The sequence below is a fragment of the Habropoda laboriosa genome, unplaced genomic scaffold (assembly GCF_001263275.1).
Source record: "Habropoda laboriosa isolate 0110345459 unplaced genomic scaffold, ASM126327v1 scaffold295, whole genome shotgun sequence".
Lineage (NCBI taxonomy): Eukaryota > Metazoa > Arthropoda > Insecta > Hymenoptera > Apidae > Habropoda > Habropoda laboriosa.
The window spans coordinates 389,683-461,771 of NW_017100429.1; the positions used below are offsets into that span (position 1 = coordinate 389,683).

A 72,089-nucleotide genomic window follows, 5' to 3' on the forward strand; every position below is an offset into this window, starting at 1 on the left:
ACTCTGAACAACTTTTTCCTTTTCCAAAATACAATTTGAAGCTTCGTTTTTGATTTATTAACGAAAAACACTGGCCAATAACAGCGCGCGTAGAGCCCGCGCTCAGGGGCGGAGAACAGAGGCTCATCCGCGCGCGATCGAGCAAATGCGTACGCGTGACTTCTCGGTTATCAGTCGCTGTCAAAAAAATTTGACTTTGCACCGCTCTTTTTATAAGGCTTAAAGAAATGGTTTTCTGCCGTCACACAGTGATTCGTGTATATGGGCGTTCGGGACAAAACTCATAACTTCTAAGCTAATCAATTTTCGATCTAAGTCCTCTAATACTTTTTTTTTTTTTTTTTTTAATTGAATAAAAAGTTTTTTGTAAATTTTCACTAACGCAATTTATTATCAACTGATTATAATTTTAATTTTGATTTATCACGACTTGTCACGTCGTGTCACGTCATGTCACGACTTGTCACACCATGTCACACCATGTCACGTCGTGTCACGTCATGTCACACCATGTCACGTTATGTCACGTCATATAACACCATGTCACGTCATGTCACGTCATGTAACACCATGTAACACCATGTCACGTCATGTCACGTCATGTCACGTCATGTCACGTCATGTCACGTCATGTCACGTCATGTCACGTCATGTCACGTCATGTCACGTCATGTAACACCATGTAACACCATGTCACGTCATGTCACGTCATGTCACGTCATGTCACACCATGTCACGTCATGTCACGTCATGTCACGTCATGTAACACCATGTAACACCATGTCACGTCATGTCACGTCATGTCACGTCATGTCACACCATGTCACGTCATGTCACGTCATGTAACACCATGTAACACCATGTCACGTCATGTCACGTCATGTAACACCATGTAACACCATGTCACGTCATGTCACATCATGTCACACCATGTCACGTCATGTCACGTTATGTCATACCATGTCACGTCATGTCACACCATGTCACGTCATGTCACGTCATGTCACAATCTTTGTCAAAGATCTTTGCTCGAACAATTTCCAAACGTTTCTCTATGGTGAAAGAAACATTGTTGGAAACCACACGATCACGGCTAACCGAAAACAAACTTCCAGGCACAGAGTGAATTGTTGAAAAGCTGGGTGCACGTGTCAGGGGAGAGCTCGCATGCTCATTGGAACGTTTACATTGTGCTCGACAATCAGCGGAGGTGTTCGCAAGTTTCACGAAAGAGAAGGAAAAACAAGCGCCAGGCGCGAAGATGTTACGTGACACGGTGGGGTTCTGGATTCGATGATTCTGCCGGGACTAAGCCGAGTAGTTGGATGCAAAGACACGTGGAATGCGTGATGTTATTAGCGAGAAGACCAACGTGAACGCGTGCTGCATACTTAACGACGCATCCGCGATTGCAATCGCGATCTCCCCTCGATGGATGGGTTTCTAGCTCTCCCTTGCGAACCAGACAATATCTCCTGCACCTTCTTGCGAACATCTTCAAGGAACTTCTATAAATCGTCAAATCGAACGTTTGGTCGCGTTACAAACACTTTCGTCACGTTAATTACCCCGTTGTTCAATTTACTCGGTTCGTATTAATTCACCGTTCGATCCACAGTTGCGTTAATTATTTAACCGTTAAACTCCGATTGTGTAGCTTAAACGAGACGTAATATTTGACCGTACGGTAAAAATGAATTATTACTTGTTCACCCGAATTATTCAATTCTTATGCGATTCGATTATCGTTCGAATGTGAAATACACAACGAAATCTCTATGGCGTTGATTTTCAACCGGTGTGTCCAAGAAAAAAGTAACATTTTTTTTTTGTAAATCAGACAAAAATGTGTACTTTTTTGGTGTGTCGTAGAATTTTGGTGATTAGATTATGCGTGTCGTGGGTTGAAAAGGGTTAAAAATCGCTGCTCTACGGCAGTCACTCGTCTGAAGAAAAAGTGGACCCAGCAATTGCTCCTTATGCCGAAGTCTACAGTTGCCCTGTAGAAAAACTCGGCAAATCTTCCGAGAACAGGAAGAAATCCATCAGGAGACAAGTGAGTCCACAAGATGGACAATCCTCGTTAGAGTGACACCGAAACCTGTTCAAAGAAACGCTCTAATGAACCATCCCAATTACACCGTCGTTATCCGTTTTCGAGTCGTCCATTTTCCAACGGGGAACTCTTTTGTTCTAATCGCTTTGTGTCCACCGCTAAAAGGCTTCTTTGGAGGCCTCTGCTCGAGTTAATCCCTTCGTCCCGGCTAGACAATATCCCTGTACGTATTTCTGGACCCGGGAATCGAGATCTGTTGTTTATTATACCGTCCTCTCGCCGCCTACTCCCTTGACCATAGCTCTCCGGCTCTCTCTCGGTTCGTGCCACGGACTGTAACACCGCAATTCGAGCTCGGTCAGCTCGCGGATAATAATGGCGACGTCACTCTATAGGTTTTGCCAGAGGGAACTACGTTTCACGCACACAAAGCAGGCTTTTCAATTTCTAGCTATTTCGAGGCAACTGTACAGCCACTTTTTCCGCCTGTACAAATTTATCCGATCGGCGAATTAGAGAATTTTCACCCCTTCAAGGCTCTTTCGTAGTGTCTATTCTGGATCCGAGTCGCGAATAGACGAAAATCACACGAAATATTGCGTAGCTAGACGGTTCGTGACGTTCGTTTTACGTAGAACAGAAATTGTTGGATATGATAACGGGACAGCGGTAAACTGAGGTCTATTCTTAACACGTTGGTCACCTGTGACCGGAGGGCCTGAAGTAATTCAAATAAAACGAATATCGTTTCGAGCGTCGTAGCTAACCACACTTCGTTCAAAATAAGAACGACCTCGTTTCGCACACGGGACGTGCCTAAGGCAGGGCTAGAACGTCCAAACCGCCTACGTTTTTCTCCGTCTTACCCTCTGCTACGCTCTCTGTCTATGCGCAGAACGGACGAAAATCGGTCCGAGAGCGAGGTTATTCTTACTTTGAACGAACAGTAGACGTTAATTTAAATTTTTGAAAAATAAATAAATAATAAAGCATAATAAGCATCGTGTAATACTACGCTTGGAATAATGAAAATTTTCTCATGGCCCCCTGAGCGAAACATGTTAACAGATTCACTCACCTTCCTCCCTCTCGTCAAATTTCTTACGAGATCTAAGGTTAGTTAGCCCGAAGTTGCACGGCTGATTGAAAATTGGAAAAGTAACGAAGTTGGCTAGCGTTGATGAAGTTTCGTTGAAGTTTGAATTTTTAAAATCATCTTTCCGAAGTCGCTCGGGAAGATTCAGCCTCGCCGATCCACCTATACGGTCGAGAAAAGACAGTTTTATGGTGCAATTCGTTAAATTCCACTGATTACTCGGTCCAGCGGGTGTTTCTTCAGGGATTAATCGACCGGTCGATCTCTCGACGCCGTGGATTCGAAGCGAGGCATTTTATTAGCCGGGTCCTCCTACTCCTCCTCCTTCTTCCCTATTTCGCCGCGCTCGTTTTTCCTCTTTAGCCCTGGCTTGGCCGGCGGATGGGTCACTCTTCTCCCCTTGGCTTTCGTCGAACGGTTTTGCCACCGTGAAAAATTACCACCGCCGCCGATGGAATGAAGATTTACGTCGCCTGTGACGCTGTGAATACTCCAGAGCCGTCGATACGCGATAACAAGCCCGAGGTTCCCTGGTAAAGTAGAAATTGTACACGGAATTCTACGCCTTTGAGTCTTTCACCGTGGATCAGAAGGAAGCGAGAGTTTTCCTCTTCGCCCGTGTATTCCTCCTCTTTCGATCCTCCCCCATAATTACCCCCGATTCCCTATCCGAGAAGGAAAATTCTTCTTCCATCATCCGAATCACATCGTGCTTCTTGATTTACTATTTAGGCTGGAGCTGAGGCTCCTACGTTCGTCTGGATCGATGTTTTCGGATATCTGGGAGGTTAGGTTTGAAAAATCTGATCCATCGTGCGGTTTAAGTGTGCGAATCTCTATGTAGATCAATCGACAGTTCAAAAGGAAGAGTGTGAAAGAAAACTTTAGCTTCTCTCCAAGCAGAGAGCCTCCATAATCGATGGAAGCTTCTCAGCGTAGCTCAGAGTGCAATCTCAATTGAGACACCTGTAACTTGGACTTCTGTTCCTCGATTCCTTGATAAACCTCCAATTTAGGAGTGAAGAAAGGTGAGCAGATTAGAGTTTCATAATTTTTCTTTTGTTTTAGATACTTTTAAGGATTGAAGCATTTTTTCTTCATATTTGACCTCTTCTTTCTGTCTTTCCGAGTGTTCAAATTATTTCTTTTTATTTTAGAATTTTTTTTTTAATGCAGAAAGTAGTTTCATATTTCAAGATTTCTATAAAACAATCGAAAGGAGAAATATCACCGAAGCCAAAATTCCAGGTTATTTCAAAGAACGGAAGCGGAAATTTTGAATTTTCGAGAACAGAGGTAATTGGAATAATCGACGCGGAGGTAGAAAATTTCGAAGAAGCTATACTACGAGGGCGGATTGAAAAATTCGCGGCCTAAGTGGGAAGAAATCTGTGATCGTTTGTGTACCGACCTACGAAGTTTCGTGGCTGTCAGTTTTTTGTTCTCTTTTACAGCTGGTGAAGTAGAGGTGTTTACAGCGACGGAGAAGAGACGAACAGAGGCGAGGAATGATCCAGTACCTGGTGTACAAAGGACATCACCGCAAGGACCTTGAATGATCTTTGATGTTCTAATTTTGTCCATCTCTACTCCATCTACTGCAAACACCTCTACTTCACTAGCTCTAAAAGGGAGAAAAATTACAAGCACTTAGCTGCAATCCTTCATACTTAGGCCGTGAACTCTTCAATCCACCCCAGTACTACTAGAAAACGTTTGGAAAGGTCCACTCGACATTTCCAGAAACTATCCACAGATTTCTCGTTTAAAAAAGGAGAAGAAACATTTGAACCGCTTTGTTAAACCCAAGAAATAGTTTAATTTTAAAAATAGCGAAGAAAGAGGAATTCTCCATCTTCTAGAATTGTAAGAGTGAACGCGGTAAAAGAGAGGACGCGCGTGGAATATTTTGGTCTAGAAAGAAAAAGCTGAATCAAAATCGACGATTTACAGTTGAGACGGTAATGTCTCCTCGGAGTGTTTCGGAGCCGCGTCAGGGGCGGCTCCAATTTGTCAGCGAGGGTGCAATCGAGTGACGGCGGTCCTGATCAGTTCCGGAAAGAAGCGGAGGCACAACCTGCACACGCTAGGCTGGTCGGAGGTTGCCAGCAGGTGGCAGGTTCGCCGCGTATCGATTTCTTACGAATCCAGCCGGGCTTGGAATCGCGCTATACGACTGCTCTCGAGTAAAACGGCCCTGAAGCAAGCCTCTCGACCTATCTCGAAGTTCGTGCGACAAAAAAACATTACAATAAGGAGAGGTGAAAGAGGACTGGGCTCGGAGACGTAGACGTAATCTTGACGAACCTATCTACCCTCGGAATAATCGAAATATTCAACGAGAGGATTTTCGCCAGCTAACACAGCAATTATTTCAATTTTTCTACCTTTTAACCAGTGCCAGAAAATGTACTTCCGACTCGGAGTAGGGTGGGCGTAAAATTAATCGAACGTTTCTACGTTTCCATATCCAGGTTATTCAGGCGTCGTTCGCAAAAGTATACACTACCGGGCAAAAGTTTCGAATCACCTCTCACTTTTCATCAATATTAATTTTTTATAGATTTGAAGTTTATCTCAAATCTACTTTAATGAATTTATCTCATACCAATTGATTCGAATGACAAAAAATTCTCAAAGTCGCTGAATTTTTTCTGCAAATTTTTGTGTAAATTGCAGTACTTAGCGATTCCAAACTTTTGGCCGGTAGTGTACGTTAAGGGTCTCGGGAAGAGTGAGTATGCGTTGTCCTGCCGATCCCTGTCCACCACTACGCGAACAGGCCCAGAGAAAGGCCCAAAGGGGCGGAGTCACCCCCACCAAGCGCGCTGGGCCTAGCTTCACCGTCTCCGGGACGGATTTTCTCACACCAGTTAGCTGTTTTTGACGAGTATACTCGTCACGAAGAAATGGCAATATTCCGGGATGGATTTTCTCACACCAGTTAGCTGTTTTTGACGAGTATACTCGTCACGAAGAAATGGCAATATTTTGTGTTACGACTATACTCGTCGTGCGTAAACAGTAGTTACAATTTGCTGTTTAAATTGGAATTTTAGTGAAAAGTAAAATATATTCGTAAATTTTAAGATGTTTAGAATATTTGGAGGCTAAGACGAAATAAAACGAGCAAATAAAAAAGTATAAATAATTATGAAAAAACTGTACATAGTGTGAACAAAGAGTAGCTGTCCTTTCCTTTGTAAATGTATTTCTGTTCTTTCTTTTATATTTTTGTTTCTAAAAATTCAAGAAGAAAATTATCATTTAAGAAATTCTAATTTTTGGGACAGTTGCCAAAAAGCCCTGTCAGTAATGAAAGTAAAAAATAAAACAGTCGTTTCGATACAACTTAATTCTATTTTATAACAGCCATACATACTCTGTGTTTGACGAGTATACTCGTCATCGCTTACCTTTTGCGACACGTTTTAGGTACACACTTTTCAAAGAGTTCGCAACAGCTAACTGGTTAAAAAGCGAGATGCTGTCGTCGTTCGACTCTTTAACTAAGATAAGAAATCAGAGTCGTGGCACAGATTCTGGTCGAAGTATCGCAAAAACGGTTGGATTGATTTTCATATGTAAGATCGAATAGGGAACTTCTCCAAGTGATAATCGTCGATTAGGACGAAATGGTAGTGGTAGAAAAAAATATTCGACAAGTGTTTGTTTATATAGACAATTGTGTAGAGCAGTGGTTTTAAAACTGGGTGCCGAGAAATTTTGAATTGTTTATATTATAAGAAATTTCTGTGCACCATCAAGATCATTAGGATTCACTTCGTTGTTTCATCCAACCCTTTGTAAGACTACAATCGGTAATCCAGACCCCATAAATCGTGCCTGCATCGAAGCCGAATAACTAAGCACGCATTTGAACTTTTTTTTTCGAGCAACGCTTACAGCTGCAAAAATTTGTTGCACAAATGAATGTAACTAATGGTAACACGTCCCCGCGAATTATGAATTATGTATAATAAATGTTTATAATAAAATAATAATAATAAAGAGCCAAATACTTAACTGCTGCAAATATCTAAATATCTAAATCTAAAACAAAGAATTGTAACAACCATCAACGAAGACGTCGACAAAAATTGCCATTCCGCGAGAGGAAGTGCGAGGGACGACTCTCTATCCTCGTCGTCAATCAAATAATCGCGAAGCGATAGAAGCTTCTAGAAGAAACTAGCTTGCGATCCGCGATAGACTCGCGGTTTTACGCGATAGACTCGCGGTTTTACGCGCAAGTCTCGCGGTTTCGCGCGGGAAACCACTTAGCGACGCGTCTTATTGATAAGCCGCGCTTCATTAGCAATGCTCAACTATAAATACCACGGCCGCGGACGCGGCCAAGCAGTCTTGCTGTACTCTGCTGGGAGAGAACGAGGTATTACCATCGGTCGCCCTTCAGAGTGGGAGAGTACGAAGCCTAGCTTTCGGACGCCCTTACTGCACAGGAGAATACGGGGACTGGGTCACTTTCTGGAAGAGAGAACAGCGGGACTATCCGCCGGTCACCTCTGAGAGAGAAGAGTACAGGGAGGTTACCCGGACTCCTGAGGAAGCTCGGAGAGGGATTGCTTAGTACTTCTGGTGGTATGGAGAGAACGGCTGGTCTATCCGCTGGTCGCCTACCAGGAGAAGTGCGGGTGGACTCTCCGATCACACGCGTGTCACTTAAATATTGTGATAGGAGAGTGGATGGACTATCCGCTGGTCGCCTATCAGGAGAAGTGCGGTTAGACTCTCCGATCACACGCGTGTCACTTAAATATTGTGATAGGAGAGTACAAGAGCTATACCTGGGTCGCTCCTGGAATGGAAAGAACGGCTGGACTATCCGCCGGACGCCTTCCAGAGAGTAGAGTACAGGAGGCTCACCGGACGCCTTCCCACAGTAATTGTTATAAATCGTTTTATCCGTTTCGTTAATATTGTAACGGGAGAGTACGGCTGCTTAAAGCCGGACGCCCGGAAGCAAAAGCAACAGCTCGAACACTGCATTGATTTGTTCGAAATTATTTTGTAACAAACATTTAACATGTATGGACGAAAGATAGATAAACCTTTTGTGTGTTTTTCCCAGATGACAAAGAATATCCTTACATCCCATAAAATCCTACTACAATTTTAATTTTTTTCAAATACGTCTCATCCTTCATATCTTTACTAACTGTAAAAAGCAAAAAATGAAAATAATAATAATAGGGGTGGCGTGAATTTTGTTTTACGATTTCAGTGTGCCGCCAGACAAAAAAGTTCGAGTGCCACTGGGGCAGAGTGAAGGGGTGAAAATCGCCGTTGGTGACAAATTTATCTGGTCCAATGTCTCGAAAATTCTGAAAGACGTAAAAGTAGTGCAAATTGATGAATTTTGTATTTTTCAACGAAAAAATTTCGAGAATAAAATATAACGAATAATTTTGTATTCTTGAAATTTTGCCGTTGAAAAATACAAGTTTCGTCAATTTACACCATTCTTTATCTCTGATCATTTTCTCGATAGTAGACGAAATACGTTTATTACCCCGATCTTGGGGAACGATTTTCACCATTTCGACGTGGACGACAGCCAATAGAAGGAAATACGTGTCGAATATTTTTTCGAGTACTGCAAAATTTCTTAGTATAGTATAGGGGAGAGTCGTGCAGTACCGGCCAAAGCTAGATCTCGCTTGTACTGTTAGTTGTCTGCACTATTGATGGAAAAACAAATGAATACTATAGCCCTGAGCAACGTATTCCGGCGACGTTCTTTTTTCTTCAGTATTAACAGAGTTCTAAGACGTTTAACGTTTACGCTGGTGTTCCGTACGACAAAAGCTATTTTTCATAGCTGCAATGGTTGGGCTCACGTGGAGTGTACGGATCAAGAAAATAATGATCACTTTACCTGTGATACTTGTAGACGTGCCTAAATCAAAGTTCTATCCTATTTTTAAATGATTTTTACTAACATTATTTATTACTTAGACCTTCAAATCTACCAACTAAGTAGCTGGCCGGTACTGTACGACAATTTTTCGTTCGCTGCAAATTACAACTTTTTTATTTCTACCAATTATTTATCTTTATGAGAAAATTTAAGAAAAACCATTTGTCCCCTTTTATTAAGCACCCTTTGTACTACAAATTACTTTTTTCAAATTTTATTTTTACCAACATTAGTCCAGGTTATAGTACAAAATCTTAGAGTGGTCGGTACTGCACGACTCTCCCCCATGAGAAGAAAATATCATTCTTTGCGAATAATACGATAGAAAGTGACGGATCTACACAGTCCATTGTCGATGTTTCAACGATGTTCCTTCGGAGAAAGGAGTTATTCGGACTTCGTTATTTCTCCATAATTTAACCTCACTCTACGAAGAAAGCGTTCGTAATCCGAAGTTACCGCGAATATTTTCAATAGGAACATCTGCGTTCAGTTTAGAGTAACGTTATAATTTGAGAAAATACGGTTTCATAGTAGCTTCGTTTCTTCGTTTGCTTTTGGTTTAAGCACGGCATGGTGTTCCTGATGGCCCCCTTTTACCTGTTGGCGCAACCAATTCGCGTCAGGGAGCGTGCTCGAGGTGGAAACACGCCGCGCGGTAATTTCACCATGGCCACAAGCTTATTTCCATTCGGGCAGGGCGTTCGTGTACGCTTACTTGGAAACTTCTTATTGCCCGCTCAAACACCGCGTATTTGCCCCGACTTCTGAATATTCCGGAGCAGCAGCGCGCCGGAATCGACCCGTACACAATACCCGATACACCGATATACCGATACGCTACGGTTAATTAGCTCGCTTTGCATAGGTCTCTGTCGGTGTGCTTAATCCAAAATTACAATCCAGCAAATTTCAGGATTAATTTTTCACACTAAACGGGAAAAACGAGAAATTGTGATCGAGAAAATTAGGATATTCAGATCTCTGGTAGGTCTAGGTTAGATATAGGTTAGGTCTAGATTTCAAATTTCAAGATTAACCCTTTGCACTCGAAGGCCCTTTTTTCTCTAAGGAAGTAGCAAGAATTAATGTAAGTTTTAAAACTAATATTTTTATCAGAAGTTGGTTCTTTCAAACTATTTCACTGTCGAGATCTCTAATTCACGGAGGTCCATAGACCTGCTTTCTTCGAAAATATCATCCTTAGAGTTGCCTCTAATGGTAAATACGTATAACGTCGCTTCTTAGTCGCCTCAAAGAGTGCAAAGAATTAAGTTCGACCTGCGTTAGATCTTGAATACCGGTTCAATTTTTCACACTAAACGGAAAAAGCAAGAAATTGTGATCGAGAAAATTAGGATATTTAGATCTCTGGTAGGTCTAAGTTAGATATAGGTTAGATCTAGATTAGGTATAAGTTAGGTTTACATTACTTTTGATATTTGCTTTGGTAATGATGTTTAACTTAGGTCCAGATTGATACTAAGACTTTTAAAAGATAATAGGACTTTTATGAGCCACTGTTTTGAAAAATATCACACGCAAAAAGAATGTAAGACGTAACACTACAAAAATGCAATACTCAATTTTCTATGAAATAACGAAATAAATTCATTTAAGTAAATTTATCGACTGGTCAGACGATAAATGATCAGGTATGCCCTATCACTGCACAAAGTGAGCGCTACGAGCGCTGACTACACCTGCCTCGAAGCGCTACGACCGGAAAAGGTTAATAAGTTGTTCTAATTCTGAAAATTTTGCGAAAATACAAGGACATTGTTTTATTTAGATTTATGGATCTATCTCTGGATTAGCTCTATTTTACTAATTACCAGTTGATAGAAGAAACAATCGGAACCGTCGAAATCGTACTAGAAATATGCCAAGTTTTTAGGTTAAGTTGCTGCGCTAGATAAATAATTAACCCGACGAAGTGATGAGAAACGAGTGCAAGGAGTGAACAATCATTGCTTACGAGCCACACAAAGATCGAACCCAAGATAAAACCAACAGTATACATGACTGTTGATCGAGGCTGACCGCCTGGAAATAAACCCGGTACGATTTGCAGGTCATTTCTTACGTCACCAGACGACGCCAGTCGACTTTATTCGTCGTTCCCTCTATTCCCTCCGTTCGCACCTTCATTGACTCTGCTCATTAACGAGCCAACCTATATATGTATACCAGTGCCTCGTCTACAATTATACAATCCCTCTATACGAACGAAAAAATAAAGGAAAAATCATTTCTCCCTCTTTGTCCCTCTCAATTATACGTAATAGTCTTCGTACCTTTGAGCATCGAACGATTGCTCAGCGTGAGGCTAGTCGATGCGTTTGTCGTTTTTGCGTTTCATCCGACCCCGTGTTGGCGCATAAGTGGCCGGGATTAAATTTCATTTAGCCGCACTTCACAATGGCCACTTTAATCCGTCGACTGACGTCGTAAATCGTGCCGTTCACACCTGACCGCAATTTTTCCACGTTAACCGTCCCCAGTGTCGATCGAGATTATCGATCCCCCCCACGATTCTGCATACCTAAAGCCATCATTTGAATCCCATTAAACGCGTGCACCTTCGTAAATTCATCGTTTTCCAATTGTCTGGACATTGGGAAGAAAGCTTTTTTTTTTTCTTATTTCTTTTCTCTCGATCAATCGTCAGATGGGCTGGTTAATTTTACCGTGAGATCATTTTGTGGTTCAGTCGAGGAGATAAATATCTTACGGTCGAGAATTGCACTATCTTCCAATTTGAAGAGATAACACGATCTTCGAACGAAAGGAAGAATTTTTGGAGAGAGAAAAAATTGCCACATTGTCGTCCAACGAGGACGCCATTTTTTTTAGACCAACCTTCGAGTTGTCGTAAGTGTTACTTGGAGGATCCATGACCCGACAAAAATAATGAAAAAATTCTCTCCAGCTGGAATGACTGGTTTCCTTTTTTTTTCTTTTTTTTTTCGTAAAAGCAAAGGATATTGGATTTTCGACGTCCACACACGTACACACAGAGAGATCGGGAGGCTTTTGTTTGCCATTCCACGGGGACGCTCTTTGCGTTATTGCGTACCGTGTACCAAAAAAAAAAAAAGGAAAAAACGAGAGAAAAAAACCGTAGACACAGTAGTAGATACTGGGCAGGCGGTGTGGGCAGTGAATGAAAATTGAAAACGTACACAAAAGCTAGATTCGAGTAAAGACGCGGCATGAATTTGTCAAGGGGAGGACAGATTATCGATACGATCGGGAATCGAGCCACGTTCGACCTAACGGGGATCGTTACCGGCCTGAAACCCGGCTACGTAACGTGTCCATCTAGCCTATATGGGACCGTACACGTGGAATTCTAACGACCAGAGAAGTTCCAGCCAGTTATTTCCCCTTTGGACGTGATTTTAATAACGCGATACCCCCTCAAAAGTATATCCAGCGATCCTGTTCCCTTGTCCGCTGCATTTTCTAACCTAACCTCAAATTCAACGAGGATTCCATAGACAGTTGAGCTGTATAAAGTTTCCTGGCTTTTAAAAAAGTTTCCGAAGATCGTCTAGCCTGAAATTGGCAAAGGAGAAAATTTAAAAAATTCTCTATCGTCTCTAAAAAGAAAAAATTATGGTCCCATTTTTCTCAGTTTGCCGCAGCTTCGATCGTAATTCAGTCGAAAAAACGTCGCAGAGTCGACGATTGTTTAATAAAAACTTCGGGCGACCTCCAAAGAAAAAAAACAAGAAAAGAGAAATTGGGATTGTCTCGAGGAATAATCGAAATTCCAGATAAAAAAGAAAAAGAAGAAGAAACATGAATCCACGTAGAGTATCGAGGCCTCGAACGAGGCTCCTCAAAGGATCGACCAGAAGGAAGAAACGTCGAGCTGGTGCTCCACGGATCTCCTTAACTGCACTCTTCTAATACATGATGCTTTTGAAAAGTTTGCTTCTTTTAGAAGAGTTTTTTTTAAGCGCGCACTTGACACCGTTCCCTCTTATAAGCCTTATCCAGTCGCTCCTTCTCGCTCCCTCCTTATTATCCGTCCCTCTCTGCCGCGCCAGGTATCTGAGGCTGCTCCTAACATCGCATTAAAGGAGGATATATCGTTCCCCCGCGCGAATTCCGCCCCGGAGAAAGTCCCCTTTTCGTTCGTTCCTTCGTGGTCGAAACCGGCCTAACCTAACCTCAATTCCGGATCCCCAAAGAAATAAACATTTCACGTAACGAGGAATAAATACAATTGTATATAGTCGATGGTATATACGTGTGTATTGCTTTCCTCGTAATAGAAATGCAAATGGTTAGCCTGACCTAACCTCAATTCCGAATTCTTCGAAAGTTCGTTTAATTCTCTATCAACCGTCTCATCGATGCTTGCTTCTTTTACAAGAAACGTTTAAAAGACACGTCGAAGAATGACAGTTTATTCACGTTGCTGTGAAAGCTCGTTTATTTTTAACGATCTCTCGATGGAATATCCGGAGAAGTCGTTTTAACACGTTGAATCCCGTGGGTGCGATCGGTGCCAAGATTAATGAAAGCGTTTAATTAGAATAAATGGTAATATTTGTACAATTTTCATCTAACTAGTCCAATTTCTAACTGTTCACATATTGTTGGATAACCAACCGCCTATTGACACCGAGTCACCAAGTCACTCTTAAGATCGAAAAACAAGTTACTCATCGACCGCTGACTGTCCCTTCAAACTCCTGTCCAACGAATCGTCACCAGAACCAAGTACACCCTTCCTTATATGTACACCCGAAAAATCCCTTAGACGATCGTTATAGAAACCAAGCGAGTATAGCAAAGAGCGGTCGATCTAGTACACAGCAGCAAACACACAACGTCTCTTCTCTTCGCGAAGTTCGCGCCTTATAAATTCGGAAAGTACACCCGAAAAATCCCTTAGACGATCGTTATAGAAACCAAGCGAGTATAGCAAAGAGCGGTACACAGCAGCAAACACACAACGTCTCTTCTCTTCGCGAAGTTCGCGCCTTATAAATTCGGAATCCGCGAGTACAAGTGTCATCGTTAAAATAAAAGTTATACTGGTAAAATATAACCGGTGTCAACTCTCCTCCCCGGATTCCAACAATATTATTTACGCATATTGAGATGTGTCGTATGTAAACGAAAAATTCATTTCGGCGCCGTAGTCGAGTTACGTAGAAAATTGGTCCAGTGTTGAGCGCGTTGAATATGGTACGTTTAATGAAAAATACTTTTTGCAAATCGATTTTCTACACGCCTGCCTAAATATGTGTGTATGTAACCCCTTAGGCGAAGACCTGAGCGACAAGTGGGCGCGCGCGCTTGATCGACGGGTCACGTTGACCACAATGATCGTGGACCAAGAGGATAACGATTGGTCGGTTCGACCGGGAGGACAACAAGTCACTTCCGCTGGCAATTGCGTGACAGTCCATTTGTAAAGTAACTCCGATGATTACCAACAGAAACGGCCCGCATCTTGTTACAGGATGCAATTCCAGAGAGACAGAGGCAGACAGTGAAATAGAGAAAGAGGAAGAAAGGGGTGGGGCCTCTATGTTGATTCGTTTCGATCGTACGAATCGACAGTCGGACGACTTAGGGAACATATTTTCTCGGGAAACCTGCGCCACGTGGTGTTACTTCGTCAGCAGCCTGGTCTACCGTCGCACCCGCTGCTACTTGGACGAGAATTAAAGTTCAAGGACGAACGCTAGCCTCGGCCCCAGCCGGCATTCCCATGTTGTCGCCGTTCCTGTGACGCCTGTCAACGGTGTAATTGAAACCAGCAGTGAAACAGCCTTCTCTGGCCACGTAGAAAGCTCCCCTGACCATTCTCATCTTGGATCGTTCGCTATTGATTCGTATGTCAGGTGACAGTGCAGTTCTTACCCCTTATACGGCGATAGACGAGAGTATTCTGGGGTATCGCGGTGGTTTTCTGGAGATATCCTGAGCTGAGACGAATTTCGACAGGTTTGGTAGGGTTTGGACAGGTTTGAGTTGGCTTCAAGTCAGACGAACAGCTCTACTCGATGTTTCCCACACTTGTTAGACTATTTTCTGGAATACAGAGGTACCATGGATGGTTTTTTTGAAGGTATTCGAAGGTGGGATCAATTTGAACAGGTTTGAACAGATCCTAAACCAAACTTATCTAAATTGGTTTTAACACTAACCGTACCACGCTCCGGTCGGGAACCGGAATCAGGAACCAAGAGTAATTAACAAAATTTAATTAAGTTGACTGAAGTTTCAGTCAAGTAGAGTAAATTTTGCTAGAATCCTATTATACATCGTGATTTTAATATAGTTGCAACTATATTAGTATGTAATTTAAAGTCAATTATTTAGGGGTTCCCGGTTAAAATTTCAATTTAAAACCATGCACCTGTTTTTCCCCTGTATTTTCTTAAAAATAAAAGCGTGTAATTTTTCTTTTTTTATTATTATTTAAAGGCTGTTTCCTATATTAAATTGACAATCACCTGCATTCCTTTCGGAAGAAATATGATTATTTCGTAACCGGTCGTTTGCCCGGATAAGTGTCGGTGCGGTTAGCGTTAATGTACTGTTAAACTTAAGAAATTGTACGGAAAATTGAAAATAAAAATTGTAATAAAATCCGTTAACCGGTCATTTGCCCGGATAAGTGTCGGTACGGTTAGTGTTAACTGTATTTTTTATAACTATACTAGAGTTTCGATTATCCGAGGTGATGTGGATCGAGCCTACCTCGAATAATCGAAAATTCGGATAATAGGGAAGGATGGGTGTTCATAAGTCGCGCAAGAAAATCGTAAAAAACATTTTGATAATGTAAAATTGTACATGTATTTAAGTTTAATTAGCTACTTATTAAATAGTTAATATGAGAATGTTTTTTATGATTTTATTGCACAATTTATGAACACCCGTCGACCCTAAAAAATAATGCAATTTTTTCATTTTATTTAAGTTCAAAGCACGTCGGATAATACGGAATCTCGGTTAAACGGAACTCGTATGCTCCACTGTACATAAGCTAAGTTTAACTGTTTCGTGTATCTTTAGTGAACGATCGTCGATTAAAAATTATCTAGCGTGAAAACCTTGATATTGTGACTTTATACGCAAAAACCATATTTGTCGTATTGTGCCTCTAATAATTTCGTCGCTCACTGTACACGAAGACAATGTCTAGGTCGAAAGGGATGCGATATCCAGTGTCTGAACGATTCCGAAAAAATTCCATATGTGGGAAATAAGAAGAAATACGTATAGTTGGGGCCACGATATAGCGAGGTCGTAAATTTAACTCTCAAGAATCGGCATCGATTGATGTTGCGGCACTCAAGGCCGTGTGTTGCAGTCTGTTTGAGGGTTCCAACAATAAACAAATGGTAGCATATGATTTGGTACTTCAAGTAGAAAATGGTATTTCATTTACAAATGGAAAATATGTTAATATTAAAGCTACACAATCCTTTTGCATTTTCTATCTGTATATAACACGAGCAGGTAAATGAAGATGTTAAAGACCTCAATAAGACCTTTACTTGTAACCGTACTTCCAAAAGCGGCTTCCCCCAGAGGGAGAAACCCTAATTTGTCCTAGCTGCATGCAGTTTTCAGTAAGTATATTAGAATCAGTTGACTTTCGCTGGATACAAGAATTCTTCGTACGGTCCTGACAATGGTTTCAAGTACTTATCTGCTCGTATCTCTGTCAATTTTCGGGTACCGGCAGCTAAAACATGTTTACTTTGACGTCTGACCGATTTTACGACCTCGCTATATCGTGGCCCCGACTATATGTATGCCTATCTGGCATCTGAGCTATCTCTGTGACGCAACCGGTGACGCACTCGATCCAAGGGGGAGGGCTCATTTCCCGTTTCTTTAGCGCACTGCGGCCGAGCTCCCTTTGTGCCTTCGTCTATTTACCCTGTCCTAGTTTCCGCTGCAGGCTGCGTAGGCCTGTGGTCCTAATTGCACCGCGACGACCAATGTTGATGACACCGCGACGACGCTTCCGCGGTCTCATAAATTGCCAACGCGTTTCCATCCGCTTAACCTTCGAGACACGCCCTCTGCAATCCTGTTTCCAGCTCTAGAAGAAATAAAACATTCCCCGGGTCAGTCAGCATCGCTGGATGGACTGAATTCCCGAGGAATAATTAATTCCTGGTTCTTCTTTCACCTCTGAGAATTCCCTCGATTTATTTCCGGAAGTATCCCTCCCCCTCCCTTGTAATCTCAAGAGCTTCCTCTCAATCTTCTCTCGCTCCTCCCAAGCGCTTTATTACTTTTACGCTAGCGTATTGTTTACAGTGTCACGATCCAAAAATACAAGGAAAAATGATAAAAAGCTACCGGAGAGGACAATGCTATTTATTACCGTGAAATTTATAGTCAGCTATGGACGAGAGAGAGAGAGCGCGCTGCATCTCTCCTGGGCCAGATATGAAACTTTCCCCCACTGAACTTTGAAACGGCTTTTTCTTCCATTGAGTTTAATTAAAAATCCTTTTTCTAAGGCTTCTGGATCTTCTCTGATACTATGGTTAATTATGATTGGAAACCTCTTATCTGTACCATAATTCTGTTACAGTGAACTACTTATAAGTCGTCCCTCCTTTTAGTCGCCTTCAACAAACAGGGCCATCCCCTCTTTATTACTGTGGGTCTATTATTTTCAACCCCCCTATCACACACGGGGAACTTTTTGTAAGTTTTCTTGCACTGGAGGCATCCATACTACAAGTAAATTATCATACAATAATAATCAAACTATGAAAAAATTTCTGAACCCACCAGGATTTGAACCTGTGACCTCGTTAAGTAAAATCTGACACTCTACGCGCTTGGCTATCGCATTACACACAAACTCACATTCTTACATCTAGTATTTACCCACAATTTTATTTAACTATGCAATTTTTCATTTTCAAGGTATGACAGTACCCTACACTACCGGCCAAATGTTTGGATTGCAAGTTGCACAAAAATTCCCCAAAAATGTTAGCATTTATAATAATTTTCCAACGAAATGAGATATAGTGCTATTGATCTCTACATCATCAATTTCAAATCAATAAAGAATTAGTAGCAGATTCAATATTAATATAAATGTGATTCCAAACTTTCGGCCGGTAGTGTATATAAGTATTCGTTGACCCTTTTGTATGTTTCTCAGTGACCATGGCTAAAATGCAAGCTGAATCTCGTCGACAGGACAGGAGGCGATCGATTGCACTGTTCTCGTGTGATGCAGGGAATCAGTATTGTAGAAAAGGGTCCAGGATCAGCAGAGTTGTATCGAGAGAAATCCTGGCTAATAAATGCCAGTGCCGCGGGCTCCTCAGCGGAGCCGTGTTATCGGGATCCTCCAATTATTGGAATTGACGTGGCCTCAGATAACGGCCAGGCCATGTTCCGCCGCTGAAAAAGAATGGTTGACGTTAACGGCGGCCTCCACATCCGGATATCGACGTTCAATGATATTACAGGCCAATGGAATATTCCGTAACCTCGATCGGTGACCTTGAAGAGATCTGGAATTCGAAAAGTATCGCTCGAAAATTTCTTTTACCAATTCAATTCAATTTCCAGTAAATTCTGAAGACACTGGAGGAAACCGGAGGTAAGAAAGGTTGTGTGCGTGTCTGACCACTGCTGGCCTATACAAATATACGAATCTAACGACGTGGAAAGAAGAGTCGAAAGAATTATTGGAAATATTCTTTTTTTTTTTGCGGGCAAATTGGAATTCCAATGAATTGTAGAAGAATTGTACGAATTTGTGCGAGGGAAAAGGAGACAGGTTCTGTGCCGTGTTTCCAGGGCTCTCCTCGTGTTTTCTATTTTTCCAGAGGAAATAGAGGCAGATCTCCGATTTAATCTTTGGATATCTGGAAAATTCAAACGATTCCAAACCAGGTCGACGTCGTTAGCGCGTTGCGAGGCGATATCGAGGTACACGCGATGGAGAGGTGCCGCAAAAATGGAAGCTCAGGGAGCGTCCAATCGATTCCAAGGGGAGGGAAACACGTGAACCATCCTGGAGAAAGCGCTTCGATGGTGTAGAACGAGCTGTGAATACCGACCTGGTCAATTTTCAACGGCTACCGTCCACCTAACACTTCTCTTTCATCAATGTTCCAAATTAAAACGAACGTGTAGCCTGTCGGAATTAATTTACCATTAAAAAAAAAAAAATCCATTTTTCAAATCCGTATCAGGATTAAATTACGTCTGCATTTCAAGCAAACCTAGTTAAATCTAATTTTCAGCCCAGCTGATTAATTTTTCAATGTGAATACGAAAGGAGAGATAAATCCAAGTTAAACTAGAGTGAGTAAAGGAGAAAATGGAGTCCGGCAGATCCAAAAGAGATCGTTGCGTTCGAAATAATGAATTTCCAAATCTACGTTAGATGCAATGTATTGTTATCGCGGCGAGCGTGCTGTACACAGATCTCCAAGTTCGCCAAGAGTGTCTGAGGCGAGAAGGGGACGCGGTCGCCGCGGCGCCAGGAAGGCGTCGTTTACCTGGGAAGAGAGGGCGGCCGCTCGCCAAGACGCAACTCGACCCACGAAAATCCCACGAATTTAAACACGAACCTCCGGTTTCCGGGCGGTGCTTCGACCTGGAATTTAACTGGCTACTTGTTGAGATGAACCTCTACCCCCAAGACCAAGTTGATTTCGCTCGATGGAGATTAAAGAATTAAAGATTTATTTACTTCACCCACTGATAGAAATGCAAAAACAAAAAAAAAGACGAAAATGTCCGAAAAATGTGTGGAAAATTTGAGAAACAGGCAAAGTGATAGCAACCAAAAGAGAAAAAGAAATAATAGGAACAACTTCAGCCGAGTTTAGCTTATGAACTCAGACCTGACATCATAGACTCAACGTGGACTTGGAAAATTAATTAGGTAGAAAGTAATAGCCTCGCTTTTTCCTTATTTTCCACGGGACAAGTTTTCTACTGGTAAACGAGCACACTTTCCAACGGTGGATATTGTAATGTTTTTGCAAGAAGGGAATGGAAATTCCTGACGGAACTTATGCACGAGTTTTGACGTCAACGTGGAAAAACCGGGTCAAGCTCTTTAACCGCGTAATTATTTTCCAGATAGAGAAACCCAAGAACGATATTCTCGGTGTAATAAATAATTCTCCGTTTCTAATAAAACAGACGGAAGAACAACTGTGATTTTCGCAAAGACGCGTTGTCATAGTTGTGCACACAGCATGAACTAGTACAAGTGACATGCTCGAGCATGCTCCCGATAATTATGGCAAATTGCCTGTCAGAAGAGTTCCATTCAGCCACACGATGGGAATAACGCAATTAAGATCGCTACACGATAATTGAAACGCCGTTACATCCACTCCACTGGATTAATTTGTGTAGCGCGAAACTTGATGTGACACGTAACCACTATAGACATCACAGATACACCATTAATTCCCTCCTCAGGACGAGAGAAAATATTCAGAATATCATTAATTCCGGGACAAATATTTCTAGAGACTGGATAAATAATTATCTCCAATCTGAAGAGAACAACGTCTACGTCAAATTAATCTCACCGTACTCCATGTAGGTACTACTTAGTCCTTATTTTACAAAAAAAAAAAAAAAGAAAAGGGGCATGAGTGTACCTTGAGGATAAAAAATACGGTTCTGAGAGGACCTGGTTAAACCTCGTGACACTTCACCTCTGAAGCTTCGTTGGGTAAAAGCATTTTATATTTCTACCACGTTTTTGTCGCAAATACAAATTAAATATTTGAACGTGAGAACTTCGCCGCATTCTCTCTCGTAGCTAGTGTCTTCAAACTGTTAAATAAACAAATGAACACGGTATAAAGTAACCAGTGTAGATCCGACACACAAGTATCTGAAGAAAATGAGTTCCGACTCCCTTCAATCCCCTTAGAGACACTTCCCTCCATCGAGTCATGGATAAAACAAGGTAAGAAAAAAAGGAAAGAAAAAAGAAAGGGAATAGGGTGAGCAAGTCTATGGTGGGATTGAGCGGGACGCGTTCGTTCGAGAAGATAGGAAGAGTGGTTGGGGGTGTTGCGCCTGTACAGATATTGATCGGGCAGGTCACGCAACAGGCTGCTTGTCAGGATACTCGTCAGGTACCTCCCCGGCCAGGAACTCGCCTAAGGATCCCCGACAATAACTCACAGGCCGGGAGGAGCACGCCAGACTCGTTGCATAACCCGTCGTCACGCACGCCATTAATAATTTCCCCGGCTGAGATGTACACTTTCGACCAGCGTCGAATAATTCCGTTCTCAGGATGACTGAACCCGGGTATCGAACCCTTTGAGCACCGTAGATTCATAGGAGACTATTCTCTGATCGAGTTACCCTGGTGCAGAATTAGAGGAACTCCGGCTTTGTCTTCTTCCAGATGGGCGAAATTCGCGTTAGCCCCTCCTCAATATGCTGATTTATTCAATATTCCATCGTGGCGCTTGTGAAGGAAGGAACAAGCAAGGAAACTTCTTTTCTCTTATCTTTTTTGGTAAGTTTTGTGAATATTTTCTTAGGTGGCGTTTGCCTAGGGAAGCAGAATGTGAGATACTGGTTTGGTCGGAGTCATTTTTTACAAATGAAAGAGGAAAAAAGATAAAAAGATTTCTTGCTTTTTGATGTTCAGAGAATACCTTGTGAAAATTTCGAGTTGCCATCTTGAAAATTCGAGGAGTTACACAGGACCTGAGATGAGAGCCATTGAGGAACGAACATTACCTCATGTTGACAGCGGTATCTTTTATAATTTTCGATATTTTTTGACGAAAATTTCCAAGTGTATAGTGAATAAGTGTATCTCGTGGTAGAAAAAAGTTCGAATCATATTTCGACTACAGTTTCTTCAAGAAAAATTTTTGAATTTGGATCCTGTTTTAAAGGTCTTCCTAACTGGACAATGTGTACAGTCTTCGGCATAAATTGGAATTAGGAGAACACTGGTGCACCTGACTGACGAAAAATGGTAAATTTTAGATGTAGAATTTGGAAAAAAAAAGACAGGCAGATAGGAGAGAACCTGGTGGTACAGTGCACTGTGGTAGGAAGTTGCGGACGCTGCTCCATGAATACAAGTTTGATTGGACGTCCCATGTCCAATAACGTTGTTGACGTTTGCGTGCTGTTGTCGCGGCCCGGTGCTGCGCTGCAGAATGGTGTTCTCGTTCAATGATATCAGGAGATAGCTCGAATAGGAATGGATTACGGTGATGTTCGTCCTCCAGGTGGAAGCAAATCAATTTGTCCGATCAATGGCTCGAGGTACACGAAATTAGATGCAGATACTTGACCTGACTGTAATTATAGTTCGTGTCGTCCAGAGATATCACATATTGATTGATTAAAAAATTGACAAATTAATAGTACCGAAATAACAGAATTTTTGTCAAATATATCGCTGTAAGGAAATCTTAAAATTTTTCAAATACTCATCTCGGAAAATTTTTCTAATTAAATAAAGAAAAAAATTTTTCACCAAAACCTTAATAAATCACGGAAATGTCTGGATTGTGGAATTAATAATAGAACAATGTCGTCCAGAAGCTCCAGTTAAGAGGATTTCCCGCGGCTTAAGCTTCCTTTTCACTGGCTGACAATATGTTAACGCAGACGGGGGCGAAGAAATAACGTCAGCCACTTCAGCCGGCTTTTTCCATCACTGTTTCTGTTTTCTCTGATAGCAAATTGCTCCATCGGAACCGGGTACGTTCGATGTGTTGAGCAGCTATCACGGTTTAGAGCGTGTCCATGTCGAGACAGCAAAGGAATTCAATTTCTTTCACTTGCAGGCTCAAATTGAATTGAGAAAGAAAAAAGGTTAATAATTTAAAAATGATTTTCGAATTATTTAAAAACCTAACTTTCTTAATTCCTCGATATTCTATTCAGCACAATTTCCAAATTATTATTTCAAAATTGAGAAGGGCGAGATAAATTCTTTTATATCAAAGATTATGACAGTTCCAAGAGCGGCTGGAGTATGAAAAAAATTTCCTAACCTCCAAGAGTGCTCGTAAACGTCACTATTCCCTGGAATAGCGATACACAATGTCTGGATGGTGTTCCTCCACGCGTGCAAGAATTCCAAGGTAATCTCTGTCTCGATGGAACCCTTTGAAAATCGTCTACTATCCAGAACAGAAGATGCAATATCTCAAAAGGGGCAACTCAACTTTAAACTCCGTGTTTCATGCATGACTAGACACGTGAGAGGATATAAAAGGGCTTCAACGATTTCTTTTTCTGCATATTTCTCCTTTCTTCTTAAAAGGAATCAATGTTGTACAATTAAATTTAAATAAAATAATACTTGAACATTATTTTCTGGAATCATTTCTGAGTCACACGATAATCACAATTCTAATTAGACTCTTTCAAGTTATCATTTGCGAACTGTATTTTTTTGTATGCCAGTGAAAGACTATTTGTGGCTGCCGATACCTATTTTAAGTCCTCTGTAAAGTCGATAAATAGAGGTTGGAACACCGAATGTTATCCAGTGATTCGTGGGAATAGGTCTGCTGATATGGTAACATAACCTAAACCGACCACTGGCAAGTTGCCTTGGTAAATGGTTGTCTTCTGTACTCTTGCTAGAGAATTATTCATTCTACATAGAGGTTCTGTTTTACATGAAGATTTTGTCCAACTGTAATTTATTTCGAGTGAAAATAATTTTAAGAAATTTTGTTTATGGAGAGAATCAGTTGATACCTGTTTTAACTGGTTAGATATGACACGTTACCTTTGTGAATTTGCATAAAAATAACGCGATGGTTACAATTCTGGGATATAGTCGTGAGGGAATAATTACCAGAATATATTTCGCTTACAAGAACATTTCCAATGGCAGCAGCCAGTCTGTGACGGTGCATATTATTCGTTGCACTCTCTCACTCACCAACACGCATACTATTTATTAGTGCTATACAGAAATAGTTGTGCTGAACACGCTGGATGTGTTTGCTTCAGCCACTTGGAAGCTGTAGCGAAGAATATTTATAAAAAATGTATTCAGGCTAAAAAAAAAGGGTTCCAGAAAATTCCGAAAATCGAATATTTCAAAATGGAGGAAGCAAACATGTCCGCTGCGTGTTCCCCCGAGAAACATGTAAAAATTGACTCCCTATCACGTGTCACATTCTGACGCAAGGTCATGACAAAATGTCAGGAAAAGAAATTTTCTTCCTTCAGTTCTGGTCGTGGACCCATTTTTGTATATTTTTAATTTTTTTTTTTTCTTTTTTCAAACAAGAACACACTTCTTCATAAGGCACGAATATTAAAGTTGCCCAATTTCTTTTCTTTTCTTTTCTCGTTTACTTTAAATTGGACCTCCCTGCTGTTACGTTTTGGTTTTGATTTCCATTTGAGCAGATTTCGTGGATCGCGGAGAACCATCCTCCACTATTATTTTCCACGATCCCTGTTTGACTCGCGCACGGTAACTGCCGTTGCCTGCTGGTTACAGATAAAACTTAACCTATACATCTCGAAATTCGACGCTGAAACTAAATAAAGAAGAAGTTCGTCATCATGCATACGGCTCAAAGTATAAACGTATCAAATTCACTGTACTGATCACCCATGTCTGAACTTTTCAAGCTCCCTCAACGAGTCGAAATTTTTCATAATAATTGGCCTTGGGAGCTCTAAAAAGCGTAGACCAGAGTGGTCACATTGGGAAGGAGCTAGCTCGCTATATGGTACAGTGTTCCTCACACTTGAAAAAACGAGTCACTTGAGTTCTCTATTCACCAAAAATCCTGTTCAACGAAGGAACCCCACGGATCCAACTGATCAATCATCCACCAATCAATATTTACAGCATTGGAGGGATCGTCGGCAGTCAAGGAAGCCTGTCAGTTTTCAATAAAATACAAATGATACTGTCGATGACCGTCTCCTGGACAGGATGATGAGGGTCAGAGGTAAAGGTTCCCATACACAATAGGCTACCATCATTCTACTTAAGGATAACGTGGCTCAGTCAGGTACCTCGACGAATGCTGAAGATTATGGTACGACCCACTCCTCCTGTGATCCCTGTGCAACTGATTGGCAGACCTGTAGGCTGGACAAGGACCCACATAAGACACTGTTCTAGTTGCTCGACGATCCTGATCACTCTGAAGCTGCTGACCAGCACCAGCATAGTCTGGAGGTGGTGCAGTAGGCTGTGAGGCTGTCTGGAACTGAGATGTCCCATAAAGGATGCCTATGGACTTCCTCCATATGTCGTGACGCCTTTGGTTCTCCTGTTCCAATTGTCCTTCCCTTCTCCTGCTCTGAGAGGAGCCACTTTCTGTCGAATTGCTGTCTTCACTGGTCCCTAGACCTGGATCCCTCTCTTCGAAGGCTGCTAGACTGGTCGCAGGACTGCCTTGGAGGCTCTTGGTGGCTCCTGAGGGGTGATAGTATGTCAGAGTTGGATGTGGAATCACGTAGGGCTGCTGAAGCTTACAGGCCAGGTCCTTTCCTGGGAGTTTCCTCTGCTGAGTCTTATCTGGGTCTGTCGTGACATCTTTGTAAGACGAGGGACCGAATAGGGACAATAGAACAGGGAGCAGAAACATTCCATGCATCGCTCCTATGAAGATCACCAGGAACACCATCTTGAAGAATACCAGGAAGATATACGTTCCAGCTAGAACCAGGGCTACGAGCCCCAAGATCGTCGATGTGGCTCCCTGGACTATCGGCAGGCCCAAACTGTACAGACTCTCCTTAACTCTGTCCTCCGGAGTCTTCTGTCTGGAGCTCATGTAGGCGTAGCATATATGAGCAGTGAAATCAACGCTGAAGCCTATGCACATAATCAGATTGATCATGGAAATGCTGTCCAGATTCACGTCCCATAAGGCCATGTAGCCAGCCACGCCTAATTCGATGGAGATGATGCAGAATGCCACCCACAGGCAACATAATACATTAGGTATGAAGATGAAGCTGATCAGCATCATAATCAGAGCACCGAATACCATACACTGGATGCTGGTTGGTTTCACCAGTTCGAATTGATCGAAGAAGACGAAGTAAGGATGGAAGACGCTGGCGTTTAACGGTGAATCAGTGCAAATTCGACGTAACTCTTTCACCATGTCCTTCTCCTGATTGGTACCACTGACGTTCACCGCTTGAATCAGGAATCTACTAGCTATAATATGCTCCTCGGTCTCGTCGAACTTCACGTCCAGGGAGTAGCTACTTTTCGCGAACAGCCAGATGTCCTTTAATACTTTGATGAAGCTCTTCTCGTCGCTAATATCCACGTCGGCTTCGCTGTTGTTCGCATAGCTGATGAAGCTTCTCAGCCAGCTCTCCGTGTAGATTGGAGCGCTGCTGATGTACTTGCTGGCCTCCAACGATCTCGTCAGGTTCTCCACTTGCTGCTGGATCACTGGATCGCTGTAGTCGTACTGGCCACTAACCACCACCTGAAGAAACGTAATTGGAGAATTGCTATCTTATTTTCTACACGTTTACAAGAAACTTGTTAAATTCGTTCTATTTATTCTTTACTGCACCTGTATCCTGTACGGAAACTCTCTGAAGTAGTAGTCCTGTCTGTCGTAAAAAACAATGGAATATGAGTCGTTCTTAGAGAGCTTGCGACGATCCAAGCCCTCCTGAAGAGTCGTCAAACCGTAAAGTGCTCCAGCCAAGTAACAGGCGAATATCAGGATGACGACAACCTTGACAGGCCTACAGTTCAGCGCGGTAGCCAGATAATCTCTGAACCAGCTCATGCACCCGTGTTCTGGATTGTCTACAGGGTTGTACGGATCATCAGGATCTATCCCGCCGGAGCACAGTGCTCTGTAGAGCCACGAGCGATGCGCTGAAAGAGTAAATAAGTCGATTTTCCGGGAAACGTTGCCTTTGACTTTGAAACTGGATGGAATTGTGGGAAGCAATTGTGATGAAGTCATCCTCGGGTGGGAACAAAGGCAGCAGAGGTTGCCAGGACAATGTCACGCGCCAAGCGACAATGTTAATTGCATTAACGAGGCGAGACACGTTCGCATGACGGCTAAATCAGAGGGGACAATAGACGTCCAAGATGCGTTCACCATGTCTCGACTTTTATCGATTACTAATTACTTGGTATTTCGTTATTCGAACCTGCAGAAAATTGAATGAAAAAAAGGAAGAAAAACTCTACCGAACATTCTCGAACAGCTGAAATCAGGCTTTCCGCTGCAGCCACACAGGATGATTGGTCAGATGCACGATTTTCTGTCGTTTTCCTTTTTTTTTTAGGAAACAGAAACGAGGAAGAAGTTATGTAAGAGTGTGTAAGATGACATTGCTCATAACTGTTGACAATGTCCCAGTGGAGAAAGCGACGAGATTACGCAACGTGTTGTGATCTAACGAATTAGCGGCGCTCGAACGTAACCTGGCGCGCTCCAGTGACGTAACCGTGCCGCGCCACCGCGGCAGATCTCTGGTTTTCGTTAAAATCGAATTGGAGTGTCCCCGGAGAAAGTCACTCGATTCGGATCGCGAAATAATCGATTCTACAGCTGTGTACGTATCATCGTGCGAGCGGATTTGTCGATTAACCCCTTAACCGCTCACATCTTTCACAACTTGACGCGCCAAATAAGATCGATTTTGACATTCTTTCGATTATTTTCTCAGACGTATAGAAACAAGTTTCCCGTTATTTACAACGCTGTAACTTGTACTTCTTGCTGTCGTAATAGAAAGGATCACGCAATATGGGAAGTGAAAGAAAATAATTTTTAAAAAGTGCACTTATGGAACGATTAGATCGATCCTGGTAACTTTTCTGAAGGAACGAAACACCGGGCAAGGATTCAAGAGACGTTTCAACAGCATTTTAATCGAAAGAGTTCTTTTTCCACCAGCGAAGAAACATTTTTTTCACGATCGTTACAAAATAATTAGAGACGACAGTTTTATATAGCTCGGGGACACCGATATTTCACGTAGAAAGTGAAGAAATTAATGAAAGTTCAATGAAAACCGACGAACGATACATCGAACTAGGCGGCGCCTGTAAAGTATTCCGGATGACACCTTCTTTGGGCATTTAACAGGCTTGCTTCCTTTGCCAGCCACCTCTACTCGCGTCATATCAGATGTAGTAACCGAAATCGCTGAACTCTTACTTTTACCGGCCACGTGGATTATTACTAAAGTTATGCAACGAGGAAACACGTCTGTGGTTACTTCTGTTCTGAATTCACACGTCACAGAGTGTCCAGTGATTGAAAAATGTGTTGGAAAACTTGCTGCAACTAGTTCGAGCGAGTGCATATTAGTATCTTGACTTGGAAGCTCGACACGTAGACCGGAGATGTTGTCGAGGATATTTGCTAAATTCTACGTGTGTGTGTGTGTGTGTGTGTGCGTTTTTCGAGTGACCAATGGTGGTCTGAAGGGTGAGAAAAGGGAGGAAGAGACTCACTGGACGGACCGGAGATGTTGTCGAGGATATTTGCTAAATTCTACGTGTGTGTGTGTGTGTGTGCGCGTTTTTCGAGTGACCAATGGTGGTCTGAAGGGTGAGAAAAGGGAGGAAGAGACTCACTGGACTTGGAGAGCGGTTGCACCTTGCAGCAGAGCACGCTGTGGAGGTTCTTCTGCTCGCAGTAGCCGCTGATCGCCACGCAGCCGGTGAAGAAGGTCAGGTGGAAGATGAAGGTGAAAACGACAGCGAATCCTGGAGAGAAAACACCTCTGAATAACCTTAGAAATCCTATTAGCCTTATAATTTCATCCATCTCTACCGGATCTTCCCCGATAAGTTAACCCTTTGCGGTCGTATTGAACTCACACATGGGTGCTGAGCTGGCCAGAATGAATTTTTCATATAATCAACGACACGAAAATTGTTTGATCTCGAGCGCGAGTGGTATCGGTGCGCTCCCGACAAATTAATACCGCAAGGGCGAAATTTGAATAGTCGGTGTGGGGATGGTGAATAACGTGTCCTTTGGTCGGAGTGTTTTTGAATCATCTATTCTGGAATTGTGCGTACGAATATATTACCTCGGTGTGTGTGTCGATTGGTTGGAAGTCGAAGGTGGTGGAGGGAAGGAGAACGTGAGGGTGAAGGTGGCTTGCAAATGTTGAAATAATTTGGGGAAAACCCGGAAAGGGGAAACGGATAGTAAACATGACCAGGATGCGTCTTGAACTTCTTTATGGTAGGAAAGGAATTTGTTAGGGGCTAGGAAGGACTGTTTAATTGGTTTATGGCTCATAGTTTCATTTTATATAAAAATTATATTTTATACTTCTCCATCGTGCGACAAGCACGCAAAATTCGAATAGTTTCTTTGCTTCAGCGGCTCAGAGTAGACGTACGACCGCAAAGGGTTAATCGTTGGAAAAAACTACTTGGTGAGAATTTTTGGGTCTCCGCCACTCACCTGAATAAATGCAAAAGATCTGAACAGAAGGGAAAGGTGAAAGTATTCCGATGAAAAACGAGATCATGTCTGTCAGAGAGGTGATGGTAATCGAGACAGCGGCTTCGCTCAGAGTGGCAGCCATTCTCTCAGGCACAGGTTTCATGATACTGGTCCTCCTCCAGGCAGCCAGCATCACGAAGGTATCATCTATTCCGATACCTGTGAACAAATAATACAACATGCTCGTCTTTCGATAGCTTCTTTCTCCCCCAAAACATCCTCGGTCTCGACGTTCACGTTAATTCAGTTTATCGAATTGTTTTAATCGTAAATTAGGATAATAGAGGCTGGACGAATAAAAGGTGACAGTAGTGAGTCAGGCTAAGGAGCGATTTGTCATCGCGCACACACCCCTGGCGGCGATATAAAAACGACCACCATTATCGCGATAACAAGGCGGCAGTTAGCGCGTCGAGTGAATCAGAATGGTCGGTTTATTCGTGATTCAGCCTGTCTACATTTGGACGGCGATTTATAGCCGCTAATGCAAGCGTTTATTCAATCCTTGAGCAAGGATGACCAATTTCCAGAACTTTCTCGCGTTTACACCCAACCGTCGACACTTTTTCTCATCTATCAATCGAATTACCTGTTTCGTTGACTAACCAGAATTTAATTAGATTTAAATATTTTTTCTTTTTCTTTTTACGGAAAAAGAAAGGATAATTTTGCGATTAATCCGGGTTCGCGTGAAGTCTGGTCAGCTTGTAGCGACCCTTCTATGCTCTGCCACCAGAGGGACGGGACTAACCACAGGTTCTCGCTAGTCCTCATAAAGGCCCCTATTTGTATATATACACCTTCTGACCTGAGTCTTCTCAGTTTCTCCCGCGTCTAAGGCACGAATCTCCTAGAAAACCTTACTGAAGAAGTCGTCCACTAGGAGGCTCAGGACGAAAACGCGCTCCTAACTTTTCCTTTTCCGCCTATCTACCAGCAACTTTCCTACTTAGCTGCAAGCTATCGTGCGCACCAGAGAAACCAAGTGATTGAAAATGCAACAATAGTTGACGAAATCATTGCGACACCCCGAGTACACCAGCCCCTTCGACTCAATTCAGTGGACAGAGATCAGGTTGGATCCGACGAGTGATTTGCGTGAAAAGCGGAAATCCCAGTCGCGACTTTTCCCTTCCGTCGCGTTGCGCTCGCGTGCACCTGACTGATTGCTGGTCATCATTAGACACATTCGACCGGATCCTTGCGAAATACCCGTATCTTCCCTCCCACGGTATCCCTTTTCCCTCGTAAAATTGTATCAGTCTTGATACTCGCGTGACTCTTCCTTAGAGAATAATATGTTTTTCTTAAGTGGAGAATACTTTCCGAGAGCCGGCGTTGTGTCTGAAAATGAGTTTTTCGAACGTTTCACGACCGTAGAGAATAGCTGGTTCCACACGATTCTTCGCATATAACGTTCGAAGGAGCATTCAAGACACATTTTTCTGTGGTTTCCGTGGCGCCCATCGTTCCCAGAACTCGCGTAACAATTCTCATCGGTGATTCGCTGGTTGTAGGCGCCACAAGACTCGTATCTTTTCCGACAAACCCGGGAAACGCAAACGAGAAGGTAAAGATGATTCAGTTTTCCGAAGATGGCTCGATTCCGTCGGGTTTTTCACAGGACTCTGACCTGTCACCCACGTAGAATTGCAATTACCCTGGCTGTTGCACGAGTGATTATATCACGGAATCTACTTAACCTGCATCCATCACGTTAGATTATAAAAGAAAGCTGCAAGTGCGATAGTTCGTTGCTCTCGCAGACCTTGAAAACTGTCTGCCAATTGTTCTATGTCGAACGAATACTAATTGACGTATTTGCCGCAGCTTTTCTCTAACAGATCGATGAAAAGTCCAATCTAGAACTCGAATTTAAACGACACTTTACATTAAAACTCACCGATCATGAGGAACGGAGCAGCCAGATTGAGCCCGATGAAGTCCACTCCGAGGTATATACAGAGACCGAAGGCAGCAACAGTGGCCATTGCTGCAGAAACGTTGCCAAGAAGGCCTAGCCAAGGCTTGCTACGCACCCAATCGGTCATCATACATGTTACCACGGAGAACAGTGCCATCAGGAGGAACGTGCTCGAGAAATAAGGCACTATCGTCTTGGTGTTCTCCTCCAGCTCCAGTTCCAAGGTCCTCGAGGCGAACCTGGCGGTAGCGATGTGCTTGAACATTCCATCCTCTTCTACTTTCCTCATCACCTCCAGAAATGCTTCCTCCCAGGCTGCTCCTCTGTGTCGGAGAACGTGGAATGTGAAGTGTAACTCGTTGGTTAGATCAGAGACTTGCGATTTGTCAACTTACATTGCATCCTGACGTGGATTATCAGTGGTAAGGAAGTAGCCTAGCTGTAAAGAGGGTACAGACTCTATCACCAGGTCCTCGTTAATTACGCTGCCTCCGAAGTAAACTGGCAGTAGATGGATGTCCCAGGTGACCGGATTCAACGTCACTGGGAAAGTCAAGTTGAGCTTCTTCTGCTCCACATCACTGCAAAGCGCTAACGACTACTTAGACCTCAAAATGTATAGATAAGCTGAGACATCGAGTGGTCTATTCCACTTCCGACATGGGAATATAGGGTGAACGTAAGCTTCTTACAATAATTCCGGGAGTATGGTTATGGCAATACTTACTCTATGACATAGTGGAGGTTCAAGATGCCATTGGTGAAACAGGTGTCCAACCATTTGGCACAAATTTGACTGTAAGTGAACTCCTCCCCTTCGTAGGTAGCTTTGGCAGTCCTGATGATGTTGTCCAGCTCCTTCAGCTCGTCGAATATAACTGTTCTCAACAGATTCTCGTCTTCGTCCTTCGATGTGATGATCACGTGACCGAATCGACCTAATTGCACCAGGGAAGAAGCGATAAGAATTGGTTCAACGTGTAACTACAAAGAGAACGATACGAGGGGGGGAGGCGAAACGCCGAGGAAACTGAATCAACCTGCTAATTAGCAACGGCTCAATGAAACGTGAAAGTTCTCAGGTTAATGACAAACCGTACGAGACACGATTGATTCACGCAGCCGCGAAATTACACACAATGCAAACAAGGAAACGCTTTCAGGGAAGTTGATGCACTTTCTCCTTGAACTTTGCCTTCCACGTTGCTGCTCTTCTCACAGAATCACGTGGATCGTTCAATATAGTAGATTTATGATTTACATAAAAGAACCTCTTTTTCAGGATCAATTTACCTGACCTACTAAGACACATTTGTACCTTCAAACCACAATTGTGTGTGTGTAATTTAATTACAATGGAATAATTGTTGAAGCAACTGGGAAGCTTTTTTTGGGGTTTTATGGAGGCTTCCTTTATTGGCAATAAATTACCTGGCCTAGTGATGCGACCTAAATTGAATCTCTGGCTGTAATTGACCTTAAAGTACTGCTCGACGATGGCTCGTTCCGTTTTGCTCGGTCCATTTGTCGGCGAGAACAGATACTCCGGGTCGATCTCGTAATGGATCCTCTGGTATCCGGTGAAGCAGATGCAGGCCAGGAGAACCGGAACGATCACGAAGTAACCAGGATGACGGCCGACCACCAAACCTAACTTGTGAAAGGCTCGATTCAGGAAATCGTCCACGCAGGTCAGGTTGTTCCACATCTACGCACATCATCATCGCACAGTTATCATGTGTCACCATTAGTCTGCGGGTGTTCGTGCAAATTGCTAATTTGTCATTTTTCAAGTTTAAATTATTATACCCCGTAATTTTCCCAACGAGCAAGTGAGATCTGGATAGAAACTTGCTCGTACGTTATATCAGGTCATCCCATGTCGAATTTTATAATTTAGATCGATATTTTCAACGAACCTTTAACCTCTTCAGGGACGATTTTTTTTAAGTTAGAAAATATTGCTCTAATTTTTTATGTAGTTGCACATTGTGATATTCATGTTAAATCGTTAGCAATTAAACTACTTTCCTTAGGAGATTTTTGGAGATTTCGGGAAATTGTGTTTTTCATATTTTCTCTATCGCAAATATTGGAATTTTCGGAAAATCTAAAAGTACACATATGTGCCGGTGTCCCTGAAGGGGTTAAATTTGATAGAAAGAGAAAAAGAAGAAAAACGTAAGTGCCTTCTAATTCCGCAACATTTTCCTATTTTTCTTGGTAAGATCGTAATATCGTCGCTACAGAATTTCGGCACGAACTTATCGAACGACCTAATATTTTCACATCTCGACATATTTTACGTGCAAAAACGTACACAGCCTAGATATCGTATATCGTAACTGTAAAATATTTAGAAGGAAAGTCAGTTTGCAGAAAAAAAAGTCGAAAGAATACTCGGTGAAGAAAAATGGCACACTTGCTGTATCTAGTGTGTGTGCGTGTGGGTATAATAGTTGAAGACAATATGGCAGCCAACAGTAGCGGCAAAGAAACTGGTCCCAGGGACGTGCCCGTGGATACCTATCAATCAACATTGTTTGAGATTTATGACAGGCTGATTGCTATGATTCTGGCCGAGTACTGTTAGAAAAACGGGAAAAACGATAGAAAGTGGAGCGATCGGTGCGTGTTGCCAGTGGCTAACAAATTCGAATATTAAACAGCGTTCGTGTTGCAACCTGAAGCGTGGAATAAAAGAGGGTCGGGTAGAAAAAGTGCGTAACGCGACGTTTAGGGACATATTTCGGATGCCAGGCGGCCATTACGGGCACCGATCAGCTGTGGCGAAATTACGGGTACCAGGATAATTCCATTATAGAAACTGCAACTCGTAATCGACGTATTTTACACTCACAGTACCTATCATCCGCGTTCGTTAGACTTATTTGCGAGGAGAGACTCGAGTCGGAAGAAAGAGCGATAGCTTCCTCGTTGAGATAGAAATGGGAAATGTTGGACTAGTGAAGACAGCTTTTGGAATTTCTGGAGAACACTGAAAATATCTAGCATTCTCGAGGATTATAGAATCTCTGGAATTGCCAGAGTTCTCGAAGATTTCAGAAGCTCCGAAATTTCCAGCATTCTCGAGGATTCCGGAATCTTCCCAAATTTTCGCAATTTTCTCCCGCTTGTTGTGTTGCTTTCTTCCCCTTCTGTTCTGCATTAAACGACACCGAAGCGATGAGAATCGGTACTTTCCACGCGGCTGCGACTCAAACCACGAGAAATTCCTCGCACGGTTCGCTTGCCGCGTAACGAAAGATTCTAGAATTCAGATTCCATCGGCGTTTCTTCGCCGCTTATGTAAACGAACGGGCCCGGCGCGAACTAACACGCGATAGTGCAATTCCGTATTATATGATCTCTTTTATTAAGCAAGAATAGTTGGATCGACTACAGTCGTTCGTACGAAATTTATATAACTAACTTCGTATTTAGTTCAGAGTAACTAGGTACGCTGAACAGGTGTAAAAATATTTCACCGTACCGAGCCTCTCTAGCCCTGCAGAAATTTTCTAAAAACAGAAAGGACACTGCGAGGGTGGAACATGAGATGCTGAGAAAGAGTGCAAACTCTGAGAAGAAGAGTACTACAAGACACCAGACAGATGAGACGGATGAGATGCTGAGGAAGAATGCACGGTATAGTGTTACACTATACTGTATATGCGGGCTGATGATCCAGAAAGAACGAGTTCCTTCCAGAAGAAACAATGAAGAGGACATTGATCCAGGGAATGAAACAGGAGACTCTGATCTAGTGCTACCGGTCTCTTCAGACCCCAGTTACCTGATCCCTCAACCACATCTCTTTATCCCTCATTATTTAACACTATCGCCAGTTTTTCCGCCATTAAACACCTCGAAATCATTTTTTTCTTCTTCTTCTAACCTCTAAAAGCGCCTGAAAACAGATCTTCGAAAGGGGAATCACAGAGGTTAATGGGCACTTGTGACTTTTTTCTTCGCATCACTTTATCCCTGAAAATCAATTTCCCTATCCTGTACAAGTGTTTGCAAACGAATATTCCAAAGGTGAGATAATCTCTCCGTCCCTGAAATAAGTTGTTCCAACCCTCGCGCTCTGTGACAAGAAGAGATTCCTTAATCCGATCGGATTACCACGAAGATCGCTCAGTTTTAAGGTCAACGGTCTCACGTGACCCCTGTGTTTGCGCGTTTTAGCCCGACGATAGATCTGACGTAACGAGAATTGCAAGTCAATAAGCTTCCTAGAAAAGAATCGCGGTCCGTTTCTTGTATCTCGAACGGAGTAGCCTGTTGCAATCTCCCTCCCCCTTGTCCTGGATCCAAAGGAATCGACTGGCTCGAGACCACAATTTCGATATGCTGAACGCGTGTGTCGTCGTCGTTGATATCTAGGTCAAGTTTCGTGCGTCACTTTTACGCCCGCTTTTCAATGACATTTGCACGAATTTGCTTAACCCACTTCTTCATTCAGAATTTTTAATATCTTCTTGTGTTCTTTTTTTTTTTTCGACAGAGGTACAGGAGATACGATATAATGAGATGGGTCGAATCGAAGTGGACGGATGTGCGCGATTTCCATTGTTAAAATTGAACGCGAGTTTCACCGTCGTAGACGCACAGTGGATTACTTAAGAAGGGGGACGGATGTCTGCGTTATTAGACTAAGTGTGCTTTTCCATTGCGCCACAGAGAGGCACAATAGCCACTCTATCTCTGTATAGCGGTGATATTTTATTTAAAAAAAAAAAAAACAGAAAAGAATTTCAAATTATCCAATAATTAGTTGGTGAATGATAGCTGGGGCGCTCGGTGCTATCGGCAGAGGCCGAGATCACTGGAATTGCTCGTTGAGAAGGGACACCGAATACCCTTCTCGCAATACACACTCAGTATTCTATCAAGTGATCCGATAAGTAATATAAATTGTTTTAATCTTCGCGAAAGGTGAAGATTGAGAAGCGTAAGTGAAGCTAGCAATCTGCTGTACAGAATGTCCCGCGTAAGTGTCACCGGGAAATTTAAAAAATTTTTTAAAAAAATTTCTTTCGTCTCTGTGGACAGATTGCAACGGTATCAGTAGCATATCAACTTTTTCGCTATTCGTATACACGCATTCTGATTCATCTAACGACAAACTAGGACTGTGTAAGCGAATGAGAACAGTTTTAACCTTTTCGCTACGGCGCGCTTGTGACAAAATATGATCGCTATGAACGTAGCGCATTACTGACTAGTCGACACTGAGGTACATTTCATATCTGATTTTTGTTTCCCATATGTTTCCAATATCTGTCTTATAAGATTTAAATGAAATTTGGCAAACGATAATTTTGTCGCAAAAACAAAAAAGAAAGAAAAGTATATATATGGTATGAACGTACATGTACGCTCTTTGTACCCGAGCGCCCACTTTTCGAGAGCGTATATATACGCTCTTCGTATATGAATGTTCATTCTTCGAGGGCGTATATATACGCCCTTCGGAGCGAAAGGGTTAACATCGTCAGAGACGCAATTGTTTACTGGCAATGCGAATTTTTTTCTTTTTCTAGTGTCACATGAAGCAAAAATTTAGATCGTACCTGAAACGATCGCACGAGTTGTGTTGATTTTTGCTGTACACCGATTGTATTTCTGGTCTGACAGAAAGATATTTAAAAAATACTATAGCCCTTATGCAGTCTTATGCAGACTTCAATATACATACTTCAATTACAGTCAACAGTAACGTAATTTTCTGTAAATAATTTTCTCGAAGAAAACGTTGAAATTTCTACGGCAGCACCTACGTGGAACATATTTTTCCTCTCTTTTGATGTCTGTTCTATAAAAATTTCTTCGCTACGTTAATCATTCTTTGTATAATTTTGAAGACTTCTAAAAAGATGATAATCTACAGGAATGATGTTCTAACAGTGAAAAAAGAATCGTCATCCATCTAGCCCGCTGATCTTCAACCGGTGTGCCGCGGGAGGTCCACAGGTGTAACCAAGATTTTTTAATGCAAATTAAAACACGTCGACAACCACGTTGGTCACCTGTAACCGAAGATTGTTTCCCCGATGGGACCACGATGGTCATCAGTGACCGGAGGGCCTCAAATGTTTAGAGTAGTAGAGCAAATAAAATGAATATCGTCAACTAAAAATTTCGAACATCATAGCTAACTAGACGTTATTTTGAATTTAAAAAAAAAATAATAATAATAAAGCATAATATAATACTATGCTTAGAATAATGAAAATTTTCTCGTGGCCCCCTGAGCAAGACATGCAAATCTGGCGTGGCAGCCAGATCAGTCAAAAATCTAATACTCTTTTGTCAGATCGACCAAAAAGAAAAAATGAAATATATCTTTTGGCGCGTCGTATAGTGTTAGTTCATGTGCGCCGTAAGACGAAAGTAAAAAAGGTTAGAAATCGGCGACGATCTAGCCTGATCTAACCTAATCAGCAATTTGACCGAAAATCAGCCATCAAGATCTCATCGATAAGATTCGAAAGCGTCGATGTACAAGTGTATCCGTATTAAACGGAAGGACATTGGCTCCGGACATAGTGGATTCGAGCGTGAACGACTTTCTAAAACCACTTGCACTCGATTCCAGCTGGTTTTTCCACCGTCGAGCTTCGATGACGTGGTTTTACGCAGCCGAGTAGAGGTTCAGAGGCCGATCTCCGCGATGTGGCCATCACTTTTCTCTTCTCTCGCTCGTCACGGAGAAAGTGGCCTGTCGACTGGTCATTGGGTAACCAGCCACGCTCCTTATTCGATCCGCCACGATTGAATAACCGTCGCGTAACAATCGAGCCGCCTTTTGTTCGCCACCTATGAAATCCGTAACACACCGCGGGACGAACGTAACAGCTCTAATCAGGCTAATTAACGACCGCTGGCTCACTGTTGCGCAATATTTCGAACGGGGTGAAAACAGGATTGGCGGCGAACTTCTGTTATTATTTGGAAAGCTTCGTACGATTATGCAACATCTTTCTCTCTCGCCGTGGTGAAGAAGTGACGAAGCTTGGTGAAATTCCTCTCCGAGGCTCTTTCACAGTGTTACAAACTTTTATGTACATATAGATTTTCGTATGATTTTTCAACAACAAATCTGAATTTCTTTTACACCTGATAAGAGAAAATTTGCACTGCTCCAAATGTGCAAATTTGTAAATATTTGGAACGGTGACTTTTTTCTGTTAATCCTCGGTTGCTCTTCCTACCGCAATTATTACTAATTCACGTGATCTAGACCTGATTCTAATAGTTAATTAGCGAAGCAAATCTTGGTAATTAATTTCTCCACGCTGGAAATGAACGAAAATTTGGAAGAAACGTGTTTGATATATTGTATCCACTTGCTGTTGCACAGTCTTGCTATAACCTAGACCCGATCCCAGTGGCCAATTAGTGACCTTACTTTCTACCGATCTCTTCCTCTATACACGTTTATTTTTAGCCTAACAGAATTCAAAAATAGGAATTTGTTTACGTGTTTTCGAGAGAGTTTCCACGTACAAGTGAATTCTTCGAGTATGCGAGGAGTTGCTTACTTAATTAGAACACATAGATTGAGCAACATACTGTGGCAATACGTTGAATAATTATCGACAGATTAAAGTACAACGTTAAAATCGATGAAATAGTATCTTCTCTTCCGTTAGAAGATTTTCAATAATTTTGTGCTAGAAAATTCGCCGAGATAAACTTACAGTGACCCGAGAATTTCAACAGGGGAATCCTTGACAGTTATATAGAGATAACTTCTGATAACTGAGAACAAACAACTATGCTACAATTGATCGAAGAACAAGCATGGTAATATTTGAATACACAAGTCATCTGTCAGACTTTCACCAATTTTTTTCACACTTTCAGAAGAAACACCTTCCAGTCATTTCCTGTAGAAACAATAATAAACTATGGAGAACGGGTTTACATAAGTGCAGCAAAGAAGTGTGACGATTACGACGCTGGTTTTACTCAGGCTGAACAAACTGTTAACGAGTCTAGGTGAGGAACTGTAATTTTCTGGTAATGAATGATCCGTAAGGGATAGGCTAAGGTAATGAAAATCAGCGACGCTGGTCACGCGAGTTCACCATTCGAATGCCAATTCAATTTCACTGTACGATCCTTGTCCACCGTGTGTCACGTCCCTTCGTGACCATGGCTGCCCTTCTTTCAGTGTGCGATGCCTGAACAAGTGTGGTGCAACAGGTTATACACTACGAAATAATGTTCACCCTAAGAGTGGACACTTTCAAGTCTCTAGACGTGTCCGAATATTTCTACAGTTCTTTGAAAAAATTCTAAAAATTTCTTTCAGCTTCTAAAAAAATTCTGAACACCTCAGAATGGTTTCCAGAGATTCCGAGAGTCACTGGAGGCCTCTAAAAATTTTTATCGATCTTTGAGAAAATTCTCGAGGCCTAGAAGGTCTCCGAAATATTCTGAAAGTCATCAGAGTCCTCTGGAAAATTTCTTTCAGCTTCTGAAAAAATTCTGAACACCTCAGAACGGTTCCCAGAGATTCCGAGAGTCATTGGAGGCCTCTAAAAATTGTTATCGATCTTTGAGAAAATTCTCGAGGCCTAGAAGGTCTCCGAAATATTCTGAAAGTCATCAGAGTCCTCTGGAAAATTTCTTTCAGCTTCTGAAAAAATTCTGAACACCTCAGAACGGTTCCCAGAGATTCCGAGAGTCATTGGAGGCCTCTAAAAATTGTTATCGATCTTTGAGAAAATTCTCGAGGCCTAGAAGGTCTCCGAAATATTCTGAAAGTCATCAGAGGTGTCTAAAAATTTCTACTGGTTTTTTCATAAAATTCTAAACCCCTTAAAAAGATTCTAAAAGATTCTAAGGGACATTGGAAGCTTCTGAAAATTTTAAACGATCCCTAACAATGTTCTAAGGGTCTGTAAACGTCATCTAACCTAACCCAAACTTTGGGGTTGAAATTTAGCGAGCAGAAGAGTAAAGGAAAATAAAAGATGCTTCTTGATGGAGAAATAAGGAGAAATTGGCAAGAATCAATTGGACACGTAGCATTGACGTGATTTCAGTGCAATTTTCTTATTTAGCTGTTGCGTGCGACGCGATGATAAGGTGATTTGTTATTAAGTCACAAGCAGGCTAATCGTTGTTCCTGGAGAGACCATCCTCACGTCGTTTCGCGGTTTATCGATCCGTGGAAAAACATACTTCACTTTCAGCCGGTTCATGTAGCTTTATTGTTATGCAAACTGTTCACTGTCCGCGGTCTCAAAGTTCAGATTTAACGCAGCCAGTCAGTCGTTAGAATGCAATTTTATTTAATAATCCAAAGTTGGAACAGGATTGATCCAGAAAATTAGAAATTATGTAGGTATTAGAAAGAGACGAATACTTTACAATAAATATGTTACAATTTCTCGAACTTTCGTGAAGTTCAACTTTCCCAAAATATTCTCTCACCTGGGAACCTAATTAATCGTAGCAACCTAACAATGTCCAAAATCGTAAGATTCGAGTAGCTACAACACCAGAACTAATTCTACACAGGTATGTTCGGACAAGTCGGTCTGGCACGTGGCCGAGAACGAAAGTAACGCTTATAAATAATAAAATGGAAAATTCTCACGTCACGGTGTGCTTTCACGTCGACACGGTGCGGTTCCCTCGAGAAGAAGAGCCGCTTCAGCCCGATGCTTCTTTGTTTTCTTGCTTACGTTTACTTCCAACCGGCCGTTTAATCAATCTGTGCGTGTTATATGTTCGAGAGAAGAGCAGGAAAATGCTAGAAAATCATTTCGAAAGCCTCGACAAGATTTCCAAAAGATCCTGGATGTCTGTGGAGGCCTGTCAAAAATTCTGAAGAGCTCTGAAAGATGTTTCAAGACCTCGGAAAGTCTCTCGGAGATTCTGGAAGCCTCTGAAAATATCCGAACTACGAAAAAAATTCCGAAATCCTCAGAAGGTCGCCGAAAACCCTTTCAAACTCTCAGGATACCTCTAAAAACTTCTAGCAGCTTTCAAAGCCTTTGGAAATATTCTCAAGTCCTCTGATTTCGTACCGAAGAACAGGATTGACAAGCTGAGCCTACAGTGTTCGAGGAAAATGGTGGAAAACCAGCGGCGATGCTTAAATGCCGGCGAGCATTGCGAAAAAAACAGCCAGTTGGTAGGTTGTTCCAGGATTTTTCAAGCAATCCTTTGCGAAATCCATGCGTCAACATCGCCGTTATCGTTCTCCTGTCCCTTGACCGGCTGTAAACAATTTTTCACATCGTCCGCGACATTTCCACTCTGTCTCAGCTATTCGTTCAGAGCTGTTCGTGTAATTTCTCAGTGCTCGTATACATTCCAGACACCTATGAAGCAAATTTCCATAAATTTCAGGGGTTACCAGCGGCGTACTTTGGGCGTAAGTTGGAATTACTTAATCATCTGACTGGAAATACAGCTGCCTTTCAATAATTCTCTGCAAACAGCTGCTGCTGCTGGTTGGCAGCCTCGACGCTGGAGATCGAGCCTGGATACCCGACAGGGCGTTGATCTTGCGTCGTTTAGGTGATTATCGTGCGTGATAAGCGTAATTGACTCAATTTCAATCCTTGTGTCAGATGCAAATACGAAAATCTGTTCGATAATCAATTTATAGCACGTTTAATTATGGATTATATTCATAGAAATTCATAGGGAGACAAGAGGTGTATGGAGGGGCACGTTTCACAAGCAGCTCTTTTGCGTCACGTTATACTGGTTTTCCAGCAGGGTTGAAGGCGAACTCGCTCGCTCGCTAATTGACCGCGAACGTATCAAAACGTGATTTCAGGTCAATTTCGTGTGCGTACGCACACGGTTGAACGTTACGTGAAACGAAAGTAAGCGCGATGAGCGTTGCTTAATGGTCTCTAGTCGCGATTTCGTCGATGAACGAGTGACGAAACTCTGTCTATTCGTTTGTGTTGTCCACTCTTTGTTAATCAACGAAAAGGGAAAATGGTAGAGCTGTTGGTGAAGTAACCGCAAGTTCGAGCCTTCGTTTTGACGGGAATTTCCTGTCGTTTCTACCTGTCATGGTTTCTGGAAGTCTCCGATAGCCTCTGACACCTGGAAGCGTTTCAAAAGTTTCTCGAACGCGTTCAAAAGCCACCGAAGGCGTCGAATAAACCTGCGCAAGTGTCTGAAAGTATCAGAGAGCCTGGAGAAATATTTGAACGCCTCTCTGGATAACGAGAAACTACTGAAACTCTCTTGCTTATACAACTATCTTTTTCCTCTATACTGTTAACCCACTTTATATGCCATTTACTTCGTCAAGTAATATACGACATCCTTTTATCTCACTATGACACCATCGTCGTACAATAAAATCTGAATCTCGGAACCGATCCTACAGGCATGCATATTTCACAATTCCGAAAAGAACAGAAAGTGTGCTATTTTGATCCGTCGACCGATCACTTTTCGATTCATTAATGAAAGTATCGCCGGCGAAGCTGTTTCAGGCGAGAACAAAAACAAGATTCGTGAAAGGAGCAACATTGTTTCCTCATACCTTCTCCGCAAAAAAACTTTCAAACCCTTTCGAACCAGTCCTCGCCTGTTGCTCTTTCACAAGAAATTTAACCTAAAATCATCTCTCGCCCCTGGTAGATCGCAGCTGCTTCTAAAAAAGTGGAAATAAGGTTGAACGATGAATTCTACACGATTTTCACTTCTCGAATCTGATTTTCATGGAAATTTGACCTGAACACAGGTAGATCTTATTCCTAGGTCCCATGAAAACTAACAGCCTCCCCCGTAGTACGAATCTTTCGGCCTCGTTTTCTCTGCTCAGATACGCTATAGTGAATTTTGAAAGGCATCAGGTATAATAATTCTGCCTGAAGCCTGCAGATGTAATTGTATTGGGATTGCTATCGATTGCAAAATCAGTTTCATATCTTAATAGTTAAGAGTTAAGACACTTTTTGCGATTCAATGACGCAGTTTTTGCATAGTTTCAATGGTGAACGACGAAAGCGATAATAATTATTCCGTTACGCAAAGCAAATGCCCCGTAAAACGTAGAGATCTATCGTTTCCTTATCCACTTCTTGCAATATTCATTCCGAGAACCTTTCTCTGGACGAGGAAAAACGAGATCCTTTTCGATGAGGAAAATTGATCGGCCACAATGGCCCTTTACTTTCCCCGACTGTTCGCATAGTATTCGCCCCTTTGCGTTAAGGGGAAGCAACAAGTGCTAAGAACCATCTTCTTCTAGTAATTACTTGGAAACCAACGCGTCCATGAAGCGTTACTTTGCATTCCTGGCCAGTGATGAGCACTGAATCACGTTTATGGCAGATTTCCAAACAACCAGCGCGTATACAAGCTGTCTGAAAGTGTTCGAAGGCCTTTGAAAGTGTTCCAGACGTTCTGGAGGGCTGTAGAGGCTCGTGGGAGTTTCGGAAATTTTCTGGAAATTTATGGCGGGCACTGAAAATCTTCAGGAGCATTCGAAAGTTTCTACTCACCTCCAGAAAGAAGAAAAAAATTCTGGAGACCTTGGAATATCTTTCAAATATTCTGGAAGCATCTGGAGGCCTTCGGAAACTTCTGCCAATTTTCAAAAAAATTCTGGAGACTTCGGAATATCTCCGAAATATTCTAGAAACTTTTAGGGGCGTTTAGAAATTTTCCCGATCTCTGAAATGTTTCTGGAAAACTCGGAAGATCTCCGAATGATCCCGGAGGACTTTGGTAGCTTCGGTAAAATTTTCTCTAAAAGACTTCCTTAAACTCTTCGAAGGTCGCTGAAGAAACTCTTAGAGACTGTAAAATGTCTGAGAAGGCTATTCGAGATCGGAAGGCGCGGTTCCAAACCGCGCCCTAATTCAATTTCAATTGCAAAGCGTTCTAAAAACGGCAATTCGCACGGGACTTCCTTCGTTAAGAGTGAAAATCGGAAATCTGAATTGCCTCTAAACGACCCCGCGTTACACTATTTGCATTCGAGCCTCGCGCCTCTACAGCAACCTCCCCCTTTTCAAACGTTCCCTAATTATTCCCAACCGGGAAAAACAACTATACCATAGCGTGGATTGTATTTCGAGCACGGTACTACGATAGCAGACGCATGCAGATCAGCTGGAACGCCCAGCCGCGTCAGCAATTAAGGTTTTCGTTTTAATCAACCGCGGGAAACCAGTTGATACGGGTTACCTACTTCCAAACGAGATTACTATCGCCTTTAATCGCGCGTTAACGTCTGAGAAAACGGTTTCCGTGATTCCCCGGTCGTCAACCCTATCATCTCTATCGTCCGCGAACAAATTCAGGTCTGGAAAATTATTGGGAAAAGAAGAAACGTGGAATGTTTAAATTGGGAAATTTTGAAGGCTGAGTAAAATGAAATTTAACGAAATTCCGCGATACAAAGAAAGGAAAGTATTTTCAAAGTGTCAACAATTTGGCGTATTTGGTGCAGATCGTGCGTTTACATTCGTCGCATACTTAATCGCGGTTCGTGAAACGTGGTAACGAGCACGAACGCAAAAATACGTGATATTTTCCACGTTCGGAGAGAGAAATGTGTTTTAAATTGGTGTGGATACTTTTGAAAAGTGTTCTCTTATTTTTTTTTTCTTTCTTGCACACGAGCGCACCTGTTGTTAACGTTTAAATAAAAGAAGAAAAACGAACTTCTAGTACCTATTTTTTAATTTCTTTTCTTTTTTTTTGAAAATACTCTTCAATGACGTCTTTTGTATTTAATTAACACGCTCGATTTATGTAATTTAAATAAATGGTGACAGAAATTGATTTTTAGTTTAACCCCTTGAACTGAAATGACGAGTCCAGCTCGTCGTGAACTTTCTTGAGCAAACTGACAATGACGAGCTGCACTCGCCAGAAATTATTGAGAGCTGAAGCTTTTTATATGAGAAGTATATGTAAGTCATAGCGAGTCTTTTGCTTTGATACATTTGTTTGCATGCTTCTAGTAACAGTTTGAATGTAATTTGTATAAATCTATGCAGCCAATATCGCGTAAAGTAAATGTACGACGCGACATACTAATGAAGTGATATATTTTTTCGGAGGTGTTGAATCTTACACTTGAAGTTTATTGGTACTTTAAAATAAACCCGAATATAAATGAGGATAAATATATGTATATTTACATTGTTTGAAATTGTTGCAAATACATTAGCATTATGTTGAAACACGTACTTTTTTCGTTCAAATACTAGAACTGTAATATTTTTGTTAAACATTATCGAAGAATTTCATGTGCATGTATGAAACAAATGTTATTTTTACTAATAACAAATTATTTGAGCAACAAAACCGTAAGTTTCTGTATCAATCCCTCCTCTTAAAGAAAATGAAATTGTCTGCCTGAGCAGTGCTGCCTGAAAAGAAATTGCAGTTCAAGGGGTCAAGTATGGACTAGAAGTGGTTGTCCCATATATTTCAATTTGAAGTTTCGATCGGTTAACGAAATGAACAAGTGGATTAACTTAGCTTCACCTGTTGATTAACAGATTTGTATGCATAATCTTCGTTGTATTCGTACGAAGAACGGCGCTTCAACTGTCCATTAGGCCTTGAAAAATTTCGTCCTGGGGAACAGTTCACCTGTGACCATATATTTTGATGGATGAAACAGGGAAGAAGAGCCATTAATCAGGCGAAACTGTTAGCTGACAAGCGTTTCCCTCCTCGATTATCACGGCAGTCACGTTGCCCCGCCGTGTAGTGACGTCAAGACAGCTTGAAACTATCTATAACCGATCATGATCGTGACACGAGGTGTCGCTAAGTGAACGACATTAAAATAATCTACTGTACTTGCTGTCTAAGTTTGCGCAAACAAATTCATTTCTCGTATGTCTTCGAGCTGTGAAGCCAAAAATCCCTCTGTAACGCGACTATTCTCGCTCAGGCATAGAAAAAACATGAAATTTCACAAAATTCTTTCATCCAACATACCTACTGACTCTCTGCCAAGTGACATTCCTCACACAGACTTAAAGAAAAGCGTTCAATTTCCCCGAAGTTCCTGCGACACAAGGTGCCTGGTGATCCTATGTCAACAGACTTTCCTCGCTTACGTACAGAAAAATATCAAACTTCCGAAATTTCTCAGAGTCAGCAGACTAACAAGCTTGCACCTATCGTAGCCCCAATAATAATATTTGAATAGTAAATAATTTTTAATCGGGATAAAAAAACACTGTGTGACAACTCAGAAAAGATACCATGGATATTAACCCCTTAACGCTCAACTTGATATGCCAAAAATGATCAATTTTATTTTTTTCCAATTATTTCCTAGGCGTATAGAAATAAGTTTCCTATTTATTTCTAATGCTGTGACTAAAATTTTTGCAATAGAATAGAAAGGATAGCGCAATATGAGAAGTGGAAGAAAATAATTAACTAAAGTTGCACTTTTTAGAGAATTGTAAGACACGGGCATGAGCGTTAAGGGGTTGAGTTGAGGGTGAAATCTTCCCTGATCGACAATTCAGATGTTGTAATCCATCAAATGGAAAAAAAAAAAAAACACTTGTCTTACTCTATAAAGGTACATACATACTGTGGTAGCCTGTGTGTAAGTCAATGGTTCCGATTAACAAAGGAAATAACGGTAACAGTCAGGTGAAAATAAAAATGGTGTAGGTATACCTGAGATCTGATCAGAAAGCCACGATACAGAAGGGAGAACAGCTTCTGTAACGACCTCGAACGCACGCTAGATACACTTCTGCCGATCGCAAACTGCAAGATTATGCACGCGTGCCCTTTTTTTCCACATCGTCCGGTAACTTGTTGCAAAATGCACGGGTCAGACTGGGAAAAATCGGGACAAGGACGTATGGATGAATTTCTACGCCTATTACCACTGACTATTGTGCTTCCTTGCGCTCGTTATCCATAAATTCCTCAGAAGATCAATCTTCCATCAACCATTAGACCGCTATATTTCCAAGAATTTTGTGTTTACGCGAGTTTCATACCGCTAGTAGCTGGAAAAATGGAGAATTAGGTGAAACGATGGTGAACAATGAATGAAAATAGTTCATTGTGAAAGGGGTAAGTGTTAATTGGACCTAATTGGAGTAATTCCTTTGTAAGACGGTTTATCTGAACTATTTGAGCGCAATGAAAACTCTCGTCCCGTTCCTATTGCACGTTCACTAGGCTCTCAGCTTAAAAGAAACAGAATGTGTATCATTTGCTTAATTATAAGCCTTGTAGTAGCGTGTGAAACCAGTTTGTGCACACTTTTGTGAGACTCGTATGAGCTTCGGATGTTTTTCGAGAACTTTCTGACAAGTTTACATTGTTCTGAGACACTGTCAGCTAGTCAGAGTTATTCTAGATTTCTTGGAAATGTATATTAGAAAGTCTCATTTTTAGCTAGAAAAATTCATTACTTCCATGTAATATTTCCTTTTCATAATTAATAACTCGACAATTTTTCTAATTTTCCTCTTTAATATACTCTGTAATAATACTCCCCCGATTTTATCTATCCTCTTTCAACGATTAAAGATTATCTTAGCGGAGTAGTAAATTGAGGAAGAAAATCTTCTCTCATAATTAATTACTCAAAAATAATTCCAGCACACTGTCGAATCGTTAAAAATTTCTTCTCCCGATAAATTGCCTCAGAGAACTCTTTCAAGCAGACACTAGCGCCACCACGACCAACAACTCTGCAAAGTGTCATCATATTCTGGTATCTTAATTACCATCGTAAAAGCCGCGGCGCGACTTACATAATTTCGATATCGAGGAAGCAATCTCGTGCAGCGAGCGTTAGTTTGACACGGGTTTACATCAATGAATCGTTATCTGAACAAATCAAATGAAAATCGGCCGGGAACCGTGGTTATAATCACTACTTCCGTGTTTACCCGTTTTCGTATTCCGCGAAATCAGTTGGACAAGGCACGCGTTGAAATTCATCGATCCTTCCTTAAAATCGGGCTTTCTCACCTGACCACTTGATTCCAGTGGCGAATTATAACCGGATATCCGGGTTAATCAACTATTACACTCTCATAACCCGATTATGCAAACTGAACGAGTGCGTGCAAATTCATTCGATCGATTTCAGTTCGTCAGACCGGTTAATCAGCTGGATTCGATATTTTCCTTCTTCAACTATCTTCTGATAAAGGAAATATTGAAAGAGGACGAAAAGGGAGATTAGCATATTTCATTAAACAAAATTAAGTAAGAATTGATCGATGAATTAATATACATATATACATGCTCTAGACGTTCTGGAGGACTGTATAGATTCGTGGGAGTTTCGGAAATTTTCTGGAAACTTATGGAGAGCACTGAAAATCTTCAGAAGCACTCGAAAGTATCTATTCACCTCCAAAAAAATTCTGGAGACCTCGAAATATCTTTAAAATATTCTGGAAGCATCTGGAAGCCTTCGAAAAGTTTTGCCAATTTTTAAAAAAATTCTGGAATACTCGGAATATCTCCGAAATATTCTGGAAACTTCTAGAAGCGCTTAGAAATTTTTGCCGATCTCTGAAAGATTTCTGGAAAGCTCAGATGACCTCCATATATCGATAGAAAACTTAGAAAAATGGAAATAAAAGAGCCTAAAAATTGTAAACATAAAAAAGAAAGAATTGAAGTAACTAGGAAAAATTTTGAGAACTCTATATCCTACAATATGAAGAGAAGATTTTTGGTACAATTTAGTGATTTTATTAACAGCATGTATGACGTGGGTCGATGTGAAGTTAGATTTCCCGACGATTTCCACGCAAGACTAAGATCCCCACCGGACGACGTAGCACCAGGCACGTGAAAAACTGTCGTAATCGGTTGCTCATCGGTGCCGATCCTTTGTTGTCGACTAGTTTATGCAACGATGAAACGATACACTACACGGTTTAGGTTAAAACCAGAAGCATGGGCGGGCATGTTTGATTAATCTCTGTTTGTAACCATCCAGCAACCTGAGCTACACCGTGAAAGGGTGCAAAGGAAGTATCGATTGTGCGAGTATAATCGATTTCACGGTTCGCATGGCGCTCACGCCGTGATTAATTCGTTTAGATAGCGGATAGTGTCTGGAAAATGTAGTTGGCGCATGTGCCTAGATCGGTACCAAGTGACTTCCTGTACACTAACTGCAACCCAACGATATAATTTCCATGGAAAATGTTCGCACTTGTATCGGTGTTAATTGTTACACATCTTCTTTCGCTAATTTTTTCAATGAAATTTTTCTTTCGTACATTTATTTTCACATCTGTGACAAATCGCAGATCTAGAATAAAATTTTCATATATTTATCATTTTTGCAACTGCCGCTAATAAAAAATTACAATTTTTACACTTGTAATATACTTTAGTCACTGGTAACACGAAGAAGCTTCTAGGTTGACACAATCGGTCCTAAAAACATGATCACGTGGTACAGGTGTAATCAGGTGTTACGTGTCACTATGTTTGTTACACAAGAGAGTCAATGGGCATCGTATTTAAATTAGAGAAACGAACGGACAGGTGTGCTCCTCTCTCTTTCTCCTGATCGTCGTACGGAGACAGCATCGCGGACGCCCGATTCCCCACAGTCGATAAATTAAACTCTCTTATATCTCTTCCGGTTTGAAAGCAAACCGAGGGGAAACGCAGCGCTCGTTTTTCGCGACAATAGAGTGGCCGGCCGTTCCTTTCTTCCTTTCGTCCTTTTTTCCCTTCTCCTCGCGTCGCAAAAATCTCCTTTTTCCCTCGGCCATAATCAAAACATGGTGGCAAATTTATCTTACTATTTCTCTTCTTCTTTTTTTTTCTTATTTACAAATTTTTATAGCATAATTTTTTTGGAATGGCAGAAACTTTTATCGCAAGACATGTATGCAGTGCGATAGAGAATCAAGTATACTATGAATTTAGAGGAGGTTAGAGCTTACAAAGGAACTTCGGTAACCGTTTGTAGGGGACCTCGAGAGAAGTATCGGGCAATTTCTTTTTTTCGCCCTTTTCCGATTCTTCGAGGCGAAAACAACCCTTGAATGAAGATAAGTGTTACTCTACTTTCCTGCATATCTTTAAAACTAGAGTAGATATGAAAAAATGTTTATAATAAAAATTTAGTGGCATTTTATGTCTGATAAGACAATGCTATTAAATAAAGTTTCGAAAAATCGGAATTTTCGGGTTACCGAAGTTCCCTTGTCAGTGAAGTGGTGGGGGGAGGCTCCTTGGTGACCTTGAAGAACTCGCTGATTTCGCACAGGCTATAGATCGCCTGAGAAATTTTAAAAAGCAGAATTTCACCGATTAAAAATTCTCAAACGATAGTAAAAATACGTACGGCGATGGATATTCGATGTTTTTTCGAATTATAGAACAAAATGGCCGTTTATCTGCAATGAAAGGAGGAACAGTGGAGTTTCTTTGAAAGTTCGAGTAACTCGAGTAGCCATTGCTAAAGTTTGACGTGATTTCCAATATCAATATTCGAACAATAACCGTGCCTCGAGACTTTCTACCAATTTTGGTCATTCCCCGATGATTTATGTGATCGAATGTAATTTATGCGCCATTAACCGCGCTCACCTGTACCAGGGCTTTTATATCGGCCCTAACCTACCGAGATAAAGCCATCATTATTGGTGCGTTACTGTGAAATCGACTTATGTTGTGAAAAGCCTTCAATGCTCCTCAAAGAAAACTGGAAAAAAAATTCGTAGAAACAAAAAGAACGAAAATCCTCTATACTTAGAGCACAGACTATAATATTTTCTCAAGCGAAATATTCGCTGGACTACTTTCACCATAATTTCGTCTACTATAATTAATTCGTTTGCAAAATCGTGGGAAATTTATCGATTATATTTTCGGCCAATATTAATTTAAAAATTGAAATTGTTAAAACAATGCCTAACACTTGAAACGACCGGAATTCGTATTTTCTCGTGTCTACGCGTGTAATAAAACTAACAAACAATTCGCTTACTCGATATTTCCAGCTAAAACTACATCACCTAAAAATGTCGAATCCAAGCTGACGGTGGTAAAAATGAAACTGTTCATACTTCATTGCGCGCCATTAAGCTGTTCCGACATAATGCACTTTCCTCGAGGGAAAAGCAAAACGCCGATCATACGCTTCCAATTCGATAACCACGAATATAAACGGAATCGCGGAGAGATATCTAACCTAACCTGTAAAATTGTACACATAACCTCTACACAACGGAAGTGACAATTTTGCAACATATTTTCTCGCGTAAAGAAAATATCCTCCATAACCTCACTTTCTAAGTGTATACATATATACATATCCAAAGTGTGAATAAAAAATGGCGTTGAAAAAAGATGTACTACATCCAGTGTAGATGCACATGGTTAAAGGGATAGATAGATAGATGGTTTTTAATGGTGGAAATTAAAAGTGCAGACTCGAACAACGACACAGGCTAAAAACGATATAAAAATAGAGGCCCCCTCGGCGAGTGATTCGTGGATAAAACGTCGGTAACACGCGAGTTCCCCTCTGTACCGAGGTCAACAGCGCTTGATTGACTCGTCGCCGCGACGCACATTCAACATCCACAGCATACCTTCGACGTATAACAAGAACAATCGAGTGCATTAAAAGTAATGGCAACTTGATGATACTTCGACCAGGAGACACGATCCCTTGGCGGAAAAAGGGGGGAGGAGATTGGTGGACCTGGAGAGTTTTCGACGCTTTTCAGAGGATCCTATCGTGTAGATCTCCGGAAACTTTTGAAAAGTTCTAGAGCACCGTGGATGATCTTGGAAGAAAATTCTGGAAAAGTTTGGAATGCTGTGATAAAAATTTTAATTCTATCTTTATCGAATTCTATCTTTTTGTCGTAATCGCAACAAATTCTGAAAAGCTCTGGAACAGTCCAAGGAAGCTCTCGAGTGGTACAAGAAAAATTTGCGAAGCGTCAAGTCACTGTGAAAATATCTGGAAAGCTCTAAAAATTTCTGCGAATATTTCCAAGTGTTAGAAAAATTTCTGAAAAGCTTTGGATCGCTACGAGAAATTGTGAGAAGCTTCGGAACATTCCGGGGGTGCCTTGAGACCCGCCGAAACATGTTTAGAAGAGCTCTGTAACGTTGTAAGAAATTCTAAAAGCTCTAGAAAGTTCCTAAAATGATTTCACAACGAACTGTGCCCCGTATTGAAAGAACAGTTTTCGGTAAGATTTCGGGTTCCACGAGATTCAAGATGTGTCAGCGTTATGCAACGGCAGGCAACTACATATGTAAGAGAAATTCGCCGCAAGATTGTCGCGCGGCAATAAGGAAGCTTCCTGTTTACATTCGATACCGTCGAGCCTGTTAAATTATCGGCTAGAGAATGAGGAACGAGTCCGCCGGTGGTTTGTTTTTAAATGGTAGAGGCCTGCATTCTCTCTAACGAGAACTGAAACTGAAACCGCGCACGAGCACGCAACGTTCCCCGACTTGATAAGCGATCTAACGGCAGATCGAAAGTTAATAAACCATTCCAAGCAAATAACTCGGTGAACGGAAGCGACTCTAACCCTCGGTTATAATTATATTAATCGGTGAACATTTTCGCTCACTCTCAACCTATGTCACTTAATCCCGTTCTATTTGGATTTTTAGAGAGTCCAATTGAGTTCCTGTGATATTATACGTGGTAGTGTGTGGTGTAATGTAATAATCCCCGATAGGGGGCTCCGAGGTATATATACCTCGACACAGAGGCACATGCAACTGTTGCAGTATCCTCATCTATAGCAATTTCTACCGTCTATATGTCACGTCGAATATTACATTCAATTTGTAAAACGATCTGCACCCTGAGAAACGAAAGTGCCGTTTAAATTCCTGTGTTTTCAAATATTTCCAACCATTCGTTCCCCAATATTACAATGTAAAAAAAAAAAGAAAAAAAAGGGAGCCCAAACCTTGCTCCGCGTCGATCAGCAGCCAATTCACCAAAGAGCAGAAAAGAATCGTTCCACGTGAATCGTTTCGGAAGATCACTGTGTCAAACTTGTGAATGAAGAAGACCGGAAGTGGCGCTGATGCTAGGACGTTCCCTCTAGCAGGGAAAGATACTGGTTTCACCTGCACGTTTTAACGCACCGGCGTGTCATCGTCGACGACGCGAACGAACAGGGAACGAAGCACTTCGATGAGAGAAGAAATTTTGTTTAACACAGCCGCTCTCTGGTTCGCGAGTATCGTCGCGAAACGCTGGATTTGAACTGATCAGAGACTGCTTCGAGGCTCCCGCTACTACTGCTAGCGTGAGCCGATCGGCGGCTTTCGTTCGGTCTCGATAACACTCGGCACTCCTCGCTCCCTCCTCGTCCTTTTACACTCCGTTTCCTTGCTTTCCTCCGCCGCGAATTTCTTCTTTCTTTTGCCTTTGTGCTCCTCTTCCCGGGCAGAGGCCAGCGTCGGAATTCCTTCCTCCCCTTGCGCTACGTGAAAGATGCGACCATATTTTCTTCTCTCTTGTTCACTTATGGAAATTGATACACAGAGAAATTATGTATCAATTGGTGTACTTAACGGGGTACTCTGGTTTCGAATGCCATCTTTGAAGCAATTTTTAGGATTTTTTTTCAAAAGAATCGTTGAACTTTTTGCATCACGGTTTTGCACATACATTTGTGGGTCTTTCAAATACGTAATATATTTTATTGAAGTAGAAACAATCAATATTACACGAGTTATAGTTTGTTCCGCTGATCTGAAATAATAAAAAAATGGGGAAGAATCTTAATCGGTATAAATCTGGCTATGGTCTGAACCGAAATAAAATAAAAATATCGGTTATTTACAAAATGACAGCATTTTGAATTTAGATTATCGATTGTTCTCATATTTTGCCGTCGTTAGCGTGTTAAATGAATAAGAAAAAAACGACGGATGTTAAAAATTTTCTTTTGTCAATTGATAAACTAGAACTCGAGATATCGTGTAAACCGTTTCGAAAAATGAGCTTTCGAGAAAAACGCGTTTAAAAATTCACCTATCCATTTCGTTACGGTACGACTGCATCCTTCGAACGCTTACATATAAATTAATTTTACAAATTCTAACAAATCCTTTTGCACACAGGTTCTAGAATAGATGTACATTAAGAAAATGCAGAAAAAAGAAGAATAGATTTTTTGAAAGTTCAAAACCAGAATACCCCCTTAAGTGCACCAAATTATTTAACATACTATAATTAAAAGTTGTCCTCAATTGAAGAAGAGTAGTTGATACTTTTCAAAAGAAGAAGTTGTTCGCGTTTTGAACTGTTGAAAACGAAACAATACGATTTTCTTCGTGTTCACTTTCGAAATGACGCTGGGTGCAAACGTGAGTTTTGGCCCGGTAACGTTTCACAGACGCGAGAAAGGAAGTGAGCAATGTAGAAGATGCGGTTCTGCCAAGGAACCCGCGCGTCTATTCATGGGAATGGTCGCGTGGACGCGTTAGAAAGGCACCAATTCACGAATCTTGCAGCGGACGGACGAATATAACGCGCAGCATCCACGCTAGACGGAAGTAATGAACGTTGCTGCGCTTATCTAGTTTGATACTTCCTTCCCAGCTTACACGCATTTACACAACACCGTCGACAAACTTTCCATAGATGCAATTGCGATCGCTGCCTCTACTCCGATTTATCTTCAAACGGTAGCCTAAACTGTTCGCCATATTATCCACGTCATTACCTAACTCAACAACCATTTATTCTGACAATATTCGAGTGATCATTTTTAACATATCATTCGCTTAGTCTGACATAACCATATTATTATATCTGACTACTATAATCTGACGTTATTATCATATTACTTTGTACAATAACAATTATGTTACATTACAGTGGTCAGACATAACAATGTCAGATTATGGTTGTGTCGGGCAAAGTGAATAATGTCTAAATAGTAATTAGTCGAAAAATTAGTTGAAGTATCAACATAATTGTTGTAGTATAAAGTATACGGAAGAAGACATCGTGTGTTTTCCTAAACCGTAACCATAATCATCGTTATCGTATCGAAATTATGCCAATACATATTTTGGAGCGAATTATCTGACGGATGCTCTGCAGTGAAATTTCGAGGCGTAAAAGTGAGGAACGATTAGGGAAAATCGTGTCAGCGATAAGTCACGTTTTCTAGGAAACAAAAAGTGAACACGTTCCACGTTCACGCAGGCTGGCCAGATAACCACTTCTTACGAGAGATTGAATTCTGCTTTCGTTTATCAAATGTATCGGTTCTGCACAATATTTCCGCTGACGTCATTGACACAGTTGTTCCGCAATTGGTTCGCCTTGAACGATAAGGAGCCACTTATCTCTTCCGTTTTCCATCTAGAAAATCCTCCGATGACCCGTGATTATGCCTTCTGGCAGTTTCTGCCAGAGAATGCGATTTCTTTCATTCAATCTTGACGGAGCCGCATTTTCGAATATTTTTCAGTATACTGAAAATGAATGTTCTTCAATTTAGAAGGCACAAAGTTACAATTCTGGAACATTGTTTTCGGCGATTTATACTAGCTCCTACTTGTTTCAATCCGCGGTGCGCAAAGTTGCACTTTGAAATCGTTACAGTCCTCCGTTCCCCAATCCGAGGGTGTAATGTTGCATCTTGGAATATTTCCAACATCACTGGCCTCGATTTCTTCAATCCAGGATAGCTAAAGTTCCATTTAAATATTTTATATGCATTAGTAACCCCCCTATTCCTTAACACAGCGATCAAAGAGTCTACTCTGAAGTATTTTCCCAGTCTCCTTCTCCCTTCGCGGTACATAATTTGAAATTTTTCACAGTCTCCGTGACACGATATTGCCATGAATATCACTGTAACTGGCGATAGATTATCTAACCGAATCTGAACGAAGCGAACTCGAAGAGAACATGACTGAAAGCGCGATAAATCACTGTTTTAAGCAGACATTAACGGTGCAGCGGCCACGCGAGCCGTGCCAAGGGTTCATAGCGATAACAGAGCAAGGAAATTGATCTCTCTGCAGTTTACATTGCACGCCACGGGGCGACGAATGATCGGGGAAGCCTATCCGTGACCTTTCCTTCGCCATGAGGAGAACAGAAGCCCATACGTTCCAATTTACGTAACGCGTCTGTTAGCACGGAGAAATTACGAACTGAGTCGCATGTCGCGTGCGACAAACTGCGACTCTAGACGAGCCTCGTTAACGCTCACGCTCACTTCGGTTCATTTCATCGGTAAAATTCGAGGAATAACCTAACCCCTTCGCACGATACACAACTGGACCATGAATATCACTGTAACTGGCGATAGATTATCTAACCGAATCTGAACGAAGCGAACTCGAAGAGAACATGACTGAAAGCGCGATAAATCACTGTTTTAAGCAGACATTAACGGTGCAGCGGCCACGCGAGCCGTGCCAAGGGTTCATAGCGATAACAGAGCAAGGAAATTGATCTCTCTGCAGTTTACATTGCACGCCACGGGGCGACGAATGATCGGGGAAGCCTATCCGTGACCTTTCCTTCGCCATGAGGAGAACAGAAGCCCATACGTTCCAATTTACGTAACGCGTCTGTTAGCACGGAGAAATTACGAACTGAGTCGCATGTCGCGTGCGACAAACTGCGACTCTAGACGAGCCTCGTTAACGCTCACGCTCACTTCGGTTCATTTCATCGGTAAAATTCGAGGAATAACCTAACCCCTTCGCACGATACACTTTACAGGACACTCTTGCAATTTTTAAATCAACAAGATACCAAGGTTGAATTTGTTAACTTCTTCACGGAGGATTTCTTTTAAGTTAGAAGAAATTACCTAATCTTCTATTTATTTTAAATAGACAGCAATTCAACTGCTTTTTTTATGAGATAGTTATTCGCTATATTTTCATATGTTTTCTGTCAAGAGGTATTGGAATTTTCAAAAGGAAAACTAAACGTACACATGTGTCTCTATGGAGAACAATCATGGTGGAAAAGCAACGAAACTGACCGCCATTATCCATATTCAATTGTAACACTCCTCAGAGTCTGTGGAACAGGTCGCATTGTTGCACCTAAAGCGTCGAAAGATCATTCTAGACACCAGTTGCAATGTGTTTTCGGAGAAAACAGATGATGGACGGGTGCAGGGAGGATTCAGAGGGTTGGCAGGTGTCGAATTGACGTCCTCTACCTGGCCAGGTACCTGGACGAGTTCTCGGAAAGGAGATTCGGTCCAGTGATCTCGTGAAAAGTCGTCTATGATTTTCACGAAGTTGAAGAATGGTCATGGGAGTGGCTCTGTCATGCTCCTTATTACGGAGACCCTTTCAGCGGCGAGAGAATTCCTTCAGGATGGGCAGACGAGAAGGGAGATCGATAATCGACCGTTCTTTCCTGTACACCTGACCTGAAAAAAACCACGAATTAATTCTTTAAATAATTATTCTTCAATTCTGAAGTTGCAACGTGTTGAAGCAGAGACTTCGAAGTGGATGCTACCAATAAGTCTGGCCAGAAAATTCCAAATTTGGCCTCATTCTACCTATTACTGAATCTTCACAGGCAATTTGCCCTTTTAGTTCCATTAATTCTCGCAGAAGTGCTCGTCCGCTGATAGCAATCTGGATGATTATTATAAACACGCCGAGCTTCTGACGTAGGAATCCCGGAGTTTCTTTGAAATTAAGAAGCTTGCGGAGCTCTGTGATTTCCCTGAAATCAATTGGAAACACTGGTATCAGTTGAAGTTTCTCCAAACGAAATTTTCCTCGTGCTTTTGGAATTACACGAATTCCTGACGGTTTCACCTACTTTCCAATAATCTTGCAAAGGTGAAAATGAACAGAAGAACACCTAACTTAACCTAATCTAACATGTAACACAAAGTATGAAGATGATTTTCAAAGGCATTCCTTGAAGCACAATCCGATTTTCCCTGGAACATCCCAAGTGCTGCTATTATCATCCTGATATCTCACAGACTACTTCAATTTTTCTTTCAAAAGAATCTTTTTCACGGTTGCACAGACCCAGATACACCGAAAGTGATCATTTTTATCCGTTTAGCCTGTACAATCCTATCAGAAATGAACTTGGACTCTTTAGAAAGTATAAAATTGATATCAATGGTGATACAGTAATTGTGCACGAGCTGTCTACTCGTTTTATTGTCAAAAATCGATTCTTATTACAATGCGGCGTTTATTCGGAGCTATCTGTCGCGATGATCGCGATCATTGCGGTTGATCTTGCAGCCTTGGCAAAATCATTGCCACCGTGCCGACGCGAGAAGAGATCGGCGATTGCGCGACTGCATTTAATTGTATTTAATAGCGCTCTACTTATGGCGAACGTGTGTACGAGGGTTTATTTGATTTGTACAACGTTGCTGGTCAAGGATCACCCTGTTAGCGAGGCGGCCTTGCATCTTTGATCATGTTGGACCATTATTTTCGACACCGTTGCATCACTGCTCGTATCTCTAATATAAATAACTTCCATTCTGATTCAAGAGGCCGCTGCTTGATATAATTATTCCAGTTCGTCGACCTTGGAAATGTAGACCAGATGATCTAGGGACTCTTTGTTCAACCAGGATTTCCCTGTCCTTGCTTTTAAATCCACAGGAGCTTTTGTATTGGTTTTGCAATATCGCTTGAGCAATCCGCCATTGGAAGTTTGAAAGTTCTGTGAACAATGAAAAGTGAAACTTTGCCAGTTTTCCTATCGTAGATATCGACACACGCATGTCCTTGCGAAGGGTTCATTCCCCTCTATTTGTAGTCTAGACTAGATGTCAAAAGCAGACTGTACTTTCATTTACAAGACTTGGGAACACCTATGTACCTGGTGCACCTTAGACACCATGTGACAGAATATGTAAGTAACAAAGGAATCATGAGACAAGTAGCTCAGATTCTATCCATTCAATTGCCAAAAATTCTTCTCCGTAGCATTGTAGGTGGGGGACGGATGCTGAAGAGCACGTGTACACTCCTCCACGCACAGGCTAGAGGGGGCAGAATAGCGTAAATATATTCCGTTTAAGGCTGATAGCTAGATTGTCCGTAGTTGACTGTTAGTCTCGAGCTCTCATATCAGGCCAGTTAGCTCGAGTTACCCGCGTAGCCCGTCTACGTCGTCTGCCGACTGATTGCCAATTCAACGCCCCCGCCTAGACGTTCCCCTCCTTCTGTAGGTAGCCAGAAACCACGAGGAAGCGGATCTACGTGTCTTCCAGAGGCATCTAAGCTATTCCACGATGGGATCAACGGATCTAGGAACGCCTTATTGTCCGTTTCCTTCGTCCATAGGTCTTACAAATTCTTCTAAAATTATTCTATCTACTGTGATCCTCTTAACTCGTGTAACATTTATTTCTCTGTCGGAGAAATAAATTTCCTACAAGATATTAAATATAGAGTAAATTGTCTTCTTCATCATCTTCTTCTTCTTCTTCTTCTCTACTTGCACAGTTGTATCAATTTTCTTCTTTCTCTTCGGGGATCAATTTTAAAAGAGGAGTAAACTTGTTTAATGGAAGAAAAAGTCTTTATCAGATCATCTGTAAGATGTTTAGAGGTGCATGCAACAGCAATTCATTAAAATAATTTGAAAGCATCAGTGGAACACGTCCAGGATAGGCGAAAGACGAAATCGGAAATAGATACGGCGGCGCCTGCGTCCCTAACTCACCTACATTCACCCCTTTAACGGTAGACCTGCGTTTGACAAACATCTACCTGACGAATGCTGTGCAAACGCTGAGTGATCAATCTTAAAATAATTGCTCACTCTTGGCTCTTGCCAAAATAATATTTCTACCGCAACGCGTTTACTCTATTTTAGAGAATTTAAAATATTACACATATATTGGCATAAAAAGTTTTTAAAAATAATTAATGGAATTTCAGTGTTCACCTCCACTCTGTTTCCCCATAGCTGACACCATGATTTACCATAGTGTGTGTGTGTATGTGTGTGTGTCTGCCCAAATATAAAATGATGTGGAATATTTATACATATTTCAACACTCGTCTTCTATTTTCTCTGCTTTCGACGTGTAAAATACTTGAATGATTTTCAAAAAGCACTATTACACTCCTGTACACTTTTCCAAACATTTTTCGTTCACTTCCTAAACATTGGAATTATTTCCAAGTCTGATTCACCTACACTTCCAATTCAGTTCCTAAATTCACGAAAAATCCTTTTAAATGCCCCTCGAAGAAAAAAATCAAGGGGTTGAAAGCTGATAACAGTCGTTCATCATTTTCCATAAAGTATTGCGAATAAAAACTGGGAACGGCGAAGTGAAGCAGAAATTGTAAAATACATATATGGGCTGCAAAAAAGAAAACATTCGTTTCGTTCGATGTTCCTGGCCAGTAGTTCCTCCTCCAGCGATGGTCTCATATTTTTTTCTTGCAAGCTCAGATCAGCGAACCGTTGAACGTCGCGCACTTCCAGCGTCAGGAATTAACTTATTCGCAGCTCTCTCCCGACCGCGGATCGAAATGGATTTGAAACGGAGGCCAGGCCAATCGGGGTGGCCACCTTGCACGCGTGCGCGCTTCGATAACCTACTCCAGTCGCGAGGAGCGCGGCTCACCTGTCGTAGTCGCGGAAAAATGTTCCACTAAGCCCGTTCTTTCCCTCAGTTTTCGTCGCGAGTGATCCATTCGAGTTTCAATCTCCAACACACAACGACAGAAGTGTAAAAAGTGACGGTAACATTCATGAAATGTCACTTGTTACCATTACCGCGAGCATACATCTGTCATATGTCGCGTTAAACTGTTATAACCGTTGCAAAAATATAAATTTCACAATACGAAAGTTTGACGGTAGTAATTAAAGAAGAATAGATGATTTTTAACAGCAGGAAAATATTCTTCGATTATTTTTGGTGCAAGGGAGAGTTCTAAAGGAGTTCATTGAACGCGTAAACCTCCCCTTTCGGGAATCGAATCGTCCACAAGCCGGAGACAACGAGCCTGAAAGTCGAGAATCAGAGTGTAAGAAGGATTTTCGGGGCGCCTGCGCTCGATACTAACCTATCATGAGGGAATGCAAGCACGGAGGAGCTTGATACACTTTCCACACCTCTCAGGAGCTTCTTATCGACCGTAGAATCGAAAATCTAGAAAATAACGCATAATACAATATTCATAAATAAATTCAACGACGGCTATAAATAATATATCCACTTTCCACTAACCTAACTCAATAAGGAAGAATATAGTTCTCATGAAAGTTGTCAATGTCTTCGATATCTTCGCATTATAAACCAGGAAAGTAAATAAAAGGAGTGATCAACGGTGAGATATAATTAGCTGAAAGAGATGTCAGAGGATATCCAAGCGCCTGCGCCCATCAAGGTACTCTGGTTCGAGCCGGTATCGAGAAGAGAGATAAGAAACTCGTATCACGACGTCATCCACGGGATCCTGGCACCTCTTGACTCTTCACAGGCGATCAGAGAAGGATTATGCGGCAGAGTTGTTGAAGAGGGAGGATGCAGCTTTGGAAAGTGTCGTTGAACCGGATTCATTCTGGTTGTTTGACCCCGTGTTACCGTCAACGACGTCCTCGTCGTCGAGACCGTGACAGAGAAACGAAAAGAACCTGGCTAGGACCAGGATTAGTCGCAGGATGCTGGCGGAAATGGTCCGTCTCTCCTACCAGCACCGAGCGTTCTACTGCTACGTGATCCTCAGTGTGTGGATCTTCCTCCTCGTTGCTGGTAATTACGGAGACCGAAGCATGCTCCCTCCATATGCTCAACACATATATTGAATTCCTGAAAAAGTTGATATTTTAACTTGTAACGTTTGTCCAAAGGATTTTAATAATTTCATTTTTATACATTTTATACGTACATAGAAAAATTGTATTGTTATTTTTACTGCCTCTGTTCGCTTCAATTTGTGGTACTCGGTAACAGGTTTCAATTAAACATTCTATTTTTATTTTTACTCTCCATGCTATATTCTGTTCAACAACATCATGCCTCGGTTAGAACACACGCTTTGATGTTTCCTGTAGATATCAGAGCGCTCTTTTATCGTAGCGTAAGCGCTCGAAGGTAAACACACGCGACAATGCGATTAACTGGCGCATACGCAATTTCACGTTATCGGCTTCGTTGGCCTGCTGGTGTAACCCGTGTACGTAAACACGGCTAAAGAACCCTTGCTTTGCCGTTTGATCTCCTCCTCCATTTTTCCTCCTCGTTGTTTTTTTTTTCTTTTTTACATATATAATAGACGGATCGAACGTCATGTGTATGTATACTGAAATTATGAATAGGTATGTACAAATATATCGGCGTGGACGAGAAGGGCTCTGTACAAGCTAGGGTTCTAGGGAATGATATGTCCATCAGGGAATTTCCCAGAAATCTGAAGGCAGACGTGAAAACGAAAAAGATATTTCGATTTTGTAATCCTCCAAGTGAAATCACAGCAGAAAGTGAAGGTATTAGAGATTGTAAATTTATAATATTATTAAATAATCGTTAATTATATTATTTTTGTATTTTCAGGAAAACTGGATGGAAATTTGACACTTGGAGGTATTTTGGTATTTATACGACATGGAGACAGAGGTCCACTGGCTCACATTCGAAACATAAGCATTGTAAACTGTGGTGGAGACTTTAGTTCTGTACCTGAATTAGAAAACTTGTACCAGAACTACGTGAACTTCTTGCAAAATGTCTCTAGCTATTCTAGAACCGCATGGGCACAATTCCTGGGACCGTTCCATGGTTTTCCTATGCTGCCCAGCAATTCTAAAGACTGCAGAATTGGTCAGCTGACCACACTTGGCATTGGACAGCTGCTGAAAACTGGAGTCATACTTAGAAATGCTTATTACCATAAGCTGAACCTTGGGAATGGCACCATATCTAATAAAGACATTGTTGTATATAGCACAAGGTATCGCAGAACAGTTCAAAGTGCAGTTGCATTGCTATATTCCCTCCTAGAGACAGATGGTATTCAGAATCTTGCTAAAATCACTATGCAAGAAAGTCAAAGTTATGCCTTTTGTAACACAGACTGTGCATGTCCAGCCGCTGAGAAATTTTTCAAGCAACACATGAAGGTAACTGCATAATATTCGTATTAAGATATTTGGTGAAATTTAACAAAAAGTCTTCCTATTACAGGAAATGTCAGATCATTTGAAATCCCACCCAGCTGTAGCAGACCTAATACGACAGGCTTCCAGTGCAGTCTTTGAAATCCCTGACCAGGCTCAAATGTCAGATCCCAATAGTTTAAAGGATGCATTGTTAACCTACATCTGTCACGGTGCTTCTTTGCCCTGTGTAGACTTCGACACCCAAAGAGTGTGCGTGAAAACGGAACACGTAACGGGTTTATTTGCCTATACAGAATGGGAATCTAAACAAGTGGCAAAAAGCAGCAGTCGCAAAAAGTACGGGCTACTGAGAGCCTATGGACTTCTTCGAAGCATAGTTTTCTACGTGCTACGCATCATTTCCGAGGCCAAGCCGAAGATTGTTTTATATTCTGGCCATGATAAAACTTTAGAATATCTTGCAACCGCCCTCGGGATTTTCTCAGACAAATTGACCATGCCACATTATGCTTCCCGGTTCGTGATTGAGGTCTATCGAATAAATCCAAAAAACGAGAATCACGTAGCCAGCGATTTTTACTTCCGTGTGGTCATTAACGGGAAAGATTTCACACAGAAGATTCCGTTCTGCAGGAACGCGAATTTTTACAGCGTCAGTTACATAGAACGCAACGAAGCGGAAAAAACGCGCAGAGATTCAAAATTGTGCCCGATTGAAACGATCATCAGGCAACTTCACGATGATTATTTCGGCCCATTTAACGCGACCAATTTCAAGGATGCGTGCACCAATTACAAGCGCGGATAGTTCGCGTGTTAAATTCGAATTCTGCTCGCTCCGTTTTACGGTAATTTGTTCAAACTTTTTTTTTCTTGTGAACAACAATCACGAATCAGTCGAAAACGAAATGTTTTTCAAGTTCTTCCGAACTGGAAGTGAGTCACACAAATGCAGTGCAAATTCGAATCTTTACGAGCTCGAACGAAACAAGTAGTAAGTCCTACTATTTTACAAAGAAAGTACTATAAATTTATTATTGTCGATAAGAGAACGATACTTTATTAATGGAATCTAAAAAAAATATATAGATACATATATATTAAAAAACAAAAAATATTGATAGTAAAATTTGCACTGTTTAGATACTACGTTTTCGAAACGAATAACAAAAAGAAAGCCTTATATTCTTAGGTTACGTTTCACAAAATCGAATGTAGCTTTAGATACATATATAAGATATATAAAGCTAGATCACTATATATTTTATCACACGTCTTATTGTACATATGTAAATAACTTCTATCGAGCGAAATGTTACGTTTGAGGAAACTATAAAAATCTCCTATGTAATTAGTATTATTTCCCCTGTTCAAGAAAATTAGTTCTCGTTACATTGCAATGGACCAGAATCCTCGTATAACGAATGATTACAGAAATGCTGTTAAACTCACATATTTAAAGAGAAAGGAAACTGCACGATACAAATATTAATAGTATTTACCGAACGATATACGAGGCAACAATGTTGAATTAAATTATAGATAATTTTCCTTTTTTGTTGAAATATATAATTGCTGCATTACCGACCGATGATAATTACTGATGATGAACTCCTATGATAATTTTGGTAAAAAGTCATTCTATAATTTTATTCACAATATAAAAACGTACAGATCATCGCTAAATAAATACTAAAATACTTATTACAATATACAAGGCACAGGTCTGCATTCTTATGACAATAGTACGCTCAAGAGACATATTTCTATCAGTAACTTTGGTAAAACAGGATACATGAGCATTAGTTGTGTATAGTGTGTTCCAAAACTGCAGGTCAATTCGAACATTTTTTGACCAATGATGTACATTATCCGACAAAGAATATTGTTCTCGTTATTCCCTAACAACTAGTTCTGAAACAACCTATACATAGAGCTCTTTTGTTCGTTCTCCTCGGGAAACTCTTAGAAGTAACAATAGTACTGAAATTATAGCACACATGGTACATTATCGTCTAGTAATTATAGTGCAAGGACTTAACACGTGTTTAACAATTGGTAGTTCCTATGCTACAGTCCTATTTACAACTCGTAAAAAAATACAGATAAACTCTCAACATCTCCGATCAGAATGCCCAGTTTTGAATGTTTCCGTTTGAAATTACAAATCGAAACAGCAATCCCCTGCGAGCCACTTGTTCATGGCCGCATTCATAAACGGCGACATAACAATTAAATCATAGCACACGATGTTTGCAACACTTAGGCGGTCATAATACTATTCTGGAATAATTTGAAGATTCCCGGCTTCCGCCATAGCCAACCCCAACGTCTGCTGAATATTTTTCAGACGTTGGTAATACTGTTCAAGCGAGAATCCGTCGATAGATCGACCGTCTCCGCTGAAAATACAATTTAACAGTATTAAAATATCAATCTTAAAATAATTCATCGACTTGCGTACTCACTTCGAGGTACGCTTTTCCCTAACAGGAGGCGAATGGTTCATGGTGATCTTTTGAATAGGTTTAAAGGACTGATCCACGTTCCACAATAGCGTCTGTACTCCTATTCGCTTTCCAGTACTCCATCTCAGGATCAACCACTTCATTCTGTGTATACTGACAAGAACTAACACGGCACTCTTGAAGCGTAACTTTGGAGATTTCTTGTTGCTATCATCCACGACATAGGCACGTTCTGATCTGGTTAACTGAGCGAGGATATAAAGTGTATTTTCTTCAGATAGCTGGTAGCCCCCCACTACACCCAGCAGGTAGCGTTTCTGATAAGTTAAGGCCTTGCGTCTGCTCTTTACTCGCAAGAACTGTCCATAAAAATGTTGCAACTGTGAAAGACAATTATTATTATTATTGTATGATTTAATACAAGATAAATATTAGATATATATAAATTACCTTCTCTATAAATTCTACTGTTATAGTATTTCCATCTTGAGACCCTTTGCTTGACTTCGCATGAGTTTCGAGCAATTTAATTCGTTGATTCAGTTGCTCTTTCTCTTCCCTAGCTTTTATCAACTTTTCTTGAAGCATGCTTTTCTCTGTCATATATTTTTCATTGCTATCACTGAGATCCTATGGAAGGAAATAATAATCATAATTTACATATATTTATAAATACATATGATCTATTATCAGGTTTATTACTTTGATTTTCTGCATGAACTTGGCAGGTATGTTCTTATCATTGGTGAATCTACTTTTTAACTCTTTCGTGAGCTCTAATTCCCTCCTGGTGCACGTTTTCAGATCTTGCTGCAGCTCAGTGATCGTATCCCTTAATTTCTTCTCCTCGTCCATGATAGAGGACAGTTTTTAGTGTCCAGTGTTTTAGCCAGCTTCATTTCACGCTCAAGAGATTCTGTTAGTTCTCTCTTCGATTGCTTCATGTCAGCCTCCAGATCCATCTGTTGAACAATAAATCACATTAAATTCTAACCCTTAAAGATTAATGTACATATATACTGACCATTACTTCTCTAGCATTGTTTATTTCTCTCCTCAATCCTTTGAGCTCATTATGTTCACTGGTCCTCTGTTCCTGTCTCCTAGCCTCTGTATCAGACATAGTCTCGATCCTCTTCTGTAACCATTCACACTCCTCCTCCCTTGCTTTCAACTCTTCTTTGGTACGTCGGAGATCAGTTTGTACGTAATCGTTAATTCCCTCTACCAGAGCCAAGCTGCTTATTAATTTCTCCTTCTCCTCCACTTCCATTTCCAATTGCTTCTCAAAGCGACTCTTCTCCATCTGCAAATTTTTCACACTGTCCTTAAGCTCTGCATTTTCTCTCTCCTCTTTATCAAAATTCTCCATCAAGGAAAGGTACTTCTTCCTCTCAGTTTCTAGTAGATCTGTCAGCTTTGGCGTGTCATCAGTCTCCTGGGACTGTACATGCTCTTTCATCAAGCTCAACTGAATTTCCAAACTCTTATGCTCCTGTCGTAACAGTGACAGATCGTTTCTAAACTTCGCTTCATTGCCCAAAGAGGTCTTTAATTTACTCTGAAGAAACTCAATCAGTTCTGAATCTTGAATATGTCTTGATCGCATTGCTCTTTGCACCTTCTCTATCTGAATCTTCAATGTTCTCACTAGATTCTTCTCAGAGGACAATTCCTCATCCAGTTTAGCAACTTTCTTGGATTCCTCTGATAAGTCTGATTTAAGCTGGAAGATACGTGCTTCATATTCAGCAATCTGGCACTTAAGCATTCCCCTTTCAATTTCCAGATCATCCTTTAACTTCTTCAACTCTTCGTTGATCCTGTTAGCTTGGCTCAGTTTTAATTTCATGATTTTTCCTTCCTGGTGATCCTGATAGGGAGCTTGTCTCTCTACTCTGATCTTGTCCTCTGTATCACTTTCTATGGCACTCATGATTTGTCTATCTAAATGAGCTGACAAATTGAGCTCCCTTTGCACCATGTCCTCGATATCAGTGTCATCTTGTGATCTTTGTGCAGGCAACTTCAAGTCAGACAACTCCTTACCCAGCTTCTCCACCATAACCCTTAGTTCAGTGTTCAATTTTTTCTCATCTTTCAGCTTTTTCCTTAGTTCTACCACGTTTCCAGATTCTTTCATTTTGTTCTGAATAGTCTCTAAAGCTTTATGCAAGCTTTTACTGTCATCGCTCATCTGCCGTATTACTTTGTCCTTTTCCTTCAAATACTCCTGCAAATGGTGAATCTCTTGGTCCTTTTCATTGGACGGCGAGGATGTTCCTGAGAAACTTGTACGTCTGGCCATCTCCTCCAGTCGTCTGATAATCTGGTCTCTGTTGTTCAGACCTTCTGTCAACCTCTGAAGTTCGTTCTGACATTCTAATAATTCTTGTTTGGACAATTGATATTTGGTCTTGAATTCGTACAATTGTTTATTTTCATTTTCTATCTCAATATTTCGGGTCTGAATGGTTTCTATGGTGATATCCTTCTCAAGAATAGCGTCCCTGAAATTCTGCAACTCCTTCATTTTCTCCTGAAGCAGGTTAGTGTACTTTTTTGTCTGTTCCTGCTCTTTCACCTCTATATCTTTCTTCAGTTTAGTGTTCTCTGAATTCAACTCCATTATAATCTTCTCATTCACTTGCATCTTGTTTCTATGGTCTTCTATCTCCTCGTTCCTCAACTTCAAAACGTTCTCCACCTCCAGCAGATCTTTCTTTATCTTGTTCTCTGATGCTCGTGATAATTCATATTGGTTCTTATAGAAGCACTTGTCTCTGGAGAGAGTTTCCACCACCTCCTTGAATTCTGCTTGCAATTCGTCATAGAGCTTTTGCAAGGCTATCAGATCAGTTTCTCTCTTGTTCAAAATGGCAGCTTTCACCCCTAATTCTTCCCTCATAGCCTGTAATTGGTTCTCTAAGTTCTCCATCTCCTTCAGAGTCTCATTAATGGAAGTCTGGGTGTACTTCATCGAAGTGACACGAGACTTATTGCTGCCAGTCTCGTTTCTGTCATCAGCACGCTCTTTTTCTGGTGATTGCAACATTTGAATGTTCTCCTGTTTCGACTGGGAAGCGTGATCAGTCTTGTCCATGGAGAGAGTGTTCTCTGAAGAGGTGGTCTTCGACTCCAGCCCACTGTGCAGAGAGTCCATCATTCCAGACTGCTGATTAGAAATTGTAGAAAGGCTCTGAGAGCCCAGATCTAGGGGAGGAACCTGCAGAGCCATTTTGGTGGTGTCTAACAAAGGCATAACTGAGTCATCCACATTTTTGAACGAAGCAGGTGGTGTAGGAACTTTAAAGGCAGATACATTAGGCAAATTTTGAGTTGTATTCGCTCCCCTGATGGCTTCTGTAGTTTCTTCACATTCCGAGTGGATAGATAATATGTCACTTAATGTACGAGCGCTGTTCTTCACCTCTATCTGCCTTGCTAGCTCCCTTAGTTCTGTGTCATCCAAATTCCAAGAAGAGTACACTTCCAGTTGCTTCTCTTTTTTGGACAGTTGTTCTTTAAGATGGTCTATCTCTTCGTTTTTGTCTGCTAGCATGCTGTCTATCAATTTCGGTAATTCCAACTGAGCGTGCTCTTGGACACCAACCTTTGCCTAATAAATAATTTTATTTAATGAAATTAATGTTAAAAATAATGTATTCAAGCTATGTACATACATGGAGAAACCTTTTCTCCTCTTCAGCAATCTCTAGATGTTCCTTCAGCTTCTGGATCGTAGCAGTTTCTACTTGTACTACATTTGCAATCTCTGCTTCTTTCTCTTGTAATAATTGATTCACTCTGTCCAGTTGATTCTTCATATCATTTAACTGAAAATGAACATAATAGTATAGTATAAAGTATGATATAAATAAAATGAATACAGAGCTTAATATTTACTTCCAAGTCCTTATCAGCTATAGTTCGCTCCAAAGATTGAAATTTAGTGTTGGCTTCGTGAAGCTGTAGCTCCAAACGTGACGTAGCTTGTCTCTGAGCGAACGGAGCACTTTGCTTGTGCTGCTCCAACCTGCCACGCATCGCTTCTATTTGGAACAACTGCTCAGAAGCGGTCTGCTGCAAGATCTCCTGCTCTGCTTGCAATTCCTATAAAATCAATGGAAAGCCCTGTAAAATTGTACATAATTCAAAGTCGATCTTACAACTTACCTCGTTTTGATTTTTTAAAACAGTCACTTGCATTTCTAAGTCTTTGATTCTCTTAAAAGCTACTTCCTCCACTCTGGCGTGTTTCTGCATTTTTTCCTTGAGTTTTAATAGTTGATCAAGGGGCAACATTGGAGGAGCATTAGGATCATCTGGAGTAGGGCACCTAGAAGCTTCTATTTGATCTCTAATGGATACATCTTCGCTTGGCTGGCTCAAACTCAAATTGGAGCTGCACATATGCACAGATTCTAACTCTTTGATTCTCTTATCCAAATTATTCTGCATCTCACGTAGTTCTGCCTTCATCTGCTTCAATGCGGCAGAGTTTACGTTAAATTGTTCGCTACTCAGCCTGTACTTCTTCAATTCCTCCTACAAAATCATATTTTAAAAATAAATATTCCAATAAATTCATTTCCCCAATTGAAACTTACTTGTAGATGATTAATATGATCATTCAGATGCTTGCTTTCGCTACCCATCTTAACAGCATCCAATTCTTGCACCAGTTCATGCTGGTTCTTGGTCTGTGCAGCAATCACAGTTTCCAACTGATTGATTTGCATTTGCAAGGACTCTTCTTTCTCAGTCTTGATCTGTAGCTGCTGTTCCAAGTCAGTAATGATTTCTCGGAGTACCCAAATCTTGTCAATGGCTGCTTTCAGTTCACTCTCAGTTTCAGTTTTCTTAGCCTCTGTGTCAGACATCAGAGAGGACATCTCTCTCATCTGGGACTCCAAAACTTCCACCTAGGTTGCATTTAACGTTTTTAATGGAAATTCGTACATATAGAATTCATCTATTTTGCCAGAACCATAATTACAAGCTAAAAAGCATCACCAACACGTAAAGCATATAAATAGTACCATTTTGTCTAAGCGACAAAACGAATTTCCAAATCAATAAAAATTACATGCATAATATTGCAAAATTTATACCTACTACAGCCTGCAAATCTGAAATATCAATTATATTAATTTTTATGAATACAATATCCACTCACAGCTGCACCGATGTCAGATGCTTGAAGCAGCGGGATGTCTGACGTTGCTTCGGGTGACAATGTTGACTGCTTTTTGTGCGACAAACAGAAAACCAAAACCAGAGTGCAAGAGAACACGTGTTAATACAGATCAGTGATTATGCGTGTTATAAGCTGCCTAATTGCAACATAATATAGCTGACAATGGCCGTAAAGAAAAAAGAAAAAGTAAATAAATTTGAATCTCATAAGATTTCCCATAAGTTATTATCCATTAGTATGATCGCTTCTGTATAGGGTCAGTGAAAATTATTAAAAAAATCCCAATCCAAGAAAAGGGAAAAAATGATTAGTAAAAAAATTCCTGAACCTCATTAAAATGTATTAATTGGAAAGTACCAAGGGAAGTTTCCAAAAAAGCAGATATTTTAATTGGATATCATTTCATTTAGATGTTTTCTTTTTCTAAGTAGTATAGAATTTTCTTAACCTACCTCAGACGTAATACGTTGGTCTCGTTCCTTTTCTCGTTCACGCTCTTTGAGCTGCTCTTGCAAAAGGTGCATTTGCCTCGCAGCTTCATCCCTTTCCACTTCCCTTTCGCTTGCCTGTTCATCCAGGAATCTGTGGGTTGCTTTCAATTGCTTATCCGCCGCCTCGATCTACGCATATTTTTTCGATCAGTAATGATGGCAAATTCCTAGTTGAAAATAAAACTAAAAATAAAAATCTCAAATTTCAAATTTAATAGCTATACAAGTTAAAAATTTTAATCACTCAGTCAGATAGTAAATGAAAGAACACACAAGAAAAATGAAAACTGCAAACAGCTACATGCCTCTATAGTTCGAGAAAAGAAAAT

The 72,089-nt window shown here is 41.2% G+C and overlaps 3 protein-coding genes across 4 annotated transcripts in view; 1 reads left to right on the forward strand and 2 right to left on the reverse strand.

The window, feature by feature from the left end:
• Positions 1-23,563: 23,563 nt before the first annotated feature.
• On the reverse strand, positions 23,564-53,754 carry LOC108575741 (patched domain-containing protein 3). Of its 2 annotated transcripts, XM_017938633.1 has the most exons (10): positions 53,436-53,754; positions 32,932-33,208; positions 32,228-32,438; positions 31,896-32,081; positions 31,480-31,823; positions 29,535-29,735; positions 28,691-28,822; positions 26,655-26,968; positions 25,592-26,564; positions 25,468-25,531 (listed from the first exon to the last, which is right to left on the reverse strand). In XM_017938633.1, coding segments are annotated over exons 2-10 (2,640 nt in total). In that variant the 5' UTR covers positions 53,436-53,754; the 3' UTR covers positions 25,468-25,529. The 2 variants fall into 2 exon arrangements, with proteins under 2 accessions (XP_017794121.1, XP_017794122.1); XM_017938632.1 differs by having other exon boundaries at positions 23,564-26,564.
• A 7,622-nt stretch (positions 53,755-61,376) lies between these two features.
• On the forward strand, positions 61,377-64,409 carry LOC108575695 (2-phosphoxylose phosphatase 1). The gene is made up of 4 exons (XM_017938563.1): positions 61,377-62,234; positions 62,801-62,968; positions 63,036-63,601; positions 63,666-64,409. Exons 1-4 carry the CDS (start codon positions 62,144-62,146, stop codon positions 64,407-64,409), a joined length of 1,569 nt encoding a protein of 522 aa, XP_017794052.1. The 5' UTR covers positions 61,377-62,143.
• Positions 64,410-65,331: 922 nt separating this feature from the next.
• Positions 65,332-72,089, reverse strand: part of LOC108575730 (A-kinase anchor protein 9-like) — a 13,465-nt gene continuing 6,707 nt past the window's right edge. Inside the window, 12 exon segments of the mRNA XM_017938613.1 lie at positions 65,332-66,003; positions 66,070-66,449; positions 66,520-66,699; positions 66,772-66,941; positions 66,944-67,031; positions 67,094-69,688; positions 69,753-69,905; positions 69,976-70,182; positions 70,246-70,617; positions 70,680-70,994; positions 71,249-71,317; positions 71,722-71,889. Coding sequence (XP_017794102.1) covers positions 65,880-66,003; positions 66,070-66,449; positions 66,520-66,699; positions 66,772-66,941; positions 66,944-67,031; positions 67,094-69,688; positions 69,753-69,905; positions 69,976-70,182; positions 70,246-70,617; positions 70,680-70,994; positions 71,249-71,317; positions 71,722-71,889 — 4,821 coding nt within the window. The 3' untranslated portion in view covers positions 65,332-65,879.

Coding starts and splice junctions, on each gene's coding strand:
- LOC108575695 (XM_017938563.1), top strand. CDS start 62,144: ATGCTGGCGGAAATGGTCCGTCTCTCCTACCAGCACCGAGCGTTCTAC. Junction 62,235..62,800: donor GATCTTCCTCCTCGTTGCTG/GTAATTACGGAG, acceptor AATTATGAATAG/GTATGTACAAATATATCGGC. Junction 63,602..63,665: donor TTTTCAAGCAACACATGAAG/GTAACTGCATAA, acceptor TTCCTATTACAG/GAAATGTCAGATCATTTGAA.
- LOC108575741 (XM_017938632.1), bottom strand. CDS start 33,208: ATGTGGAACAACCTGACCTGCGTGGACGATTTCCTGAATCGAGCCTTT. Junction 32,439..32,931: donor AGGTCGCATCACTAGGCCAG/GTAATTTATTGC, acceptor TGGTGCAATTAG/GTCGATTCGGTCACGTGATC. Junction 32,082..32,227: donor AACCTCCACTATGTCATAGA/GTAAGTATTGCC, acceptor AGCGCTTTGCAG/TGATGTGGAGCAGAAGAAGC.